Here is a 72,089-nt window from a genome sequence, read left to right as displayed (position 1 = left end):
CCATACAGTGGCCGCTGACCGTCTGCCCGCACCCTACAGTGGTTCTGGCCGTGTGCGCACACCCTACAGTGGCTGCTGACCGTCTGCCCGCACCCTACAGTGGCTGCTGACTGTGCGCGCACACCCTACAATGGCCGCTGACAGTCTGCCTGCACCCTATAGTGGCTGCTGACCGTGTGCGCGCACCCTACAGTGGCCGCTGAACGTCTGCCCACACCCTACAATGGCCGCTGACCGTCTGCCTGCACCCTACAGTGGTCGCTGACCGTCTGCCCGCACCCTAGAGTGGCCGCTGACCGTCTGCCCGCACCCTACAGTTGTTCTGGCCGTCTGCCGGCACCCTACAGTGATTGCTGATCGTGTGCGCGCACCATACATTGGCCGCTGACCGTCTGCCCGCACCCTACAGTGGCCGCTGACCGTGTGCCCGCACCCTACAGTGGCCGCTGACCGTCTGCCCGCACCCTACAGTGGCCGCTGATCGTCTGCCCGCACCCTACAGTGGCCGCTGACCGTCTGCCCGCACCCTACAGTGGCCGCTGACCGTCTGCCCGCACCATACAGTGGCCGCTGATTGTCTTCCCGCACCCTACAGTGGCCGCTGACCTTCTGCCCGCACCCTACAGTGGCCGCTGACCGTCTGCCCGCACCCTACAGTGGCCGCTGACCGTCTGCCCGCACCCTACAGTGGCCGCTGACCGTCTGCCCGCACCCTACAGTGGCCGCTGACCGTCTGCCCGCACCCTACAGTGGCTGTTGACTGTTCGCGCGCACCCTACAATGGCCGCTGACCGTCTGCCTGCACCCTACAGTGGCTGTTGACTGTGCCCGCGCACCCTACAATAGCCGCTGATCGTCTGCCCGCACCCTACAGTGGTTCTGACCGTCTGCCCGCACACTACAGTGGCCGCTGACCGTCTGCCCGCACCCTACAGTGGCCGCTGACCGTCTGCCCGCACCCTACAGTGGCCGCTGATCGTCTGCGCACAACCTACAGTGGCCGCTGACCGTCTGCCCGCACCCTACAGTGGTTCTGGCCGTGTGCGCGCACCCTACAGTGGTTCTGGACGTGTGCGCGCACCCTACAGTGGTTCTGGCCGTGTGCGTGCACCCTACAGTGGTTCTGACCGTGTGCGCGCACCCTACAATGGCCGCTGACCGTCTGCCCGCACCCTACAGTGGCCCCTGACCGTCTGCCCGCACCCTACAGTGGCCGCTGACCGTCTGCCCGCACCCTACAGTGGTTCTGGCCGTCTGCCTGCACCCTACAGTGATTGCTGACCGTGTGCGCGCACCCTACAGTGGCCGCTGACCGTCTGCCCGCACCCTACAGTGGTTCTGGCCGTCTGCCTGCACCCTACAGTGATTGCTGACCGTGTGCGCGCACCCTACAGTGGCCGCTGACCGTGTGCCCGCACCCTACAGTGGCCGCTGACCGTCTGCCCGCACCCTACAGTGGCCGCTGACCGTCTGCCCGCACCCTACAGTGGCCGCTGACCGTACCCTACAGTGGTTCTGGCCGTCTGCCTGCACCCTACAGTGATTGCTGACCGTGTGTGCGCACCATACAGTGGCCGCTGACCGTCTGCCCGCACCCTACAGTGGCCGCTGACCGTCTGCCCGCACCCTACAGTGGCTGTTGACTGTGCGCTCGCACCCTACAATGGCCGCTGACCGCCTGCCTGCACCCTACAGTGGCTGTTGACTGTGCGCGCGCACCCTACAATGGCCGCTGACCGTCTGCCCGCACCCTACAGTGGCCGCTGACCGTCTGCCCGCACCCTACAGTGGCCGCTGACCGCCTGCCCGCACCCTACAGTGGCCGCTGTTCGTCTGCCCGCACCCTACAGTGGCCGCTGACCGTCTGCCCGCACCCTACAGTGGTCGCTGACCGTCTGCCCGCACCGTACAGTGGCCGCTGACCGTCTGCCCGCACCCTACAGTGGCTGTTGACTGTGCGCGCACACCCTACAATGGCCGCTGATCGTCTGCCCGCACCCTACAGTGGTTCTGACTGTCTGCCCGCACACTACAGTGGCCGCTGACCGTCTGCCCGCACCCTACAGTGGCCGCTGACCGTCTGCCCGCACCCTACAGTGGCCGTTGATCGTCTGCGCACACCCTACAGTGGCCGCTGACCTTCTGCCCGCACCCTACATTGGTTCTGGCCGTGTGCGCGCACCCTACAGTGGTTCTGGCCGTGTGCGCGCACCCTACAGTGGTTCTGTGTGCGCGCACCCTACAGTGGTTCTGACCGTGTGCGCGCACCCTACAATGACCGCTGACCGTCTGCCCGCACCCTACAGTGGCCGCTGACCGTACCCTACAGAGGTTCTGGCCGTCTGCCTGCACCCTACAGTGATTGCTGACCGTGTTCGCGCACCATACAGTGGCCGCTGACCGTCTGCCCGCACCCTACAGTGGCCGCTGACCGTCTGCCCGCACCCTACAGTGGCCGCTGACCGTCTGCCCGCACCCTACAGTGGCCGCTGACCGTCTGCCCGCACCCTACAGTGGCCGCTGACTGTGCGCTCGCACCCTACAATGGCCCCTGACCGTCTGCCTGCACCCTACAGTGGCTGTTGACTGTGCGCGCGCACCCTACAATGGCCGCTGACCGTCTGCCCGCACCGTACAGTGGCCGCTGACCGTCTGCCCGCACCCTACAGTGGCCGCTGATCGTCTGCCCGCACCCTACAGTGGCCGCTGACCGTCTGCCCGCACCCTATAGTGGCCGCTGATCGTCCGCCCGCACCCTACAGTGGCCGGTGACCGTCTGCCCGCACCCAACAGTGGTTCTGGCCGTGTGCGCGCACCCTACAGTGGTTCTGACCGTCTTCCCGCACCCTACAATGGCCGCTGATCGTCTGCCCGCACCCTACAGTGGCCGCTGACCGTCTGTCCGCACACTACAGTGGTTCTGGCCGTGTGCGCGCACCCTACAGTGGTTCTGGACGTGTGCGCGCACCCTACAGTGGTTCTGGCCATGTACGCGCACCCTACAGTGGTTCTGGCCGTATGCTCGCACCCTACAGTGGTTCTGGCCGTGTGCGCGCACCCTACAGTGGTTCTGGCCGTGTGCGCGCACCCTACAGTGGTTCTGGCCGTGTGCGCGCACCCTACAGTGGTTCTGGCCGTGTGCGCGCACCCTACAGTGGTTCTGGCCGTGTGCGTGCACCCTACAGTGATTCAGGCCGTGTGCGCGCACCCTACAGTGGTTCTGACCGTGTGCGCGCACCCTACAGTGGTTCTGATCGTGTGCGCGCACCCTAGAGTGGTAGCTGACCGTCTGCCCGCACCCTACAGTGGCTGCTGACCGTCTGCCCGCACCCTACAGTGGCCGCTGACCGTCTGCCCGTACTCTACAGTGGCCATCTGCCTGCACCCTACAGTGATTGCTGACCGTGTGCGCGCACCATACAGTGGCCGCTGACCGTCTGCCTGCACCCTACAGTGGCCGCTGACCGTCTGCCCGCACCCTACAGTGGCCGCTGACCGTCTGCCCGCACCCTACAGTGGCCGCTGACCGTCTGCCCGCACCCTACAGTGGCTGTTGACTGTGCGCTCGCACCCTACAATGGCCGCTGACCGTCTGCCTGCACCCTACAGTGGCTGTTGACTGTGCGCGCGCACCCTACAGTGGCCGCTGACCGTCTGCCCGCACCCTACAGTGGCTGCTGACTGTGCGCGCGCACCCTACAATGGCCGCTGACCGTCTGCCTGCACCCTATAGTGGCTGCTGACCGTGCGCGCGCACCATACAGTGGCCACTGACCGTCTGCCCGCACCCTATAGTGGTTCTGGCCGTGTGCGCACACCCTACAGTGGCTGCTGACCGTCTGCCCGCACCCTACAGTGGCTGCTGACTGTGCGCGCACACCCTACAATGGCCGCTGACAGTCTGCCTGCACCCTATAGTGGCTGCTGACCGTGTGCGCGCACCCTACAGTGGCCGCTGAACGTCTGCCCGCACCCTACAATGGCCGCTGACCGTCTGCCTGCACCCTACAGTGGTCGCTGACCGTCTGCCCGCACCCTAGAGTGGCCGCTGACCGTCTGCCCGCACCCTACAGTTGTTCTGGCCGTCTGCCGGCACCCTACAGTGATTGCTGATCGTGTGCGCGCACCATACATTGGCCGCTGACCGTCTGCCCGCACCCTACAGTGGCCGCTGACCGTGTGCCCGCACCCTACAGTGGCCGCTGACCGTCTGCCCGCACCCTACAGTGGCCGCTGATCGTCTGCCCGCACCCTACAGTGGCCGCTGACCGTCTGCCCGCACCCTACAGTGGCCGCTGACCGTCTGCCCGCACCATACAGTGGCCGCTGATTGTCTTCCCGCACCCTACAGTGGCCGCTGACCTTCTGCCCGCACCCTACAGTGGCCGCTGACCGTCTGCCCGCACCCTACAGTGGCCGCTGACCGTCTGCCCGCACCCTACAGTGGCCGCTGACCGTCTGCCCGCACCCTACAGTGGCCGCTGACCGTCTGCCCGCACCCTACAGTGGCTGTTGACTGTGCGTGCGCACCCTACAATGGCCGCTGACCGTCTGCCTGCACCCTACAGTGGCTGTTGACTGTGCCCGCGCACCCTACAATGGCCGCTGATCGTCTGCCCGCACCCTACAGTGGTTCTGACCGTCTGCCCGCACCCTACAGTGGCCGCTGACCGTCTGCCCGCACCCTACAGTGGCCGCTGATCGTCTGCGCACAACCTACAGTGGCCGCTGACCGTCTGCCCGCACCCTACAGTGGTTCTGGCCGTGTGCGCGCACCCTACAGTGGTTCTGGCCGTGTGCGCGCACCCTACAGTGGTTCTGGCCGTGTGCGTGCACCCTACAGTGGTTCTGACCGTGTGCGCGCACCCTACAATGGCCGCTGACCGTCTGCCCGCACCCTACAGTGGCCCCTGACCGTCTGCCCGCACCCTACAGTGGCCGCTGACCGTCTGCCCGCACCCTACAGTGGTTCTGGCCGTCTGCCTGCACCCTACAGTGATTGCTGACCGTGTGCGCGCACCCTACAGTGGCCGCTGACCGTCTGCCCGCACCCTACAGTGGCCGCTGACCGTCTGCCCGCACCCTACAGTGGTTCTGGCCGTGTACGCGCACCCTACAGTGGTTCTGGCCGTATGCTCGCACCCTACAGTGGTTCTGGCCGTGTGCGCGCACCCTACAGTGGTTCTGGCCGTGTGCGCGCACCCTACAGTGGTTCTGGCCGTGTGCGCGCACCCTACAGTGGTTCTGACCGTGTGCGCGCACCCTACAGTGGTTCTGGCCGTGTGCGCGCACCCTACAGTGGTTCTGACCGTGTGCGCGCACCCTACAGTGGTTCTGGCCGTGTGCGCGCACCCTACAGTGGTTCTGGCCGTGTGCGCGCACCCTACAGTGGCTGCTGACCGTCTGCCCGCACCCTACAGTGGCCGCTGACCGTCTGCCCGCACCCTACAGTGGCCGCTGACCGTCTGCCGGCACCCTACAGTGGCCGCTGACCGTACCCTACAGAGGTTCTGGCCGTCTGCCTGCACCCTACAGTGATTGCTGACCGTGTGCGCGCACCCTACAGTGGCCGCTGACCGTCTGCCCGCACCCTACAGTGGTTCTGGCCGTCTGCCTGCACCCTACAGTGATTGCTGACCGTGTGCGCGCACCCTACAGTGGCCGCTGACCGTGTGCCCGCACCCTACAGTGGCCGCTGACCGTCTGCCCGCACCCTACAGTGGCCGCTGACCGTCTGCCCGCACCCTACAGTGGCCGCTGACCGTACCCTACAGTGGTTCTGGCCGTCTGCCTGCACCCTACAGTGATTGCTGACCGTGTGTGCGCACCATACAGTGGCCGCTGACCGTCTGCCCGCACCCTACAGTGGCCGCTGACCGTCTGCCCGCACCCTACAGTGGCTGTTGACTGTGCGCTCGCACCCTACAATGGCCGCTGACCGCCTGCCTGCACCCTACAGTGGCTGTTGACTGTGCGCGCGCACCCTACAATGGCCGCTGACCGTCTGCCCGCACCCTACAGTAGCCGCTGACCGTCTGCCCGCACCCTACAGTGGCCGCTGACCGCCTGCCCGCACCCTACAGTGGCCGCTGTTCGTCTGCCCGCACCCTACAGTGGCCGCTGACCGTCTGCCCGCACCCTACAGTGGCCGCTGACCGTCTGCCCGCACCGTACAGTGGCCGCTGACCGTCTGCCCGCACCCTACAGTGGCTGTTGACTGTGCGCGCACACCCTACAATGGCCGCTGATCGTCTGCCCGCACCCTACAGTGGTTCTGACTGTCTGCCCGCACACTACAGTGGCCGCTGACCGTCTGCCCGCACCCTACAGTGGCCGCTGACCGTCTGCCCGCACCCTACAGTGGCCGTTGATCGTCTGCGCACACCCTACAGTGGCCGCTGACCTTCTGCCCGCACCCTACATTGGTTCTGGCCGTGTGCGCGCACCCTACAGTGGTTCTGGCCGTGTGCGCGCACCCTACAGTGGTTCTGTGTGCGCGCACCCTACAGTGGTTCTGACCGTGTGCGCGCACCCTACAATGACCGCTGACCGTCTGCCCGCACCCTACAGTGGCCGCTGACCGTACCCTACAGAGGTTCTGGCCGTCTGCCTGCACCCTACAGTGATTGCTGACCGTGTTCGCGCACCATACAGTGGCCGCTGACCGTCTGCCCGCACCCTACAGTGGCCGCTGACCGTCTGCCCGCACCCTACAGTGGCCGCTGACCGTCTGCCCGCACCCTACAGTGGCCGCTGACCGTCTGCCCGCACCCTACAGTGGCCGCTGACTGTGCGCTCGCACCCTACAATGGCCCCTGACCGTCTGCCTGCACCCTACAGTGGCTGTTGACTGTGCGCGCGCACCCTACAATGGCCGCTGACCGTCTGCCCGCACCGTACAGTGGCCGCTGACCGTCTGCCCGCACCCTACAGTGGCCGCTGATCGTCTGCCCGCACCCTACAGTGGCCGCTGACCGTCTGCCCGCACCCTATAGTGGCCGCTGATCGTCCGCCCGCACCCTACAGTGGCCGGTGACCGTCTGCCCGCACCCAACAGTGGTTCTGGCCGTGTGCGCGCACCCTACAGTGGTTCTGACCGTCTTCCCGCACCCTACAATGGCCGCTGATCGTCTGCCCGCACCCTACAGTGGCCGCTGACCGTCTGTCCGCACACTACAGTGGTTCTGGCCGTGTGCGCGCACCCTACAGTGGTTCTGGACGTGTGCGCGCACCCTACAGTGGTTCTGGCCATGTACGCGCACCCTACAGTGGTTCTGGCCGTATGCTCGCACCCTACAGTGGTTCTGGCCGTGTGCGCGCACCCTACAGTGGTTCTGGCCGTGTGCGCGCACCCTACAGTGGTTCTGGCCGTGTGCGCGCACCCTACAGTGGTTCTGGCCGTGTGCGCGCACCCTACAGTGGTTCTGGCCGTGTGCGTGCACCCTACAGTGATTCAGGCCGTGTGCGCGCACCCTACAGTGGTTCTGACCGTGTGCGCGCACCCTACAGTGGTTCTGATCGTGTGCGCGCACCCTAGAGTGGTAGCTGACCGTCTGCCCGCACCCTACAGTGGCTGCTGACCGTCTGCCCGCACCCTACAGTGGCCGCTGACCGTCTGCCCGTACTCTACAGTGGCCATCTGCCTGCACCCTACAGTGATTGCTGACCGTGTGCGCGCACCATACAGTGGCCGCTGACCGTCTGCCTGCACCCTACAGTGGCCGCTGACCGTCTGCCCGCACCCTACAGTGGCCGCTGACCGTCTGCCCGCACCCTACAGTGGCCGCTGACCGTCTGCCCGCACCCTACAGTGGCTGTTGACTGTGCGCTCGCACCCTACAATGGCCGCTGACCGTCTGCCTGCACCCTACAGTGGCTGTTGACTGTGCGCGCGCACCCTACAGTGGCCGCTGACCGTCTGCCCGCACCCTACAGTGGCTGCTGACTGTGCGCGCGCACCCTACAATGGCCGCTGACCGTCTGCCTGCACCCTATAGTGGCTGCTGACCGTGCGCGCGCACCATACAGTGGCCACTGACCGTCTGCCCGCACCCTATAGTGGTTCTGGCCGTGTGCGCACACCCTACAGTGGCTGCTGACCGTCTGCCCGCACCCTACAGTGGCTGCTGACTGTGCGCGCACACCCTACAATGGCCGCTGACAGTCTGCCTGCACCCTATAGTGGCTGCTGACCGTGTGCGCGCACCCTACAGTGGCCGCTGAACGTCTGCCCGCACCCTACAATGGCCGCTGACCGTCTGCCTGCACCCTACAGTGGTCGCTGACCGTCTGCCCGCACCCTAGAGTGGCCGCTGACCGTCTGCCCGCACCCTACAGTTGTTCTGGCCGTCTGCCGGCACCCTACAGTGATTGCTGATCGTGTGCGCGCACCATACATTGGCCGCTGACCGTCTGCCCGCACCCTACAGTGGCCGCTGACCGTGTGCCCGCACCCTACAGTGGCCGCTGACCGTCTGCCCGCACCCTACAGTGGCCGCTGATCGTCTGCCCGCACCCTACAGTGGCCGCTGACCGTCTGCCCGCACCCTACAGTGGCCGCTGACCGTCTGCCCGCACCATACAGTGGCCGCTGATTGTCTTCCCGCACCCTACAGTGGCCGCTGACCTTCTGCCCGCACCCTACAGTGGCCGCTGACCGTCTGCCCGCACCCTACAGTGGCCGCTGACCGTCTGCCCGCACCCTACAGTGGCCGCTGACCGTCTGCCCGCACCCTACAGTGGCCGCTGACCGTCTGCCCGCACCCTACAGTGGCTGTTGACTGTGCGTGCGCACCCTACAATGGCCGCTGACCGTCTGCCTGCACCCTACAGTGGCTGTTGACTGTGCCCGCGCACCCTACAATGGCCGCTGATCGTCTGCCCGCACCCTACAGTGGTTCTGACCGTCTGCCCGCACCCTACAGTGGCCGCTGACCGTCTGCCCGCACCCTACAGTGGCCGCTGATCGTCTGCGCACAACCTACAGTGGCCGCTGACCGTCTGCCCGCACCCTACAGTGGTTCTGGCCGTGTGCGCGCACCCTACAGTGGTTCTGGCCGTGTGCGCGCACCCTACAGTGGTTCTGGCCGTGTGCGTGCACCCTACAGTGGTTCTGACCGTGTGCGCGCACCCTACAATGGCCGCTGACCGTCTGCCCGCACCCTACAGTGGCCCCTGACCGTCTGCCCGCACCCTACAGTGGCCGCTGACCGTCTGCCCGCACCCTACAGTGGTTCTGGCCGTCTGCCTGCACCCTACAGTGATTGCTGACCGTGTGCGCGCACCCTACAGTGGCCGCTGACCGTCTGCCCGCACCCTACAGTGGCCGCTGACCGTCTGCCCGCACCCTACAGTGGTTCTGGCCGTGTACGCGCACCCTACAGTGGTTCTGGCCGTATGCTCGCACCCTACAGTGGTTCTGGCCGTGTGCGCGCACCCTACAGTGGTTCTGGCCGTGTGCGCGCACCCTACAGTGGTTCTGGCCGTGTGCGCGCACCCTACAGTGGTTCTGACCGTGTGCGCGCACCCTACAGTGGTTCTGGCCGTGTGCGCGCACCCTACAGTGGTTCTGACCGTGTGCGCGCACCCTACAGTGGTTCTGGCCGTGTGCGCGCACCCTACAGTGGTTCTGGCCGTGTGCGCGCACCCTACAGTGGCTGCTGACCGTCTGCCCGCACCCTACAGTGGCCGCTGACCGTCTGCCCGCACCCTACAGTGGCCGCTGACCGTCTGCCGGCACCCTACAGTGGCCGCTGACCGTACCCTACAGAGGTTCTGGCCGTCTGCCTGCACCCTACAGTGATTGCTGACCGTGTGCGCGCACCATACAGTGGCCGCTGACCGTTTGCCTGCACCCTACAGTGGCCGCTGATCGTCTGCCCGCACCCTACAGTAGCCGCTGACCGTCTGACCGCACCCTACAGTGGCCGCTGACCGTCTGCCTGCACCCTACAGTGGCCGCTGACCGTCTGCCCGCACCCTACAGTGGCCGCTGACCGTCTGCCCGCACCCTACAGTGGCCGCTGACCGTCTGCCCGCACCCTACAGTGGCTGTTGACTGTGCGCGCGCACCCTACAATGGCCGCTGACCGTCTGCCTGCACCCTACAGTGGCTGTTGACTGTGCCCGCGCACCCTACAATGGCCGCTGATCGTCTGCCCGCACCCTACAGTGGTTCTGACCGTCTGCCCGCACCCTACAGTGGCCGCTGACCGTCTGCCCGCACCCTACAGTGGCCGCTGACCGTCTGCCCGCACCCTACAGTGGCCGCTGATCGTCTGCGCACAACCTACAGTGGCCGCTGACCGTCTGCCCGCACCCTACAGTGGTTCTGGCCGTGTGCGTGCACCCTACAGTGGTTCTGGCCGTGTGCGCGCACCCTACAGTGGTTCTGGCCGTGTGCGTGCACCCTACAGTGGTTCTGACCGTGTGCGCGCACCCTACAATGGCCGCTGACCGTCTGCCCGCACCCTACAGTGGCCCCTGACCGTCTGCCCGCACCCTACAGTGGCCGCTGACCGTCTGCCCGCACCCTACAGTGGTTCTGGCCGTCTGCCTGCACCCTACAGTGATTGCTGACCGTGTGCGCGCACCCTACAGTGGCCGCTGACCGTCTGCCCGCACCCTACAGTGGCCGCTGACCGTCTGCCCGCACCCTACAGTGGTTCTGGCCGTGTACGCGCACCCTACAGTGGTTCTGGCCGTATGCTCGCACCCTACAGTGGTTCTGGCCGTGTGCGCGCACCCTACAGTGGTTCTGGCCGTGTGCGCGCACCCTACAGTGGTTCTGGCCGTGTGCGCGCACCCTACAGTGGTTCTGACCGTGTGCGCGCACCCTACAGTGGTTCTGGCCGTGTGCGCGCACCCTACAGTGGTTCTGACCGTGTGCGCGCACCCTACAGTGGTTCTGGCCGTGTGCGCGCACCCTACAGTGGTTCTGGCCGTGTGCGCGCACCCTACAGTGGCTGCTGACCGTCTGCCCGCACCCTACAGTGGCCGCTGACCGTCTGCCCGCACCCTACAGTGGCCGCTGACCGTCTGCCGGCACCCTACAGTGGCCGCTGACCGTACCCTACAGAGGTTCTGGCCGTCTGCCTGCACCCTACAGTGATTGCTGACCGTGTGCGCGCACCATACAGTGGCCGCTGACCGTTTGCCTGCACCCTACAGTGGCCGCTGACCGTCTGCCCGCACCCTACAGTAGCCGCTGACCGTCTGACCGCACCCTACAGTGGCCGCTGACCGTCTGCCTGCACCCTACAGTGGCCGCTGACCGTCTGCCCGCACCCTACAGTGGCCGCTGACCGTCTGCCCGCACCCTACAATGGCCGCTGACCGTCTGCCCGCACCCTACAGTGGCTGTTGACTGTGCGCTCGCACCGTACAGTGGCTGTTGACTGTGCGCGCGCACCCTACAATGGCCGCTGACCGTCTGCCCGCACCTTACAGTGGTTCTGACCGTCTGCCCGCACCCTACAGTGGTTCTGACCGTCTGCCCGCACCCTACAATGGCCGCTGACCGTCTGCCCGCACCTTACAGTGGTTCTGACCGTCTGCCCGCACCCTACAGTGGTTCTGACCGTGCGCGCGCACCCTACAGTGGTTCTGGCCGTGTGCGCGCACCCTACAGTGGTTCTGGCCGTCTGCCCGCACCCTACAGTGGCCGCTGACCGTCTGCCCGCACCCTACAGTGGTTCTGGCCGTCTGCCTGCACCCTACAGTGATTGCTGACCGTGTGCGCGCACCCTACAGTGGCCGCTGACCGTCTGCCCGCACCCTACAGTGGCCGCTGACCGTCTGCCCGCACCCTACAGTGGTTCTGGCCGTGTACGCGCACCCTACAGTGGTTCTGGCCGTATGCTCGCACCCTACAGTGGTTCTGGCCGTGTGCGCGCACCCTACAGTGGTTCTGGCCGTGTGCGCGCACCCTACAGTGGTTCTGGCCGTGTGCGCGCACCCTACAGTGGTTCTGACCGTGTGCGCGCACCCTACAGTGGTTCTGGCCGTGTGCGCGCACCCTACAGTGGTTCTGACCGTGTGCGCGCACCCTACAGTGGTTCTGGCCGTGTGCGCGCACCCTACAGTGGTTCTGGCCGTGTGCGCGCACCCTACAGTGGCTGCTGACCGTCTGCCCGCACCCTACAGTGGCCGCTGACCGTCTGCCCGCACCCTACAGTGGCCGCTGACCGTCTGCCGGCACCCTACAGTGGCCGCTGACCGTACCCTACAGAGGTTCTGGCCGTCTGCCTGCACCCTACAGTGATTGCTGACCGTGTGCGCGCACCATACAGTGGCCGCTGACCGTCTGCCCGCACCCTACAGTAGCCGCTGACCGTACCCTACAGTGGCCGCTGACCGTCTGCCCGCACCCTACAGTGGCCGCTGACCGTCTGCCCGCACCCTACAATGGCCGCTGACCGTCTGCCCGCACCCTACAGTGGCTGTTGACTGTGCGCTCGCACCGTACAGTGGCTGTTGACTGTGCGCGCGCACCCTACAATGGCCGCTGACCGTCTGCCCGCACCTTACAGTGGTTCTGACCGTCTGCCCGCACCCTACAGTGGTTCTGACCGTCTGCCCGCACCCTACAATGGCCGCTGACCGTCTGCCCGCACCTTACAGTGGTTCTGACCGTCTGCCCGCACCCTACAGTGGTTCTGACCGTGCGCGCGCACCCTACAGTGGTTCTGGCCGTGTGCGCGCACCCTACAGTGGTTCTGGCCGTCTGCCCGCACCCTACAGTGGCCGCTGACCGTCTGCCCGCACCCTACAGTGGTTCTGGCCGTCTGCCTGCACCCTACAGTGATTGCTGACCGTGTGCGCGCACCCTACAGTGGCCGCTGACCGTCTGCCCGCACCCTACAGTGGCCGCTGACCGTCTGCCCGCACCCTACAGTGGTTCTGGCCGTGTACGCGCACCCTACAGTGGTTCTGGCCGTATGCTCGCACCCTACAGTGGTTCTGGCCGTGTGCGCGCACCCTACAGTGGTTCTGGCCGTGTGCGCGCACCCTACAGTGGTTCTGGCCGTGTGCGCGCACCCTACAGTGGTTCTGACCGTGTGCGCGCACCCTACAGTGGTTCTGGCCGTGTGCGCGCACCCTACAGTGGTTCTGACCGTGTGCGCGCACCCTACAGTGGTTCTGGCCGTGTGCGCGCACCCTACAGTGGTTCTGGCCGTGTGCGCGCACCCTACAGTGGCTGCTGACCGTCTGCCCGCACCCTACAGTGGCCGCTGACCGTCTGCCCGCACCCTACAGTGGCCGCTGACCGTCTGCCGGCACCCTACAGTGGCCGCTGACCGTACCCTACAGAGGTTCTGGCCGTCTGCCTGCACCCTACAGTGATTGCTGACCGTGTGCGCGCACCATACAGTGGCCGCTGACCGTCTGCCCGCACCCTACAGTAGCCGCTGACCGTACCCTACAGTGGCCGCTGACCGTCTGCCCGCACCCTACAGTGGCCGCTGACCGTCTGCCCGCACCCTACAATGGCCGCTGACCGTCTGCCCGCACCCTACAGTGGCTGTTGACTGTGCGCTCGCACCGTACAGTGGCTGTTGACTGTGCGCGCGCACCCTACAATGGCCGCTGACCGTCTGCCCGCACCTTACAGTGGTTCTGACCGTCTGCCCGCACCCTACAGTGGTTCTGACCGTCTGCCCGCACCCTACAATGGCCGCTGACCGTCTGCCCGCACCTTACAGTGGTTCTGACCGTCTGCCCGCACCCTACAGTGGTTCTGACCGTGCGCGCGCACCCTACAGTGGTTCTGGCCGTGTGCGCGCACCCTACAGTGGTTCTGGCCGTCTGCCCGCACCCTACAGTGGCTGTTGACTGTGCGCGCGCACCCTAAAGTGGCCGCTGACCGTCTGCCCGCACCCTACAGTGGTTCTGGCCGTGTGCGCCTCCTCCCTCCCGCAGCACTGCGCCTCCTCCCCGCCCTCCGTACACGGGGTTTCCCCGCCTGCCCCTCAGCGCTGACACTGCACGGGGCCTCAGGACGATGCAGCCGTTGCCGCCCGGGGACCTGTCGGGGCTGGAGCTGGTGGGCTGCGGCGGCTTCGGGGTGGTCTATAGGGGGCGCAGCACGAGGCTGGGGATGGACATCGCCCTGAAGAACACCCTGAGAGACAGCGCGTGAGTCCGGCGGCGGGGGGCGGAGCCTGGGGTCACGTGGCCGACCACTCCTGCAGTAGTCACCCGTTCAGCTCGTTCACACTACAGCAGCCCTGCGTTTTATTATCCTTTCTCCCTTGCAGCTGGACACATTATAGACTATCAGGTCTGCTGCCTCTTACACTGCTCTGGTTATGAGCAGACACAAGACTTTTTCTTTTTTACTTTAAGCTTTTTTTCTCCTGGAATTTGTACAGCTGGGACCCCCACAGCCAGGATTCCTTTTCCTTTGTCTCCTCCGTTCCCTTTTTACACCTGTCTGATGACGGTGCACGCGGCTGTCTCATGCTTTGGGGGTCTACGTGTCCCCTGAATCTACCAGGATAGTCAGTTATCATCTATCCATAGGACCCCCTGCAACACCAACAAACGGGGGCTCGGGCCCATACTGAGAGGAGCGGAGGGGCTACGAGACTGCACATAGTGGAGGAGCGCTGTACTCAGCTCTCTCTGATGGTCTCGTGGAGGTCACGCATACACTCCTCCCTCCACTCAGGACCGGGCATTAGCGGAGCCTATGTCCTGGTAGTGATGGACAGTCCGGCTCTTCTGTGTCCTGGTAGTGATGGGCACTAGTCCGGCTCTTCTGCGTCCTGGTAGTGATGGGCACTAGTCCGGCTCTTCTGCGTCCTGGTAGTGATGGACAGTCCGGCTCTTCTGCGTCCTGGTAGTGATGGGCACTAGTCCGGCTCTTCTGCGTCCTGGTAGTGATGGGCACTAGTCCGGCTCTTCTGCGTCCTGGTAGTGATGGGCACTAGTCCGGCTCTTCTGCGTCCTGGTAGTGATGGGCACTAGTCCGGCTCTTCTGCGTCCTGGTAGTGATGGGCACTAGTCCGGCTCTTCTGCGTCCTGGTAGTGATGGGCACTAGTCCGGCTCTTCTGCGTCCTGGTAGTGATGGGCACTAGTCCGGCTCTTCTGCGTCCTGGTAGTGATGGGCACTAGTCCGGCTCTTCTGCGTCCTGGTAGTGATGGGCACTAGTCCGGCTCTTCTGCGTCCTGGTAGTGATGGGCACTAGTCCGGCTCTTCTGCGTCCTGGTAGTGATGGGCACTAGTTCGGCTCTTCTGTGTCCTGGTAGTGATGGGCACTAGTCCGGCGGCTCTTCTGCGGCCTGGTAGTGATGGCCGCTAGTCCGGCGGCTCTTCTGCGTCCTGGTAGTGATGGGCACTAGTCCGGCGGCTCTTCTGCGTCCTGGTAGTGATGGGCACTAGTCCGGCGGCTCTTCTGCGTCCTGGTAGTGATGGGCACTAGTCCGGCTCTTCTGCGTCCTGGTAGTGATGGGCACTAGTTCGGCTCTTCTGTGTCCTGGTAGTGATGGGCACTAGTCCGGCGGCTCTTCTGCGGCCTGGTAGTGATGGCCGCTAGTCCGGCGGCTCTTCTGCGGCCTGGTAGTGATGGCTGCTAGTCAGAAACCACTAGGGCTCTCAACAGGAGCCAACTCTTTGCGCCCTTTAAGTATTCAAATTGGTTCCTTCTGTTTGGAAACACTTTGCAGTAAATTGGAAGCCCCCATATAACTATAGATAAAGTGATTCTATTAGCAGGTGTTAATCTAAAACTGAACAGCATTCGTAGGAATTCTACAGTTTTTTTGTCCTCCTTAGGTTATGTGCATAAAACATTTTTATGCCGGCACACCCACTGAAGATTTCATAGACAACGCTATTTCAGGGAAAAGCCGGCCGTCCCTTTTCCTGAAGCGGCTTCGCTGGGAGATGTGGTGCCATTTGCCGTCACCGTTGTCTTTTTTATTATTGAAATTATAATTAGCAAGCGACTTACTATCGGAAGATGCCTGACGAATGAACATGTTACTTCTTGTAACCACCTCACGGTTTCCGAACCAGAGGTGGGTAAAAGAAGTAAAAAAAGACTGAGCTCGTGCACTGCAGTGTAGTTAGTGCACACAGCAATGTACAATGTTCAATTTTAGCAGTGAGTTTATAGTGCCTTTTCCGGTGGGTTCTTGATGGAAACCACCTGAAAAAGATGTAATGTGCACATACCCTTACCTAAAACTGTTTCTGCTGTAATGCTTTTAGTAAAGAAAGAGCAATTGGAAATTGGACAAGTACTGATCATTAGGCAATGAAAGTCCAGCTCCACAATCACGTTGAATTCTTTATTTCCAGTGTACAGGAGTACAAAAATGTCAGTGCAGTTTAAAGGGAACCTGTCACCAGGTTTGGCCAATATAAGATACGACCACCTCCTTTCAGTCCTGATGTATAGCATTCTGTAATGCTGTATATAAGCCCCAATCTGACCTGCAAGAGAAAGAGCTTTTATTATACTCCCCTGGGGAGCGGTCCTGTCTGAGGGGTGTCGCTCATACTGGTCCGACGCCTCCCTTCTTCTTTCGATGCCTTCCTCCTTCTTGCTTTGTGTGGATGACTCGTCCTACGTAATCCACACAGTCTTCCCGGCATCGCGCTCCTGTGCAGGGGTGTCAGGGATGCGCACACACACAATCCCGATTACTCGCTACATATCTTATCGGCAAGCGACCAGTGAGCGTATGGCGTACACGCCTCTGGATTCCAACGCATCGAATATGCGCATACGCCCCCGTATGGTTACTGCCAACTTTACGATAGCCCAATTAATATGATTTGATGCCGCCACTGATCAATTTTAAAATATAATACAGGCCTGATCGGACGCCTGCTTTCTGGTAGTGTATATGGCTTCGGGTGAGGAACGATTACAGAACAAAAGAAACAGAACTATTAAATTTTATATTTAATCCAAAAGGGAGGCAGTGTTTATGAAAAATATACAAAAGGTTTTACAAAGAGAGACATTACAATACATATGCAGTTACACGAAAATAAATGGGGTCAAAGAAGAACTTACTTGACAGATTGCAGGGACGATTCAGTCTAGCTGGAGGGAAGCGCTCCTATGTCTGTTTAGCGACTATGACCCCTGCTTACACATAAATATGTAACTTCCAACATGAGTCCTGACCAGGGTTGAGCGAGTATGTTCTGTCCGAGTATGCTCGGGCCGAGCTCCGAGTATTTATAGCTGCTCGGTGATATGGTTGAATCGCTCCCGTGTGCATGATTTGCAACTGTTTGACAGTTTTATTACATGTGAGGAATGTGTAAGAAATAGACATTCCTCACATGTAATAAAACTGTCAAACAGGTGCAAATCATTCACACGGGAGCGATTCAAACGCATCACCGAGCAGCTGTAAATACTCGGAGCTCGGCCCGAGCATACTCTCCGAAAGTGTTAATAGAACATACTCGCTCAACACTAGTCCTGACCCTTCCTCGGCTGGGTCTTTTATGTCGAAGGGGGGACCTGCCCACACATCTCCTGTGATGACATCACGTGGCTGGGCTCCAGCTTTCATATTTTTGTTAAGTTATCGCAGAAGTTAGATATTTTATCGCTGGTTGATCACAGAAGCTTGCAAATGATGCCATATTCTTTGTTACAAATTTAGCTTTCCTTAGAGCCTACACATGGCATAGCTGCAGTCTGTTATTCTGGTACTTTTGTGCCACAGATCACCGGAAGGGCTCACAGCTATGGAGAACTATGCATATTGTTCCTTAGCTGACCCTGCCGCTAAAAATGTGTCCCATTATTATCGGAAGTATAGAACTTCCGATATTCCATATTTCGTGTCGGTGCCAGCGAGACTGTAGATTTCTGTTGAGCAAAAGGGGAATGCCCTAGGGGTGAGAGAGAATTCTTTTGAAGCTAGCAATAGCATCCTTCTCACCTAGGTTTATATTTGTCACAGGCCGGCGCCACTAGAAACTACACTCGTATGTTAATTGGGTTAGTAGCTCCCTTTGTACTAACATTTGCCTATTAGCCACTTCTCCTGTGTGTGCTAATTTGCATAGAGACAGCTCTGTAGATTGCCAATGTTTCTACTCTGACAGATGGTCGATAAGGGAGGGGGGGGGAGCGGTTTGGGAGAAAAGAGAGAGGGAGAGATTTTCAATATTTCTATGACAAGGGGTATTTTAGATCGGGGGCTTATATGCAGCATTATAGGTCTGAAAGGTGGTGGCTGCATCTCATATCGGCCAAACCTGGTGACTGGTTCGCTTTAAAATATCATGATAGACAAGTTAAAACCTCCATCTATGCTTTTCAGGTGAGTACACCCCTGATCATGACTAAGGGTGTACTCACCTGAAACATGATCGTGGAGCTGGACTTTCTTTGCTTTATTTGGACTTTTCTGCGTCAAGCCACAGACGCTATTACTGCTCCGAGCCACGTAAACCTTGCATGTGGGTGAGTGGGATCTCTTTCTCTACTGTTCATTAGACCCTGTAATGCCAAGCCAAACGCCAGTAACTAAAGGTAGTAGCGCTTCTCATTTTTTTTTGTGCTCTTTTACATTTTGTTTTGTACACGCAGTAGAGGGATTATGTAGCAATTTATACTATGTATGTTAAAATGGAAATTTAGCAGGTTTTAACTTCCCATTTTGCACAATGCCATGTCCTATTCTGAGTAATAAAAAAGATTCCACTGTGGCGAGAAAAGTAATTTAGTTACATTAGCTACAGGGATTTTTTGTTAATAAAGGGTTATTAAAAAATTTGTAAATGATCCCATATCCGTAAGATAACTTACTGTCCACTGGACCCCTCAGGACTGTGGCGCTCGAGCACTGGTACTAGGATCTGCAGAGCCCATACTTGAATTTAGTGCAGGTGCGAATGCTCGACATCTACTCCATTCACTATGCTTGGAGAAAGCTTGGTAAATTCTACTATTTCGAGCAGTCTCGTCGACAATGAATGAAGTGAAAGTCGAAAATGTGCACCACCATTCCATTCAAGATGGGAATTTGCAGAGTTCTGTTCTTGGGGTCACTGGTGAACCTAGTAGTCCATCCCTTAAGGATCCACGGGTCGGCAAAACACCTGTAGTAGAAACCCGGAAGGATTTGTGGACCTGTTCGCGCTGCCCATTATTGAAGACGCCAATTTGTTCTGAGTTCGATTTGTATCTAAGTTCGATTCCATTTAATAAATAAATAAATAATATATAACAATAAAGAAGAATATAATTGTATTCATTATATCATTTTATTTATACAGTGCCCTCTTCCTGATTTCTTATTCTTTTGCATGTTTGTCACACTTAAATGTTTCAGATCACAAAACAAATAGTTTTAAATGAAGGTCTTTATTATTAAGGGAAAAAGAAATCGAAACCTGCAGGGCCCTGTGTGAAAAAATGATTGCCTCCCAAACCTAATAACTGGTTGGGCCGCCCTTAGCAGCAACAAATGCAATCAAGTGTTTGTGATAACTGGCAATAAGTCTCTTGCATTGCTCTGGAGGAATTTTGGCCACTCATCTTTGCAAAATTGTTGTAATTCAGCCACATTGGAGAGTTTCCGAGCATGAACTGCCTGTTTAAGGTCATGCCACAGCATCTCAAAAGTGACTAGGCCACGCCAGAGTCTTAATTTTGGTTTTCTTAAGCCATTCAGAGGTGGACTTGCTGGTGTGTTCTGTATCATTATCCTGCTGCATAACCCAAGTGCGCTTCAGCATCAGGTCACAAACAGATGACTGGACATTCTCCTTCAGGATTTTTTGGTAGCAGAATTCATGGTTCCATTCACCGCAGCAATCTTCCAGGTCCGGAAGCAGCAAAACAGACCCAGAACATTACACTACCACCACCATATTTTACTTTTGGTATGATGTTCCTTTTCTGAAATTGAGAGTGTGTCCTTTGCACGGCTGGAGGCTGAGTATATAGAGAGCCCTCGGTCTGTGAGCTGATGAGAGCATTTGGTTGTCACTGACATCAAACGTGGTGAGATTGTTCCATTATTCATTTATAGTAATGACTCTCTAATATAACCACTATATGGCTATGTGCACACGATGCAGAAATGCTCCGGATTTTTCCTGAGTGTTTCTTCATCTCCCCTGGCAGAAAAAACACATGCAGATTGTACATGCGGATTTTACATGCAGATTGCACATTCGGATTGCTCATGCGGATTGCACATGCGGATTGCTCATGCGGATTGCACATGCTTATTGTACATGCGGATTGCTCATGCGGATTGCACATGCTTATTGTACATGCGGATTGCTCATGCGGATTGTACATGCTTTTTTCCTGCCAGGGACATGCGGATGTGAAGCGTTCTTCACTTGCATTTCTGCATGTGGGTTGTCAAGCGATTTTAGCATCACTTGGAAAGTGCTTGACAACTTGGTCACACTATATAAATCCATGCCGGTTGCATGTGACCGAAAGAATGGTAAAAAATAAATATTATACTTACCTTCTGATGGCCCCCGGTGTTCTTGTGTCTGCTTTCCGGCAGCTCGTGGTAGATTTAAGGACCTGCCGACGTCAGCGGTCGCGTGACCCGTAACATGACTAAATGACGTCAATGCAGGTCCTTTAGTCTACCGCGAGCTGCCAGCAAGCAGAGACAAGCACACCGGGGGCCATCAGAAGGTAAGTATAATATTTATTTTGTATTTTATTCTTTTTTTTACAGGTTCTATAGTACCCGGGTCCGGAGGAGAGTCTCTTCTTCTCCAGACCCCGGTACCATCTGCACATTGAAACGCATGGAATGCTCATGTGCACATGTAGTGATGCGGATTACATGCGTTCCAATGCAAGTCAATGGCGGCGAAAACGCTGCTCTTCCACAAAATAATTGGTAGTGCTGCATATTTTTCCCCAATGATAATCCGCAGCGGAAATTTCCCAGCATGTGCACAGCACATGCGGATTATCATTGGGGAACATGGCAGGACTTCTACCAAGCGATTTTAAGCATTTCTGCAGCGGAATTGCTTAAAAAACGCATAGTGGGCACACAGCCTAAGTCGTATTTCTGTTGCTGCTTCTCTCAGCTGGTCTATAGATATTGACCGTTTATCTGTCAGTCATTTTGGTGGGTTTGTTATACATAGGTAATTGCCTGTGCCACTCAATGACCCGTACATTATTCACACCCCATTATACAGGGAGGTGTAGGTTCCAACAACGGTGACAGACAATCTGTTGCACTTATGGTCCTTGCGACCTTTTAATTCTTGATATATTTTAGCCGTATTATTAAAAGTTACTTTTTAACTTTTTTTCACCACTTCTCTGCTGGGATACCTTTTCTGAAATGCTGTTACTTCTATGCCCGATGTAATGGGACATAAACCTTCTAAAAAGTCTTGGTGATCATCAAGATGTTTTCTGGCAAAACTGGGATGAGCATTTATGTTCGCTGCTCGGCAGTGGTTTTTGTCTTGGAACTCTTGCAGGTCATTTTTGCCCAGTCTCTTTCCTCTTGGATGAGTCGTCGCTGCGCTCTTGGGGTAACTTTGGTCGGACGGCCACTCCTGGGAATGTTCACATTGTTCCATGTTTTCGCCATTTGTTGATAATGGCTCTCACTATGGTTCGCTGGAGTCCCAAAGCTTTAGAAATGGCTTTATAACCTTTTCCAGACTAATAGATCGCAATTACTTTGTTTCTCATTTGTTCCTGAATTTCTTTGGATCGAAGCATGATGTCTAGCTTTTGAAGATCTTTTGGTCAACTTCACTTTGTCAGGCAGGTCCTATTTAAGTGATTTCTTGATTGAGAACAGGTGTAGCAGTAATCAGCCCTGTGTGTGGTTAGGGAAATTGAACTCAGCTTCCCAAAGATGTGATAAACCACAGTTAATTTATGTTCTAAGGGGGGGGGGGAACAATCACGTTTTCACACAGGGCCCTGCAGGTTTGGATTTCTTTTCCCCTTAGTAATAAAGACCTTCATTTAAAAACTGCATTTTGTGGTCACTTGTGTTATCTTTGTCTAATATTTTAATTTGTTTTGTGATCTGAAACATTTAAGTGTGAGAAACATGAAAAAGAATAAGAAATCAGGAAGGGGGTAAACTAATTTTTCATCCCACTGTGTATATGATCTTCTTATGTTGTTGAATTTGTGATTATGGATATACATTCATTGTTTTTTAACCAATGTCAGTTGAATTTTATCAGCAGCCGATGCAGTGATGCAGCTGTCCTTGCTGTCCATGTGTTACTGTATGGTTTTTCCTGAGAAAGAAGTGTATTATACTTCGAAATGTGTCGAATAAAACCATATGTCTAATTAATTTTCTGAAATTGGCGCCTTCGTTAATCAGAAGCGTGAACAAGTCCACAAATCCTCCCATTTTGATAGCTCATGGGCATAGTTCCCCATCATTTTAACCTTAGTATAAGGATAGGCTATCAGTTTTAAGAACCTGGAAGCTATTTTTGAACAGCTCACATACAAGGAACCATTAGACAAAAAGAAGCTCCGATATCTTTGTAAGTGCCTCAGATGTTGAATGGAGCGTCCTCACAGTCGATAGGGTCGCATGCAGGCAGCCTCTCGCGTAGACAAGGCTTAAGTAAGAATGTCCCACAAAATGCATAGATAGGCTGCTCTATTTCTGGTAATGCCTACTTTCTACTAAAATATTTTGATCCTTTCTAGAACCCAATATTTTTTCTTTTTTTTTTTTTTTAAATTTTAGTGATGACTTTAAAAGCCTCATGAAAGAGAAAGAGATGATGGCCCAAGCAAATTACCCCTATGTTCTTCGTCTGCTTGGATTATACGAGACCCAAGGGAGGACAGTCTGTAAATATGGCCTGGTCATGGAATACATGCCTTACGGTTCTATTTGCACACTTTTTGACCGCATCAAAGAAGTACCGTGGGCACTGAAGTTTCAGATTCTTCACCAAGTGGCGCTAAGCATGAATTATCTCCACCACGTTCTTCAGCCACCCATTATTCACCGTGATCTGAAGCCACACAATGTTTTATTAAACAAGGCCTTAGATGTTCAGGTTGGTGTGTGATCAAACTCTTGTACGACATGTTCCTTCTGATGTGCATGAATTAGGTCATCATCGATTAGAGTACAACTTTATATTAGTTTAGCCCACTTTGAGACCAAGCATTTTTATTTGTTTTTGCTGTTTGATTTTTTCTCCTCTTCTTCTTCCAAGTGTCATAACTTTTTTCATTTTTATCATTTTTCATTGTCTTAGCTGTTTTAGGGCTAGTTATTTTTGCAGTTTTAAATGACATAGTTGTATTGTAAATTATGAAAATGTAGCACCCCGAGGACTCGGCTGCTACAGGAGTATTGCACCTCGAACCAGAGGTGCGGTATTCCACTCCCGGGTAAGGATGGAGTGTGGAACGGGGCTCAGTTAGCTGCATACACTACACTCACCCCATTTCCGGGGGACAGATCAACGGTACTCCCACCAGATAGATGTGCAGGTACGACAGCGTCTGTCCCTGGCTGGAGTGGGGAGGGGGGAGGAATATCCCAGTGGTGTAGGAGCAGACAGGGGAGGGACTCTGGGCATAGGTAGGAGCCCATTGGGTGCTGGTCACCTGGGCTCGGGTGTCAGAAGGGAGTATATAAGGTGGGCATCATCTTAGATCAGGGGCAGTCGAGTTCAGTTCAGGCAGGAGGAGAAGAGGAGAGGAGCTCAGCCAGAGAGGGCTGACAGGGAGCTGTGGCTCAGTCCGGGCCCAGCTCCAGAGCCAGGCCTGAAGTGGAGGCCTGAAGCCGAGAGAGAGAGAAGTAAGAGGGAGAAGGAACAGAAACACCAGGAAAGGCCCAGAGACGCAAGAGAGGAGGGAACCCTAAGATCCCACGAGATAACGGGTGAAGGGTTGGCAGAACAGGGTGCCGGATCCCAAACTGGTGGAGGCCAATTATCCTTAGCCAGGAACCGGAGGTCGTGGTCAAGTCTTGGCGCGACCCCTCACCATATCCACCAGGAAGGCATACCGTATAGGGTCAGGGAAACCGGGAAAGGTTTCGCCACCAGAAGGCCCGAGGGAGCTGGACAAAGGTGGGTCCCTGGTGGGGACGGCCAGAGAAAGGAAAGAGAGGGAAGCCCTGAACCACACTCCGGAATTGCCTGGGAGTTGACCGGGTCCCTCCCCTGGTGGACGCAGCACGGCTCGGGCGGTCACTGCTGGCCGAAGTGACGGAGCAACAACTGTGAGTAAAGCTTTGGAAACTGCACTTCAAGCCTCTGTGTTTCATCGCCGCACCTGCACCATCAGTACTGGGACACCCACACCATCACTCCCATCATCATCTCCACAATAGCTGCCCTGAGGCAATACTCCCGTGGGGAGTCATCCCACTCTCAGCTGCACAAATAACATCAGCCTCAGCGGTCTGCAGCGCAGCGGCGGTCCCCACTGACCGCAATCCACGGGTGGCGTAGTCGAACTCTATAACATCTTAGCCTAAGTTCTGCCACTTGGTTTGACACCCTGGGCACGGACCGGGTCACCGCCACGAGGACTACTACCCCTATCAGATCCGGCTCCGGGTATTCCCCGCATGCGCAACGCTGCCCAACATGGCCCAGGGGGCGCGTCAAAAACATTTTAAAATTTGGTAAAATGGTGAAAAAACATTGGGGCTTGTTTTATTCATGGCGAGCTGACATTTTTTTTTGATACCAGTCTGGATTTCATGCAGCATTTTGATCGCTTTGTATTACTTATTTTTAGGGAGGAGCACTGTCAGAAAATCTGCAATTTTTTCATTTACATTTTTTTTTCTTTATGATGCTTACCATACAAGTGAATTATTTTTTTTCAATTATTTTTTATTCCCTTTAAGGGACTTGGGACCTGTTATCACTTATACCATACACCAATACCACAGTATTTCAGGATATAGTCAAAATAATGTTCTCCTATGGAGTTCAGGCACAGGTCAAAGGCACTGCTTTATAGAAGTAAATGATAGATGGGGTCCTTCGTTGGGCCTCCAGCTGTCATGGCAAACCATCGGCACCTCGTGATCGCATTTTAATGGTTAAACAGCCATGCTGCTGTTACAGGAAGATGCCAGCTGTGTAACACAGCCACTCCATGCAATGTTACTCTGATATATGTCATACTATTATGTCAAACATCTGGAAGGGATTAAGGCTGACCTGAACAAATCTCACTTTTTCAATCTACCTGGAAATGTAATGCATTGCATCATTTTAGGGTTCTTTTATGATGGTGTGTATATATATATATATATATATATATATATATATATATATATATACACATGTGGTCAAAATTGTTGGTACCCTTCGTTTAATGAAAGACAAGCCCAGAATGGTCACAGAAATAACTTGAATCTGACAAAAGTAATAATAAATTAAAAATCTATGAAAATGAACAAATGAAAGTCAGACATTGCTTATCAACCCTGCATCCACAGAATTAAAAAAAAATGAAACTCATGAAATAGGCCTGGACAGATATGATGGTAGCCCTGAAAATAATGTGACAAAAAAGAAATGTTAAATCAAGTTGTGTCCACTAATTAGCATCACAGGTGTCTACAATCTTGTAATCAGTCAGTGGGCCTGTATATAGGGCTACAGATACTCACCGTGTTGTTTGGTGACATGGTGTGTACCACACTCAACATGGACCAGAGGACGTAAAGGAAAGAGTTGTCTCAGGAGATTAGAAAGAAAATTATAGACAAGCATGTTAAAGGTAAAGGTTATAAGACCATCTCCAAGCAGCTCGATGTTCCTGTGACTACAGTTGCACTTATTATTCAGAAATTTAAGATCCATGTGACTGTAGCCAACCTCCCTGGACGTGGCCGCAGGAGGAAAACTGATGACAAATCAAAGAGACAGATAATACGAATGGTAACAAAAGAGCCCAGGATAACTTCTAAAGAGATTGAAGGTGAACTTCAAGCTCAAGGAACATCAGTGTCAGATCGCACCATCTGTCGTTGTTTGATCCAAAGTGGACTTCATAGGAGACAACCAAGTAGAACACCATTGTTGAAAACAAATCATAAAAAAGCCAGACTGGAATTTGCCAAACTACATGTTGACAAACCACAAAACTTCTGGGAGAATGTCCTATGGACAGATGAGACAAAAATGGAAGTTTTAGGAAAGGCACATCCGCTCTATGATCACAGGCGGAAAAATGAAGCATATCAAGAAAAGAACACTGTCCCTACTGTGAAACATGGAGGAGGCTCTGTTATGTTCTGGGGCTGCTTTGCTGCATCTGGCACAGGGTACAATGAAATCTCAAGACTATCAAGGGAGAGAAATGTGCTGCTCAGTGTCAGAAAGCTTGGTCTCAGTCGCAGGTCATGGGTCTTGCAACCGGATAATGACCCAAAACACACAGCTAAAAACACCCAAGAATGGCTAAGAGGAAAACATTGGACTATTCTGAAGTGGCTTCTATGAGCCCTGACCTAAATCCTATTGAGCATCTTTAGAAAGAGCTGGAACATGCCGTCTGGAAAAGGCAACCTTCAACCACGAGACAACTGGAGCAGTTTGCTCATGAGGAGTGGGCCAAAATAACTGTCGAGAGGTGCAGAAGTCTCATTGACAGCTACAGGAATCTTTTGATTACAGTAATTGCCTCAAAAATGTTAAGTTAAGAAGTACCATCATTTCTGTCCAGGCCTATTTCATGAGTTTAATTTTTTTTTAATTCTGTGGAAGCAGAAAAGCAATGTCTGACTTTCATTTGCTCATTTTCATAGATTTTTAATTTATTATTACTTTTGTCAGATTCAAGTTATTTCTGTCACCATTGTGAGTTTTTCTTTCATTAAATGAGGGGTACCAACAATTTTGACCACGTGTGTATATGACAAGATAAAAAAACCTGTTTTATTAAATATGTAAATAAGGAGGCTTCGGTGATCCCTTAGCGTGACCAAGGGCTCTGCCCATTTAATTACATTCCTCCACGCCTCCCCTTGTTTTGATTGACAGCACTTGCTTTGAAGCGCTACCTGATCTGAATCCCCAGACCTGCACACACTGACTGTGCAGAGACTGAGAGCTCACTGTGTCGGTGTGACTCGCCCCCTGGGCCGTGGGGTACCCGGAACCGGGCCTTCTGGTGTACGGTGCTGATGGGGGTAGTAGTGGCAACCCGATCCCGTGGCTCAGGGTGGTCAGACCAAATTGTGGCAGTCTATTTATCAGTGTTTTGAATGTCCGACTACGCCACCCGTGGATTGCGGTCAGGGAGAACCACTGCTGCAAGGCAGACCGCTGAGGCTGGTGTTGGTGTGCAGCACAGGGATAGGATAACTCCCCACGGGAAGAGTGTAGCCTCAGGGCAGTGTAGCTGGATGCTGGGGGTGATGGTGCAGGCGCAGCAGAAATCACACAAAGTCCAATGGTGCAGTCCAGGGTCCTCACTCACAGCTGTTATCCAAGTCACTTCTGTCAGCAATGACTGCCCAAGCCGCGCTGCGTCCACCAGGTGAGGGGCTCGGTCAACCCCCAGGCAATTCAGGAGTATGGCACAGGACCCCCTTCTGTCCCTTCTCTGGCCTCTCGTGCCCCACCAGTGACCAAACATCTGTCCAGCTACCCCGGACCGTGTCGGGCAAGCGTTGGCCTCCGCTTCCCGCTATCCTATATGGCACCTTACTAGCAGGTTTGGCGGGGGGTCGCACCAATAAATGGTCACGACCTCTGGTTCTTGGCTGAGGGATGATTTACCTCCACCAACTTTTGAATCCGATACCCTTTCACAGCCTGACCCTTCACCCGATATAACGCGGGTTTGCAACGGTTGCTGTCCGTTCTGCTCTCTTAGGGGCCCTTCTGCCTTCTTGTTTCTGGAGCCTTTCTACTCCTTTGTCTCTTTTCCTTCCTTCTCCTTCTCCTCTCTGGCCCCGGCCTTCTCTCTAGGCCTGCATCGTGGAGCTGAGCTCAGGCTGAGCCGCAGCTCCCTGTCAGCTCTCACTGACTGTACTTCTCCACTACTCTACTCACTGACTTAAGATGGCTCCCACCTTTTATGTGCTTCTCTGTGTCTGAGCTCAGGTGACCTGCACCCAATGGGCTCCTTCCTATGCTCCAGAAACCGTCCCCTTCTGCTCCTACATCACTGGGTTCTCTCCCCCCTCCCCACTCCAGCCAGGGACATGGTCAGTTGTGCCTGCATATATGGGAGCACCGTTGAGCTGTCCCCCGGAAATGGGATGAGTGTGTGTATGCAGCTAACTGAGCCCTGGTCCACACTCCATCCTTACCTGGGAGAGGAATATCACACCTCTGGTTGAGGTGCAATACCCCTGTAGCAACCGAACCCTCGGGGCGCTACAGTTGTGCACAGGCGTGTTCTCATTCCTCTCCTGTGTGTAGAGGCTACTCACTGCACACAGCCGATGCTAACAGGAGAAGGAGGTGAGAATGCGCACACACTGATCTCCCTCTCTGATAGGTATCGGCCACCCATTACTGTGTGATCCTGTGTGCAGCGAGCGGTCACTACACACATAAGCGGGATGGGAACGCACCTCCATGTAGTGACACTGTGTACTCTCGGTCCCTGCAGTGTCAGTGTATGCAGGACTGGAGATTTAAATTAGGTAGCACTACAGAGCAAATGCTATCAATCATCACAAGTAGAGGTGCGGAGGATTGTAATTAGAGGGCGGAATGGTGCCCCGAACCAATGGCCATGCCAAGGGGGCACAGAAAGCCCCTCAGTACATATCTAATGAAACTGCTAAAACATAATAAGTAAAATCTGAAGGTACAAATGTGATTTTTAAAAATTTTTTTTTTTTAAAGTGGATTAGTGTCTTCCTATGAATGTATAATTGGTGCAATTTGTGTTTTAGGGGTGACAGACTCACTTGAGGACTATGAATAGTCACCTTAGCTATATTCTGAATGTTACATCTTTCAAGGGAGGAGATATATCAGGCAACAACTGACCAGGCAGCTTTTGAAATTGACAACTTGGAAGCAGGAACAATGAGCAACCGGAAGGATTTAATGACTTTGTCAAAGCGCAAATTGTTCTGGTTAGATGTCTGGATCAGCTGAGATGGTGGAATTTTTGTTGGCCAACCACAAGATGATCTGATGTTGCAATCCTCTTTTTATTCCAGTTAACAGATTTTGGTCTGGCTAAAAATGAAACATCTATCACATTGAGTCAGTCTATGGTGGGCTCTCTGCCTTACATGCCACCTGAAGCCCTACAGTCCTACACTTGCAAGCCTACCAAAGAGTTTGACGTTTATAGGTGAGGTTTTTCTATTTTAGAGATACAGTGGCGACCAGGAGTTTAGAATTTTTTTAAAAAGTGTGATTACTTCTGTCTGGTTGTTGTGATGTAATTTTAGTAAACCGGAAGCAAATTCTTGTCAGCTATAAGGACAAAAATTGTGTGTGACATTGTTTTATCCCTTTATGTGTTAGTTTTGAACATTTACTGGGCCATATGTTTTGCATACTTTGTCATGGGTAGTCAAATTTTGCCTAAAATTGTATTTTTTTTTGTGTCTGTGTTTTTAGGTTAAAACATGGCAAAGACCAAGCCAAATTTATCACCAGATGTGAGGAAGCTTATTATTCTGAGAGTAAAGTCAGGCAAAAGCCAAAAAGTAGCTATGGAATTCACCTGTACTCAGATTCAAGAGTCAGGTATATTAAAGAAAGGAAAAGAAGGTTATGGGACAGCTGACAAACCTAGAAGTGGACGACCATGGAAAACTTCCTACAGAAGTGGTCACAATATTAAGAAAAAGTCAGTATCTGATATCCATAAAAGTGCTGCACAGATTCCACACGAAATTAACGAAGAATATGGGGTCAAAGTGAGTCACCAAACTGTGGTACGACGGCTAAGAGCAGTAGGGCTGAAGGCACGAGGTCCAGTCAAGAAGCCTTTCATCTCTGCAAAGAACCGGAAGGTCCGACTTGAGTTTGCCAAAGAACACGGCCAATGGCAAGAGACAGATTGGTGTAAGGTGTTGTGGTCAAATGAATCCAAGTTCAATCTGTTTTGTAGTGATGGCAGCACTATATATACCACCCAATTGGAATACGTAATGATGTAAGGTACCAAACACCTACAGTGAAACATGGTGGAGGCAATGTCATGGTTTGGAGCTGCTTTTCTGCATCTGCCATTGGCCCTCTGCATAGAATTGATGGAAATATGAATGCTACCATGTACAAGGATATACTGGAGAATGCAATGCTGCCACATGGTAAAACCAAAGTAGGGGATGGAAATTCCAGCATGACAATGATCCTAAGCACACATACAATTTAGTCAAAAATTGGTTAGCAAAGAACAATGTTCGCTTGTTGCAATGGCCGAGCCAATCGCCTGATTTACACCCTATAGAGCACCTCTTGGATGAGTTAGGGCGACGAGTTGGGGCCCGTACCAAGAGCAATAAAGATGAATTGTTTGCAGATTTGCAAATGGAGCAAGATCCCTCAAGATGTCTTGAATACCCGAGTGGCTTCAATGCCCCGTCAGTGTGGTGCAGTAATTAACGCAAGAGGTTATTCTACAAAATACTAAGTTATGGCATTGTAAACAATGAATTGCTCTCTATGTTGTGAGCAATAAATAGTAGATGAAAACATTTTGTCCGTCAGTTTTCTTTAATTAAATGACCAGACCTATATTCAAAAGCTCTTTGGTTAAAATTAAGGTCTTGCATGATGACAACTTCATGCACTTTCAATTTCATCACCAGGAAAATGTCATCTCAACAACCAGACAAAAGTACTCACACGTTTAAAAAAAAATGTAAAACTTTTGGTCGCCACTGTATGTGGGTCCACTAAGCCTTATAGGGGTTGTGCCATCTAGAATAATTCTGGCATATTTTTTGCCATAAGTGGCTATTAGAAGCTTGCCTTATCGATTTTGACATAAAATTGCAATACCAAAAAGGAAAAGATGTGGAATTATGGAAATCAAAGAGTTCATAGACATGTTAAGGATGTGCAATTGATGAAAAAATGGAAACATCATTCTCAAAACACCTTGATTTATTTATTATAGAGTATGAGCACCACGCATAAGTTATTAATGGTTGTCTAAGGAATATTTTGCAACACTAAATGCACTTGGACAAGTCATCAAAATCTGCTGCTGGCCACTCTCTTTGCAATTGCCGACTAATTATGTCACAGATGTGCTCGATGGGAGACTAGTGCGGGGATGCTGCAGGACAGGAAAGCACGTAGGCTGCTCACAGTGGCATCAGAAAAATGTGGCCTGGTCTTGTGTTGAAAATTAGGATACTGTCACTTTCCTGCGTGAAGAACCCTTCATGGTGGTCTTTGTGGTCTCCAGACTAATCTCCGTCTGTCATTGCATCCAAAGCAAAATCAAAGCATATCGCTGAAGATGATAGATCTCCATTGCCGTCTTGCTCTGCACCATGATAGCCTTTGCAAGCAGTGGCGTGAGGTAAACGGAACACCTGTAGCTGGACGTCTTGAGCGTAGTCCAATGTCATACAAACACCTGCTGACACTGTTTAAATTTTGAGACTTGGTATGTCATGTCTAATTTTACTTGCAGTACAAAATGGTTCAATGCAAGCCACTCTGGAAATTTGATGGGACCATGTTAGCCACGCCATAAAGAGGCCTTAACGAGGGAACTTCACTCTTGTCCTAATCTTGGGATTATTGTGTGGGGTGGCATGATATGGTAGCCGGACTTCTCTAGTCTTCATTCCAGGTGCACTAACAGCTCATTGTTACGTTACTTTGGTGCTGGTACCAGTGGTATAGCCATTTCTTCTAAGTGTCCCAGGAGCCGTTTTTCAACAAAACACCCCCAAGTCGCATGTTGCTTGTACCACTCCTAGCACCCTGCTTCGCTTCAACGTGCGGCGTCTCCAGACTTGTCTTCCACCGAGCACTGGTAGGACGTCACTGGTGGGCAATTGCACAGGGAGCTTGATGATGTGTGTGACTAAGTGCATTCAGCGTGACAGAATATTCCTCAGACAGCCATTGGTAACCTCATTGATAACGGCTAAGGCTGTAAGCATGTGTGATTCTGTTCATGACGCTCATGCTGAAAAATGAATAAATCAAGATATTTTGAAAATGTTGTTTACATTTTTTGATCATTTGCATATCACTAACATGTCTATTGATCCTATGATTTTTATCATGCTATTACTTTATCCTCATGGTGTTGCAATTTCAATTTTCAAGATTGTAAATAGTTATATGTCAAAATAAAAGTAGTTAACTACTTTAAAAGGGTAATCCAATGGCAAAAATGTCAGCTGTGGTATTACAAAATTATTATTTAGCAGCCTTTGGCTCGATCTCAAGCCATGGCGACTTGATGGATGAACGCTCTGTAGGAAGATCGATCTTGCCTAGATAGGTCCACCAAGGTCTTCTCCGCTGTTATCTTGATAGTATCAAGCCATCGGGTTGCTGGTCTTCCTGTTTGCTTTATTCCTTCTGTTAAATAAAGCGACTTAAAAATTTCACACATCATAGTCACTAAGTGCGGAAATTTTCAGGTAAAGGAGTTTTCTAGGCAAAAATGATTTGGCTCTCCCAATAATGAGTCCTCAAACTCCTTGATACCTTTGCTTTCCTTTCTTCACTCCCATTAATTTCCCCTGCATCCATCCTTGCTGATTGTTATTGTTTACATCCTGCTCTCCCTCTGTGCCTCTAAACTACATTTTCCAAAATGCTGATTTATATCTGTCCAACACACTTTCCACCCTTAGTGCCTGTCCACTTCACCTACAAAGCACCTTCCTGAGACTTCTAGACAGGGCTGTGGAGTCGGTAAGCCAAACCTTCCACTCCAACTCCTCAATTTCCATGACACCGACTCCACGACTCCGACTCCCTCATACATTGCTCATGTTTAAGTGATAAATTTACTGTAGCACAGATTCATCATAATGACTTTTTGTCACCCTCAGCATTTTCATGGTTGATCTCATAAGACAAGAAAAGCTCCCAGCTACTATCACTTGACTGGATAGTGCAATGGTAATGCATCAACCTCTGAAACTACAGTGTCAGAGTTCAAATCCCGATAGGAATAAGATTTTTTTTTTTCTAATTATGCCTATTTAGCACACAAACTTACCATTCTTTCGGTCACACTATATAAATCCATGCCGTTTTTTGGATTTATATAGTGTGACCAAGTTGTCAAGCACTTTCCAAGTGATGCTAAAATCACTTGGAAAGCGCTTGTCAACCCACATGCAGAAATGCATGTGAAGAACGCTTCACATCCGCATGTCCCTGGCAGGAAAAACGCATGTACAATCCGCATGCTTTTTTTCTGCCAGGGAGATGCAGAAAAATCCAGAGCATTTCTGCATTGTGGGCACATAACCTAATGGGGAAATGAATCATATAATGTTGTCATTTATTCTAATGTAATCCAGCACTGTGAACCTCCCAACATCATCGCTTCAGGACATAGTCACAAGTACATACGCTAACTTGTTTTTTTGGAGCCTGCAATCTGCTCTCCTTCTCTCCCTGTGAACATCCCCAGTCACTGTAAACTTACTGAGGATAACAGGCCTTACCCTCATGACATCATCATGCAGAGCTCACTACAGAGCTACTGGGTGACCAAAGCAGAGACAGGAACTCTTTGTAGCAGGAAGTAATGAGCTGGAGCTTACATCATCACGGGACAGTTCAAGAACAGAGCAGAATTTTAACACCAAGTAAATTATGAAGTTTCTTCATTTCTGATAGGCCTTTCAGTGCTTTATTATCTGTGAGCCCAGAAAAGCGCATTTAAATGGGATGCATCAAAACCTTGAGCATTAAATGACGGAGGGAGGAAGCTACTTAAGGTTGTGAAGGCTTGTTACAACTTACTTAAAAGCCTCCGAACTTTCGGGACCATGTCAGCGCAGTTGGAATGAAGTTGTCTGTGCTCTTTTAAAAAGTGAAAGTTAATTAGTATGCTCTTTTAATGAATACCATTGCTTTTTGCCACAAGATTACTTCTTTAATCTAGTACATATGATCTTCACAACCAGAAAATGGCCATACACATTAAAGTTGACTGAAGATGAGATCAGCTAACTATTCAATGAGGAAGCCTACAGCCCACTGATGGTAGACCACATCCAGTTTTGGGGACACCAAAGTTTAAATTTGCTGTCTCTTCCCATATTATTAATTCCCTCTCATTATATTGCAGTTTTGCAATCGTGTCCTGGTCCGTCTTGTCTGGTCAGGATCCTTATAAAGGTAAGTCCCAGACATTGTTATTTCTTTACTTTTTTCTCTACCAGGCTCCATCATTCCTGGAAACTTCTCTGCACTCATTTCTTTTCTTCTTTTGTCTGGGTTGCATCAGTTTTGACAATCACTCTGCGTCATCTCGGATTTTCCACTTCTGCAGTGCAAATTTAGAGAATAGGACTGCTTGAAAGTAATGGTGTTACTTATCTTTTCAATGGTCACCTTTTACAATTTTGTTTTTCCAGCATAGACCTTTCCGGTTTGGGAGACTAGCCATTTTTTTTATCAGGATTGGTCCTCGCGGTGATATTAAAGGGAATCTGTCAGTAGGATCAACCCTTCTACACTGTCTATGTGGGCATGCCGGTCATAGACAGTTGAATAAAATGATACATTGATATCTGTGATCCAATATTTTATTCTAGAGAAATCCACCTTTTTCTTAACATGTAAATGAGCTGTTAAGATCTTTGGGTTGGACGTAGATCTCCCTGAGAATCTGCCTTCAGAGTTTATTTTAACTGAATGGGGGCGTTACCAGTGTGAGACGTGTAGAACGGAATAGCGGACTGTCAGTCATTGCATGTCTCACACTGGTAACGCCCCTTTTCATTTAACATAATCTTTGGAGGCAAATTCTCAGGGAGATCTTTGTCCAGCCCATAGAACTTAACAACTCCTTTACATATTAAGAAAAGGTTTATTTATCAGGAATAAAACATGAGATTGAAGATATCAAGGTATCATTTTATTACATTTTTATGACCTGTATGCCCATAGAGATTACTTAACAGGGTTGATCCTACTGATAGGTTCCTTTTAAATGAGTTTTTCAGCTAATCAGTTTTCTTAATAATCAGGTGACCATATGACCATATTTTAAGGAGATGGGTATACTGTCCACATTCCCTTTTGAAGAACAAGTGTAATGTTGTATTGTGTAATGTGAATTGTGACATGCATTAAAAATGTTAGTATTGTGTGTTGCCCTTTGGTAGGGAGAGTTAGAGTTAAAGTTTGGGACTAACCCAGAGTGGGAGGGACTAAGGTGAAGGGACAAAGATGGTTTCATGTCAGATAAGGCCCAGTGTGCTAGAAAGCAGACCTAAGGTATGATCATTGAGCAGTGCTGCATAATGTGGGTGTCCCTAACGTGAGAGGAACCCATGACGGGATAGTGAGTTCCTAGTGGAAGGAAGAGAGAAGCGACCGAAAGACAGAGTGATTAATCAGAAATGGCTCCTGAGAGAGGATGCCTAAATGATCGATTGGAGACAGGTCCTGGGAGAGGACGCTTAGCAGTACGGCCCATAGTTTATAACTCAGAGAGATAACCAGGCCAAGACGGGACAGAGTACATGAGACGAAGAGAGTGCCCCGGGCCAGAGTTCCAAGACATCCGTGATAGAGAAGATAAGTACCGTTCATACTGGCAGCATAATTCCCTAGAGTTGAAAGAAGATGCAGAAGCGCAGGTTGAGAAGAGGACTTCTGCTGACTGGACTGTAGTACTGAGCTGGGCTGCGGTGAAGTAGAATGAATCAGTGAAAGTAGAGAACAAGCTAGAAAAGAGAAATTGTAACTGTGTGTGAAAAATGCTCCTTCTGTATTGTGAAGGAAAAGTTCATAAAGTTGTGTATCTGCTATCCACTGTACATAATTCACACCAAGTTACTGTTCAGTAAAAAGTTTATTTCTGACTGGTGGTCTCCCTCATTGAACTGTTCAATATCTGCTCCTGGCCAACCAAAGTCATCGGTAGCATGCCCCCTGCAAGAGCGTAGAGCCCGTATAACACTAGTCCACGTACCCATGGTTACCGCATCCGCTCCACTTTACAAAATAATCATGGACCACCGGTGCTGAAGCAATGTTTGGGAGGGCAAGAAAAGATAAGTAAGTTGCTCAGCCATGCATCCTATTGAGGAATTGAACCTATGGAACTTTGGAATGTTGCTGAGAACTTTCACTTTGGCGGCCTGCACATGTCTGATAATGTCTTGGATAATATTGCTTCAGTTTGTCAATGGTAAACCTTTTTTTTAAGAATATTTATTTTCATGTTTTAGATGCAAACAGTAAATTGATTAAAGTTCTGGTTCCCCGGAACCATCGACCAGATATGAACCTTCTCAGACAGACAACATCTCAGAAGGAGGTTCCTGAAGCTGTACAGTTGATGCAGGAGTGTTGGGATGCTGATCCTTGCAAAAGACCCAGCTTCTCCAGTAAGGATTCACAACTAGAGATGGATGAATTTATATCAGTGGAACTTTTTTTTACTCTAATTTAACCAAAATCCACATTTTACAGATATAGATTATTTTTGTACTTTGCTCTGCTCAAATATAGCAAAATAGCATCTAGTTGGCTTATATTTTTCTAAGCTATTAAGAGCCAGTAAAATGTTAAAAAACAAAAGAAATAAAAGAAATACTAATGCTGACCTGACCACTCGCCTCTCGAGCCGATGTTCACTGAACCTTGTCGTCTGTTTTTAAGACTGTTTTTAAGACTGCCTTCCACTAAAACACTGAGCCTCTTCACGCTTGGTCAGGACTTCCTGGACATCATTAAGTCGCATCCAGGTCAGGATTGTCCTTCTGCATTCACGTTGTTGTAAGGTCGCAGCTCATCACATGCTCATTTGAAGGGACGTCCCTTGCCTGATTACATCTGGAAGTCCCGGCCTAGCGTGTAGAGGCCTTGGCTTTCAGCGCCTGACGGTAGTAAGAAGAAGCATCGAGGACTGGATGGCAGCCATTGATCAGCAGCGGCGGCCAGAGAGATGAGTGGTGAGGTGAGTATTAATTACTTTTTCTTACATCTTATGTTTATTATGTACTGATGTCATCAGAAACCCCAGAGCGTAATAATGGACATTCACTTTGCGTAGAATAAATGCGCTGTGAATTTCCTGGTAAAATCTGCATGGTTTGATGAATTCATCACCCCAACATCAGTCTCTCTCTGGTGTGCGATGAAATTATTATTATTATTGAAGGGCAACTAACAGTAAGTAGACTCCTACTGCCCTAACCGTAGGCCACTTATTACCTGTCCACAGGATGTGCCCTAGCAGCAGTTACCCCACGTTCATCTCTACAACAGTGCCCAGTCTCGCAGCCTTAGAATTTCTAGAATTTGCATGGCATGTGTAGCTCTCTCCTTTATGAAAAATGGGGACCAGGTGGTGAGACCTTCATCTATCAAGACAAATGTCTGAGATGGGACTATCACCACTTGAAATATTGACTGGTGCCCACTTTACAAAGAGCTATGATTTACTCCATAGCTGCAGTGTTTCTGAGAAACACAAGGTTCCTTCTGGCCAACGTGTCTTTGGTGGTCACGAATGAGACTGGCTTTGGTAGGGCTTTGTGACTTATGGCAAATGTCTGTGTTTTGTAGCCATTATTGAACGGACCAGAGACATGAACATGGCCTACACTGATGAGATCCAGGATGAAATTGATAATGTTTTGGTTCAACTCCGAAAACCTACCAGTAACGCTTCACATTCCCAGGTACAGGATACATTACTGAAACATCATATACAGTACAGACCAAAAGTTTGGACACACCTTCTCATTTAAAGATTTTTCTGCCGCAGGAAAGGAAGACGAAGAGTCACCTCTGCTTCTGAGGATAAGTTTATCCGAGTCACCAGCCTCAGAAATTGCAGGTTAACAGCAGCTCAGATTAGAGACCAGGTCAATGCCACACAGAGTTCTAGCAGCAGACACATCTCAACAACAACTGTTAAGAGGAGACTTTGTGCAGCAGGCCTTCATGGTAAAATAGCTGCTAGGAAACCACTGCTAAGGACAGGCAACAAGCAGAAGAGACTTGTTTAGGCTAAAGAACACAAGGAATGGACATTAGACCAGTGGAAATCTGTGCTTTGGTCTGATGAGTCCAAATTTGAGATCTTTGGTTCCAACCACCGTGTCTTTATGCGACGCAGAAAAGGTGAACGGATGTTCTCTACATGCCTGGTTCCCACCATGAAGCATGGAGGAGGAGGTGTGATGGTGTGGGGGTGCTTTGCTGGTGACATTGTTAAGGATTTATTCTAAATTGAAGGCATACTGAACCAGCATGGCTACCACAGCATCTTGCAGCGGCATGCTATTCCATCCGGTTTGCATTTAGTTGGACCATCATTTATTTTTCAACAGGACAATGTCCCCAAACACACCTCCAGGCTGTGTAAGGGCTATTTGACCAAGGAGGAGAGTGATGGGGTGCTACGCCAGATGACCTGGCCTCCACAGTCACCAGACCTGAACCCAATCGAGATGGTTTGGGGTGAGCTGGACCGCAGAATGAAGGCAAAAGGGCCAACAAGTGCTAAGCATCTCTGGGAACTCCTTCAAGATTGTTGGAAGACCATTTCCGGTGACTACCTCTTGAAGCTCATCAAGAGAATGCCAAGAGTGTGCAAAGCAGTCATCAAAGCAAAAGGTGGCTACTTTGAAGAACCTAGAATATAAGACATATTTTCAGTTGTTTCACACTTTTTTGTTAAGTATATAATTCCACATGTGATAATTCATAGTTTTGATGCCTTCAGTGTGACTGTACAATACTCATAGTCAAGATAATACAGAAAAATCTTTAAATGAGAAGGTGTGTCCAAACTTTTGGTCTGTACTGTATGTCACAAACTATGTCATATTCTTTTTTTTTTATCACAACTGTACGATTAGTCTTGATAGAAAATATTTTACCATTTTGTATCTACAACTTCTATACAGACCTAAGCATCTCCATGGTAACAGACTACGAACCAGTCCTGTGTACTCAGCTCCCCCAATCCAAACCGCACTTCCTCCCATCCAACCTGCTTATAGTTGGTTAGAAACAAGTAGGGTGCAGATGGAACAAAGTTTGCTTGTAGATTGTTTCCACCAGCTGTAGACATTTATTTTTCTACAATTTTCTTCTTCGGATTGTTTTTACAGAATACGGACCGCCCTGATTGTGGTACGGAGATGAATGCTTGGATCCCAGGTGAGACTGTGGTGTATCACTGATTCTCATAATTTACTAGTATCATATTATGTGTTAAAGATAGAGATAAGTGAATCTGCCAAGATTAGAATTCGGCAAAACGCTCAAATTTTGCACAAAGAGTTAAGTTATTCGATAAAAATTAAAAATTCCTTCTAATAGTATTATCTATACTCAATCCAGAGCTGAAAGCATAATAAAGGTGGGGTGTAAAAGAAAAAAAACATGCTCCCCTGTCTCGTTGCCATCCCGCTTTCTCTTTCCACCTTCTCCCATTGCACGACATCCTATTCGTCGTTCTTCACTTTGCGTTGAGTAGGCCTCAGATGCAAAGTTGCTTGAAGCCTACTCAGCGCCTCAAGTGACTTCCTTCATAATGCGGGATGTTGTGGCATGCGCTCTGACAGGGCAAGGAGGAAAGAAGAGTTGGGATGGAGTGGACGACCCAGTGGCCGTGTTTAGTGGCAGTGGGCGGACAGGTGGGTTTTGTGGTATTATTATTTTTTTAAACTCCTTTCCAGGTTGCCATTTCCCTTGATTTTAAAGGGGGGGGTCCATCTTTGGCAAAAGAAAAATTCTTACTTAAACTTATGAAATTGAGGCTAAAAGAAGAATAAGTTAACGGGGTCGGCCACATTTTCTTTATCTTAACAGAAGTTTTGGAAGCCTGATTTTGTGGCACTTACTGTTATATAGGTGTGACAGGTCCTCCTCCTGCTCGTGTCAGTGCAGCTTTCCTCACAGGTTGCACAGCTCTACAACCCATACAATGGCTGCTAGTGGACCAGACCTGTCCATCAGATTCCTCCAATAGAAAAGCAGTTTTCTCATGGGAGGTTTTCGATTAGAAAAGGTTGCTGGACAGGTCAGTAATACAGCGGCTGTAGGAGGCAAACGGTGCAAAATTTGTAATGAAACCCAATTGCAAAAATGATTTTTAGCCCCAATTGTTAGAACCCTCCTGTTTGTTTTTTCCATCTTGTGTTTTGCGGGCACGTGACCATCTGTCTTTATATTCCAGCTCCGCCCTTTTGGCTGTGCTGGACTTCAGTGTTTGACTGTTTCTCTTGCCTGGTGCTTCGGTGCCTTTCTCTGTCTGTTCACTTGGTCCTTCTGGGACCTCTAGTACCTTTTTGTCAGTTTGTCTTTTTGTGTTCTGCAACTACTTCTCTGTTTAGGAGGTGTCCCATTTTTGTCCCAGCCCTTAGTACTTTTAAGGACCTCTCCCCTTATGCTATAGGTCTTCGTTCAGACTAGCCGAGGACTAAGGCGGGTCTGTTCGCTAGGAACAGTCAGCCCGCTACATCGTAGGGATTCAGCTTAGTCTTACTGTAGGGAAAGCTTTCCCCTATCTTTCCTTAGTACTTGTTGAAGATCATAACAGTAAGTCCAGCCTAAAAAAAACTAAAAGGAAAGAAATTCGGGATCAGTATGGTTTCCGTCCAGGATTTGGCTCAACTCTTGCAGGGATTGTCTCTGGAGGTGGCCGAGCTACAGCAACACGTGAGTAGCTGTTCTGGAGCACATTTGTGGAACCCAAGGTATGACTGGCTGATGTTTTTTATGGTAAACAGCAAGATTTTTTTTCCTTTAAAATTACTTGTTTGTTATATTTTCATTTGAGACAAAGGTCCTCGGGGAATGAATCACAGCACATTGGTTTTATTATGTCACTTTTGCGCAATGAACCACAGGGGTGGGCCTTTTCTCTCTAACCTAATGATTCATGCTTAAGGTCGGTAGAAGAATTTTTTTCTGCTATGGGGCTATTATATGACGATCCTGATAGAATCTCATCTGCTGAGGCAGAACTCAGACTTTTGAATCAGGGGGTCAGGTGATGTTGAAAATTATTGCACACACTTCAGAAGATGGGCTTCAGAAGTCAAATGGAATGATCCTGCTATGAAATGTCTATTTCTTGCTGGTCTGAGTGAAAGGTTTAAGTATCTGCTAATTGTTTTCCCTGCACCTGAGACTCTGCAGGATGCCATGCAATTAACTGTTCGTGTGGACAGGAGGCTGAGATTTAGACAGAATGAGGTAAAGACTCCTGTAATGCCAGGTCCTAGTCCCCAGAAAATCTGCTCTGACGGTGGGGAACCGATGGAGGTTGGGGCGATGTCACTCCGCTCTCAGGAAAGAGACCGGAGGTTCGCTGAGGGATTGTGTCTTTATTGTGGTAAAGCTGACCATTTGATTAAGTATTGTGAGCTTCGTTTAAGTAAAGAAAAAAAAAAAGGTCAGGTATGCCCGTATAGCTTGTTTACGCTCTGCAGGAGTATTTCTTTCTGGGAGTACTACTTTGCAGGAAGATTTGATTGAATTTCAGGTATTTGTGGATTGTGGTTCAACACTTAATGTGATTCATAAAGGGTTTTTGGAAAAACTTAACTTGAAATCCAAACCTTTGTCATCACCTATTTCTGTGATTGCAATTGATAACACTCCCTTGAAATGTATTACTCACAAGGTTGCTGCATTTCCCCTCACTATCAATGGAGTTCACCAAGAAATTTTGGACTTGGTTGTATTGGATAATTTACCCTCTCCGGTCTTTCTAGGTTTGCCTTGGTTAAAACTGCACAATCCTTTACTGGACTGGTCTAATAATGTAATTAAGTCTTGGAGTCCGAAGTGCTATGATAAGTGTTGTAATGGTTGCATTGCGGCTGTGGAAAAAGGGGAATTACCGGTACCTATTCAAGATTTTTGGGTTTTTTTTTCGGAGGAGGAGTCGCAAGTTTTACCTCCTCATAGGGATTATGATTGCGCCATTGAGTTTGGTCCGGGTGCTACTCTTCCCAAGAGCCGCTTGTTTAATCTGACTATCCCTGTAAGAAAGACCTTGGAGGAGTACATAGAGACTAGCCTGGCTGCTGGTCACATTAGACCTTCTAAGTCGCCTGTGGCAGTTGGATTTTTCTTTGTTAAAAAAAAGGACGGGGGTTTATGTCCATGTCTGGATTTTCGTGAAATTAATAAGATTACCCTACGCGATTCCTACCCATTGCCGTTAATTCCTGACTTGTTTAACCAGTTAGTGGGGGCCAAGTGGTTCTCTAAAATTGATCTCTGAGGGGCATACAATTTGTTACGAGTGAAGGAGGGTGATGAATGGAAAACTGCTTTTAACACTCAGGTAGGTAATTTTGAGAATCTGGTGATACCTTTTGGTCTTACCAATGCACCTGCATTTTTTCAGAACCTTATTAATGACATCCTGAGACCTTTGATTGGTAAGAATGTGGTTGTGTATTTGGATGACACTTTGATTTATTCACTAGATCTAGAGTCCCATTGGCAGAGTGTACGTGAAGTTTTGCAGTTATTGAGTGATAATTCACTCTTTGCTAAGCTGGAGAAATGTGAGTTCGCTGTGCAGAGAATTAGTTTTTTGGGCTACATTGTCTCCAGCGAGGGCTTTGAGATGGACCCTGTGAAGGTTCAGGCTGTGCAGGAATGGCCTAGGCCTTTTGGTTTGAAATCTATACAGAGATTTTGGGGTTTTGCCAATTATTACAGGAAATTCATTAAGAATTTTTCTGTAATTGTTAAGCCTCTAACCGATCTCACCAGGAAAGGTGCGAAGATGGCCCAGTGGACTACTGAGGCCATAGAAGCTTTTGAGTATCTCAAGGAGAGGTTCAGTTCTGCCCCTATCCTTATGCAGCCTGATGACACCAAGCCTTTTTTGGTCGAGGTCGATGCTTCATCGGTAGGGGTCAGAGCAGATTTGTCTTAGGAGAACAGGGATGGAGTACATCCTTCTACCTTCTTTTTGAAAAAATTTTCAGAAACCGAACTGAATTATGATGTTGGAAATCGAGAGTTGCTGGCTATTAAACTCGCGTTTGAACATTGGCGTCATTTTTTGGAAGGCGCTAGATTTCCTATTCAGGTTTTCACAGATCATAAGAATTTGATCTATCTAGATGCTGCCAAGCGCTTGAATGCCCGTCAAGCTAGGTGGGCACTTTTTTTTCTCGGTTTCATTTTTCTGTTACCTATATCCCTGGTACTAAGAATGTTAAAGCCGATGCTTTATCTCACAGCTTCTCTCCTACGGTCGGTGCCGAGGAGGAGGAGAGCATTTTACAGAAAGGAGTTGTGGTGGCGGCATTGGACTCCGTTTTGGAGGATGGGATTCTGAAAGCTCAAGATGATGCCCCATCTAACACTCCCCATGGGAGGTTGTTCGTGCCTAGGACCTTTAGGAGAGATTTGTTTGTGGAGTATCATGAGTCCCGGTTGACAGGTCATCCAGGAGTTTCGGAGACTAAGAGACTTATCAGTCGCAGTTTTTGGTGGCCTGGATAGCAGAAAGAAGTCATCACGTGGGTGCGTCAATGTACTGTGTGTGCTAGGTCAAAGGCTTCACATACTCCTGCTGCGGGGTTGCTTTGCCCTCTGGAGGTTCCTAGTGCACCTTGGACGCATCTCACAATGGATTTTATTTCTGATCTTCCTGTGTCCGAGGGTTTTACTGTCATCTGGGTGGTCGTGGACCGTTTTAGTAAGATGTGTCATTTGGTTCCATTCATTAAGTTGCCCTGTGCCAAGACACTCACTAAGGCGTTTGTTAAGGAGATTGTCAAGCTCCATGGCGTTCCCACGGATATTGTTTCTGATAGAGGACCTCAGTTTGTGGCTCGCTTTTGGTGTGCTTTTTGTGACAGGTTGGGAGTCCATTTGTCATTTCCGTCTGGTTATCATCCTGAGTCTAATGGACAGACTGAAAGAAAAAAACAGGATGTAGAAAAGTTTTTGCGTTGTTTTGTGGCGGACAATCAAGAGGTGTGGTCTGAGTTTCTGCTTCTCATGGAATTTGCTCTTCACAATCATACATCCTCCTCTGCTGGGTGTTCTCCTTTTTTTGTTGTACTGGGAGACATCTGTCTTTTGGTTCGTTCTCCAAATTGCGGTCGGCGGTGCTGGAGGAGGAGAATTTTTCCAGTGATTTGGAAAGAGAGTTTGGACTAATGTACGTTGCAACCTTCAAGAGGCTAACAAGAAGTCCAAGAAGTATTTTGGCAGGAAACGTAAGAAGTTTTTATTTATTGTGGGTGACATGGTTTGGTTGTCCTCAAAGAACCTGCGGTTGAGGATTCCCTCTAAAATAGTGGGTCCTAAGTTTGTGGGTCCATTTAAAGTGCTTCAGGTGGTTAACCCGTCTGCTGTTAGGTTGGATGTCCCTACTTCCTGGAAGATTAATCCTGTGTTTCATGTTTCCTTGTTGAAAAAGGCTGATGTATCAGATAGGGACACCACTGTCACAGCTCCTCCTGTGGTGGAAGACGGCAAAAATGAAATTTCTCGTATCTTGAATTCTAGATGGCATAGAGGGAGATTACAGTATCTTGTCTCCTGGAAGGGTTTTGGTCCCGAAGACAACTCCTGGGTAAGGACGGATGATGTCTCTGCTCCTAGGCTTGTTAGAGCTTTCCACAGGAGGTTTCCGGATAGACCTGGGCCTGGAGGATCCGGAGGATCCTCATAAAAGAGGGGGTACTGTTAAAACCCTCCTGTTTGTTTTTTCCATCTTGTGTTTTGCGGTCACGTAACCATCTGCCTTTATATTCCAGCTCCGGCCTTTTGGCTGTGCTGGACTTCAGTGGTTGACTGTTTCTCTAGCCTGGTGCTTCTGTGCCTTCCTCTGTCAGTTTGCTTGGTCCTTCTGGGACCTCTAGTACCTTTTTGTCAGTTTATCTTTTTGTGTTCTGCAACAACTTCTCTGTTTAGGAGGTGTCCCATTTTTGTCCCAGTCTTTAGTACTTTTAGAGACCCCTCCCGTTATGCTATAGGTCTTCGTTCAGACTAGCTGAAGACTAAGGCGGGTCTGTTCGCTAGGAACAGGCAGCCCGCTACATCGTAGGGATTCAGCTTAGTCCTACTGTAGGGATAGCTTTCCCCTATCTTTCCTTAGTACTTGTTGCAGATCATAACACCAATTGCATGCATTTAAGTAAGAAAAAAAAATGTCCACAGACCCCTTTTAAATTCAAGGCGAATATATTTCCTCATTTCTAGTCAAAGGTAACAATATCTAATGCTGCTTGCATTTTTGTCCAGATAGCAGTTCCATCAACATAAGTATCTTCAGAGAAATTCTAATACAAGCCGAAAATCAAGACACACAGGTGAGTGTGATGTATCCTATGTGTGATTGTGTATGATGCTACATCATCATGTATGTAAACCAGTAGACAAAGTTGTGAAGTTGACACTTCCGTGTCGCCAGCTCACGATAGAGTAGCATGCCTTGTCTTGTGCGGCAGCTGTCAAGTTGGCAAATTAGTTGTACTTACAATTAAGTAAAATGGTTAAATGGTCATCAATGATGACTTCTTTGCCTGAGTGGATTTGGTGGGTTGTTACTGATATCTGGTGAGAATTTCATGTCAATAGCATCTTTAGAAATAGATTTACTTAGAGAATTGCTGACGTGTTCAATACTTATTTCACCCGCTGTATACGTATGTGTGTGTGAGATATATATATATATATATATATATATATACAGTTATATGAAAAAGTTTGGGCACCCCTATTAATCTTAAGCTTAATGTTTTATAAAAATTGGTGTTTTTGCAACAGCTATTTCAGTTTGATATATGTAATAACTGTTGGACACAGTAATGTCTCTGCCTTGAAATGAGGTTTATTGTACTAACAGAAAATGTGCAATCTGCATTCAAACAAAATTTGACAGGTGCATAAGTATGGGCACCTCACCAGAAAAGTGACATTAATATTTAGTAGATCCTCCTTTTGCAAAAATAACAGCCTCTAGTCGCTTCCTGTAGCTTTTAATGATTTCCTGGATCCTGGATGAAGGTATTTTTGACCATTCCTCTTTACAAAACAATTCCAGTTCAGTTAAGTTTGATGGTCGCCGAGCATGGACAGCCCTCTTCAAATGATCCCACAGATGTTCAATGATATTCAGTTCTGGGGACTGGGATGGCCATTCCGGAACATTGTAATTGTTCCTCTGCATGAATGCCTGAGTAGATTTGGAGCGGTGTTTTGGATCATTGTCTTGCTGAAAGATCCATCCCCTGCGAAACTTCAACTTTGTCACTGATTCTTGAACATTATTGTCAAGAATCTGCTGATACTGAGTGGAATCCATGCATCCCTCAACTTTAACAAGATTCCCGGTGCCGGCATTGGCCACACAGCCCCAAAGCATGATGGAACCTCCACCAAATTTTACTGTGGGTAGCAAGTGTTTTTCTTGGAATGCTGTGTTTTTTGCCGCCATGCATAACGCCTTTTTGTATGACCAAACAACTCAATCTTGGTTTCATCAGTCCACAGGACCTTCTTCCAAAAAGAAATTGGCTTCTCCAAATGTGCTTTTGCATACCTCAGCCGACTCTGTTTGTGGCGTGCTTGCAGAAACGGCTTCTTTCGCATTACTCTCCCATACAGCTTCTCCTTGTGCAAAGTGCGTTGTATAGTTGACCGATGCACAGTGACATCATCTGCAGCAAGTTGATGCTGCAGCTCTCTGGAGGTGGTCTGAGGATTGTCCTTGACTGATCTCACCATTCTTCTTCTCTGCCTTTCTGATGTTTTTCTTGGCCTACCACTTCTGGCCTTAACAAGAACTGTCCCTGTGTTCTTCCATTTCCTTACTATATTCCTCACAGTGGAAACTGACAGGTTAAATCTCTGAGACAGCTTTTTGTATCCTTCCCCTGAACAAATATGTTGAATAATCTTTGTTTTCAGATCATTTGACAGTTGTTTTGAGGAGCCCTTGATGCCACTCTTCAGAGGAGATTCAAACAGGAGAACAACTTGCAAGTGGCCACTTTAAGTAGCTTTTCTCATGATTGCATACACCTGGCTATGAAGTTCAAAGCTCAATGAGGTTACAAAACCAAAAAAAGTGCTTTAGTAAGTCAGTAAAAAGTAGGTAGGAGTATTTAAAACAAGAAAATTATAAGGGTGCCCATACTTATGCACCTGTCAAATTTTGTTTGAATGCAGATTGCACATTTTCTGTTAGTACAATAAACCTCATTTCAAGGCAGAAACATTACTGTGTCCAACAGTTATTACATATATCAAACTGAAATAGCTGTTGCAAAAACACCAATTTGTATAAAACATTAAGCTTAAGATTAATAGGGGTGCCCAAACTTTTTCATATAACTGTATATATATATATATATATATATATATATATATATACAGTAGAGACCAAAAGTTTGGACACACCTTCTCATTTAAAGATTTTTCTGTATTTTCATGACTATAAAAATTGTGCAACTGCACTTGAGGACACTTTCAAAGTTTTCCCAATTTTTCGCACTGACTGACCTTCATTTCTTAAAGTAATGATGGCCACTCGTTTTTCTTTATTTAGCTGCTTTTTTCTTGCCATAATACGAATTCTAACAGTCTATTCAGTAGGACTATCATCTGTGTATCCACCTGACTTCTGCACAACACAACTGATGGTCCCAACCCCATTTATAAGGCAAGAAATTCCACTTATTAAACCTGACAGGGCACACCTGTGAAGTGAAGACCATTTCCAGTGACTACCTCTTGAAGCTCATCAAGAGAATGCCAAGAGTGTGCAAAGCAGTCATCAAAGCAAAAGGTGGCTACTTTGAAGAACCTAGAATATAAGACATATTTTCAGTTGTTTCACACTTTTTTGTTAAGTATATAATTCCACATGTGTTAATTCATAGTTTTGATGCCTTCAGTGTGAATGTACAATTTTCATAGCCAGAAAAATCTTTAAATGAGAAGGTGTGTCCAAACATATATTATATATATATATATATATATATATATATATATATATATATATATATATATATATAAAATATATTGGAACAGCACCATTTCACATATACTCACAATGGGTGCCAGACTAAGGCCACACTCTAAATAGATTCAATACTTAGAAAAAATTGACTATATTGAGCCCAAATGGCGACGTTAAGGTTCTGTGAACCAAAACGTCGCCATTTGGGCTCAATAAAGTAAATTTTTTCTAAAAATGTAATCTATTTGGAGTGCTGCCTTAATATACTTTTTATATATATTTTATTTAATCCCATAGTATACTAGAACCTGTGATGGCTATTGCTATCATCTTGTAACTCGTCCGGACAGGAGTGATGAGCCCCAGAATAGAGCACTTGTCAGGACCACACTCTTTCAATGCCATTGACAGTAACGGACAGTGGTATTTAAATGGTTAAACTGCCGAGATTGGTGTTATCTCCGGTGTCTGCTCTGAGGCAGGTGCAGGCTGTATAACACAGCCAGCATCTGCCCTGTGTGGAGTGGTTACTGGTACAGCAAGCTTCTGAAAGGGTTTTAGTAGAGCCGTCTTCTGTGTTCGAGTTGTTTACCAAGAGCCTGTAGATCAATGAATTCAATGATTGTGATTATTTTCAGATCCGTCCCAGATCTGTTGCCCCTGAGCCCCCCGCTCAGGACATTGTGGATGCACAAGGTAAGCATTTAATGTTCTTCCAGGTTTTCTTGTGTGGCTTTCCATAGTTTCTGTTGATAGAGTTGTATGAGGACTTTTTTTTGCAGTATGAGCTGTAGGCCTAGTCATTAGTCCTCACGTGACATCATGAAATGCGTTGCGCTGCCACTTCTGTGCCATTGGTGCCACTTTGGAGTCCATACTATTTTTTGATCTCTTTTCATTCCATTTTTTGGGGGAAGTGTCATGACTAAAATATAGAAAAACTGCCATTTGATTTTTTTCCTGTTCAACACTGGATAAATCTTTTTATATTTTATTAGTTTGGATACTTGCAGACGCTGCAATAGCACATACAGGTGCATGTCGCTAAATTAGAATATCATCAAAAAGTTAATTTATTTCAGTTCTTCATTACAAAAAGTGAAACTCCTATATTATATAGAGTCATTACACACAGAGGGATCTATTATATAGAGTCATTACACACAGAGGGATCTATTATATAGAGTCATTACACACAGAGGGATCTATTATATAGAGTCATTACACACAGAGGGATCTATTATATAGAGTCATTACACACAGTGGGATCTATTATATAGAGTCATTACACACAGAGGGATCTATTATATAGAGTCATTACACACAGAGGGATCTATTATATAGAGTCATTACACACAGAGGGATCTATTATATAGAGTCATTACACACAGAGGGATCTATTATATAGAGTCATTACACACAGAGGGATCTATTATATAGAGTCATTACACACAGAGGGATCTATTATATAGAGTCATTACACACAGAGGGATCTATTATATAGAGTCATTACACACAGTGGGATCTATTATATAGAGTCATTACACACAGAGGGATCTATTATATAGAGTCATTACACACAGAGGGATCTATTATATAGAGTCATTACACACAGAGGGATCTATTATATAGAGTCATTACACACAGAGGGATCTATTATATGGAGTCATTACACACAGAGGGATCTATTATATAGAGTCATTACACACAGAGGGATCTATTATATAGAGTCATTACACACACAGGGATCTATTATATAGAGTCATTACACACAGAGGGATCTATTATATAGAGTCATTACACACAGAGGGGTCTATTATATAGAGTCATTACACACAGAGGGATCTATTATATAGAGTCATTACACACAGGGATCTATTATATAGAGTCATTACACACAGAGGGATCTATTATATAGAGTCATTACACACAGAGGGATCTATTATATAGAGTCATTACACACAGAGGGATCTATTATATAGAGTCATTACACACAGAGGGATCTATTATATAGAGTCATTACACACAGTGGGATCTATTATATAGAGTCATTACACACAGAGGGATCTATTATATAGAGTCATTACACACAGAGGGATCTATTATATAGAGTCATTACACACAGAGGGATCTATTATATAGAGTCATTACACACAGAGGGATCTATTATATAGAGTCATTACACACAGAGGGATCTATTATATAGAGTCATTACACACAGAGGGATCTATTATATAGAGTCATTACACACAGAGGGATCTATTATATAGAGTCATTACACACAGTGGGATCTATTATATAGAGTCATTACACACAGAGGGATCTATTATATAGAGTCATTACACACAGAGGGATCTATTATATAGAGTCATTACACACAGAGGGATCTATTATATAGAGTCATTACACACAGAGGGATCTATTATATGGAGTCATTACACACAGAGGGATCTATTATATAGAGTCATTACACACAGAGGGATCTATTATATAGAGTCATTACACACACAGGGATCTATTATATAGAGTCATTACACACAGAGGGATCTATTATATAGAGTCATTACACACAGAGGGGTCTATTATATAGAGTCATTACACACAGAGGGATCTATTATATAGAGTCATTACACACAGGGATCTATTATATAGAGTCATTACACACAGAGGGATCTATTATATAGAGTCATTACACACAGAGGGATCTATTATATAGAGTCATTACACACAGAGGGATCTATTATATAGAGTCATTACACACAGAGAGATCTATTATATAGAGTCATTACACACAGAGGGATCTATTATATAGAGTCATTACACACAGAGGGATCTATTATATAGAGTCATTACACACAGAGTGATCTATTATATAGAGTCATTACACGCAGAGGGATCTATTATATAGAGTCATTACACACAGAGGGATCTATTATATAGAGTCATTACACGCAGAGTGATCTATTATATAGAGTCATTACAGACAGGGATCTATTATATAGAGTCATTACACGCAGAGGGATCTATTATATAGAGTCATTACACACAGAGGGATCTATTATATAGAGTCATTACACACAGAGGGATCTATTATATAGAGTCATTACACACAGAGGGATCTATTATATAGAGTCATTACACACAGTGGGATCTATTATATAGAGTCATTACACACAGAGGGATCTATTATATAGAGTCATTACACACAGAGGGATCTATTATATAGAGTCATTACACACAGAGGGATCTATTATATAGAGTCATTACACACAGAGGGATCTATTATATAGAGTCATTACACACAGAGGGATCTATTATATAGAGTCATTACACACAGAGGGATCTATTATATAGAGTCATTACACACAGAGGGATCTATTATATAGAGTCATTACACACACAGGGATCTATTATATAGAGTCATTACACACAGAGGGATCTATTATATAGAGTCATTACACACAGAGGGGTCTATTATATAGAGTCATTACACACAGAGGGATCTATTATATAGAGTCATTACACACAGTGGGATCTATTATATAGAGTCATTACACACAGAGGGATCTATTATATAGAGTCATTACACACAGAGGGATCTATTATATAGAGTCATTACACACAGAGGGATCTATTATATAGAGTCATTACACACAGAGGGATCTATTATATAGAGTCATTACACACAGAGGGATCTATTATATAGAGTCATTACACACAGAGGGATCTATTATATAGAGTCATTACACACAGAGTGATCTATTATATAGAGTCATTACACACACAGGGATCTATTATATAGAGTCATTACACACAGAGGGATCTATTATATAGAGTCATTACACACAGAGGGGTCTATTATATAGAGTCATTACACACAGAGGGATCTATTATATAGAGTCATTACACACAGGGATCTATTATATAGAGTCATTACACACAGAGGGATCTATTATATAGAGTCATTACACACAGAGGGATCTATTATATAGAGTCATTACACACAGAGGGATCTATTATATAGAGTCATTACACACAGAGAGATCTATTATATAGAGTCATTACACACAGAGGGATCTATTATATAGAGTCATTACACACAGAGGGATCTATTATATAGAGTCATTACACGCAGAGTGATCTATTATATAGAGTCATTACAGACAGGGATCTATTATATAGAGTCATTACACGCAGAGGGATCTATTATATAGAGTCATTACACACAGAGGGATCTATTATATAGAGTCATTACACACAGAGGGATCTATTATATAGAGTCATTACACACAGTGGGATCTATTATATAGAGTCATTACACACAGAGGGATCTATTATATAGAGTCATTACACACAGAGGGATCTATTATATAGAGTCATTACACACAGAGGGATCTATTATATAGAGTCATTACACACAGAGGGATCTATTATATAGAGTCATTACACACAGAGGGATCTATTATATAAAGTCATTACACACAGAGGGATCTATTATATAGAGTCATTACACACACAGGGATCTATTATATAGAGTCATTACACACAGAGGGATCTATTATATAGAGTCATTACACACAGAGGGGTCTATTATATAGAGTCATTACACACAGAGGGATCTATTATATAGAGTCATTACACACAGGGATCTATTATATAGAGTCATTACACACAGAGGGATCTATTATATAGAGTCATTACACACAGAGGGATCTATTATATAGAGTCATTACACACAGAGGGATCTATTATATAGAGTCATTACACACAGAGAGATCTATTATATAGAGTCATTACACACAGAGGGATCTATTATATAGAGTCATTACACACAGAGTGATCTATTATATAGAGTCATTACACGCAGAGGGATCTATTATATAGAGTCATTACACACAGAGGGATCTATTATATAGAGTCATTACACGCAGAGTGATCTATTATATAGAGTCATTACAGACAGGGATCTATTATATAGAGTCATTACACGCAGAGGGATCTATTATATAGAGTCATTACACACAGAGGGATCTATTATATAGAGTCATTACACAGAGGGATCTATTATATAGAGTCATTACACACAGAGGGATCTATTATATAGAGTCATTACACACAGAGGGGTCTATTATATAGAGTCATTACACACAGGGATCTATTATATAGAGTCATTACACACAGGGATCTATTATATAGAGTCATTACACACAGAGGGATCTATTATATAGAGTCATTACACAGAGGGATCTATTATATAGAGTCATTACACACACAGGGATCTATTATATAGAGTCATTACACACAGAGGGATCTATTATATAGAGTCATTACACACAGAGGGATCTATTATATAGAGTCATTACACACAGAGGGATCTATTATATAGAGTCATTACACTCAGAGGGATCTATTATATAGAGTCATTACACACAGAGGGATCTATTATATAGAGTCATTACACACAGAGGGATCTATTATATAGAGTCATTACACACAGAGGGATCTATTATATAGAGTCATTACACACAGAGGGATCTATTATATAGAGTCATTACACACAGAGGGATCTATTATATAGAGTCATTACACACAGAGGGATCTATTATATAGAGTCATTACACACAGAGGGATCTATTATATAGTCATTACACTCAGAGGGATCTATTATATAGAGTCATTACACAGAGGGATCTATTATATAGAGTCATTACACACAGAGTGATCTATTATATAGAGTCATTACACACAGAGTGATCTATTATATAGAGTCATTACACACAGAGGGATCTATTATATAGAGTCATTACACACAGAGTGATCTATTATATAGAGCCATTACACACAGAGGGATCTATTATATAGAGTCATTACACACAGAGGGATCTATTATATAGAGTCATTACACACAGAGGGATCTATTATATAGAGTCATTACACACAGAGTGATCTATTTCACGTGTTTATTTCTGTTAATGTTGATGATTATGGCTTACAGCCAATGAAAACACAAAATTCATTATCTCAGTAAATTAGAATACTTTATAACACCAGCTTGAAAATTCTTTTTAAAATCTGAAATGTCCTACTGAAATGTCTGTTCAGTAAATGCCTCAATACTTGGTCGGGCTTCTTTTGCATCAATTACTGCATCAATGCGGCAATGTGGCATGGAGGCGATCAGCCTGTGGCCCTGCTGAGGTGTCATGGAAGCCCAGGTGGCTTTGATAGCAGCCTTCAGCTCATCTGTATTGTGGGGTCTGGGGTCTCTCATCTTCCTCTTGACAATACCCCATAGATTCTCTATAATAGATTTTCTATGGGGTTAAGGTCAGGTGAGTTTGCTGCCAATCAAGCACAGTGATACTGTTGTGTGTAAACCAGGTGTTGGTACTTTTGGCAGTGTGGACAGGGGCCGAGTCCTGCTGGAGAATGACATTTCCATCTCCATAAAGCTTGTCGGCAGAGGGAAGCATGAAGAGCTCTAAAATGTCCTGGTAGACGGCTGAGCTGACTTTGGTCTTGATAAAACACAGTGGACCTACACCAGCAGATGACATGGCTCCCCAAACCATCACTGATTGTGGAAATTTCACACTAGACCTCCAGCAGCTTGGATTGTGGCCTGTCCACTCTTCCTCCAGACTCTGGGACCTTGATTTCCAAATGAAATGCAAAATTTACTTTCATCTGAGAACAACACCTTGGACCCCTGAGAACAGTCCAGGTGTTTTCCTCCTTGGCCCAGGTAAGACGCTTCTGGCGTTGTCTATTGGTCATGGGTGGCTTGACACAAGGAATGCGACACCTGTAGCCCATGTCCTGGATACGTCTGTGTGTGGCGGCTCTTGAAATGACTCCAGCAGCTGTCCACTTCTTGTGAATCTCCCCCAAATTTTTGAATGGCCTTTTCTTAACAATCCTTTCAAGGCTGCGGTTATCCCGGTTGCTTGTGCTCCTTTTTCTACCACACTTTTTCCTTCCACTCAACTTTCCACTAATATGCTTGGATACAGCACTCTGTGAACAGCCAGCTTCTTTATCAATGACCTTTTCTGGCTTACCCTCCCTGTGGAGTGAGTCAATGACTGCCTTCTGGACATCTGTCAAGTCAGCAGTCTTCCCCATCATTGTGGAGCCTACTGAAACAGACTAAGGGACCTTTTTAAACGCTTAGGAAGCCTTTGCAAGTGTTTTTTGTTAATTATTCTAATTTACTGAGATAATGACTTTTGTGTTTTCATTGGCTGTAAGCCATAACCATCAACATTAACAGAAATAAACACTTGCAATAGATCACTCTGTGTGTAATGACTCTATATAATAGATCCCTCTGTGTGTAATGACTCTATATAATAGATCCCCCTGTGTGTAATAACTCTATATAATAGATCCCTCTGTGTGTAATGACTCTATATAATAGATCGCTCTGTGTGTAATGACTCTATATAATAGATCCCCCTGTGTGTAATGACTCTATATAATAGATCCCTCTGTGTGTAACGACTCTATATAATAGATCCCTCTGTGTGTAATGACTCTATATAATAGATCCCTCTGTGTGTAATGACTCTATATAATAGATCCCTCTGTGTGTAATGACTCTATATAATAGATCCCTCTGTGTGTAATGATTATATAATAGATCACTCTGCGTGTAATGACTCTATATAATAGATCACTCTGTGTGTAATGACTCTATATAATAGATCACTCTGTGTGTAATGACTCTATATAATAGATCACTCTGCGTGTAATGACTCTATATAATAGATCACTCTGCGTGTAATGACTCTATATAATAGATCCCTCTGTGTGTAATGACTCTATATAATAGATCCCTCTGCGTGTAATGACTCTATATAATAGATCACTCTGTGTGTAATGACTCTATATAATAGATCACTCTGCGTGTAATGACTCTATATAATAGATCACTCTGTGTGTAATGACTCTATATAATAGATCCCTCTGCGTGTAATGACTCTATATAATAGATCCCTCTGTGTGTAATGACTCTATAATAGATCCCTCTGCGTGTAATGACTCTATATAATAGATCCCCTGTGTGTAATGACTCTATATAATAGATGTCTCTGTGTGTAATGACTCTATATAATAGATCCCTCTGTGTGTAATGACTCTATATAATAGATCCCTCTGTGTGTAATGACTCTATATAATAGATCACTCTGCGTGTAATGACTCTATATAATAGATCACTCTGTGTGTAATGACTCTATATAATAGATCCCTCTGTGTGTAACGACTCTATATAATAGATCCCTCTGTGTGTAATGACTCTATATAATAGATCCCTCTGTGTGTATTGACTCTATATAATAGATCCCTCTGCGTGTAATGACTCTATATACTAGATCCCTCTGCGTGTAATGACTATATAAAAGATCCCTCTGCGTGTAATGACTCTATATAATAGATCCCTCTGCGTGTAATGACTCTATATAATAGATCCCTCTGCGTGTAATGACTCTATATAATAGATCCCTCTGTGTGTAATGACTATATAATAGATCCCTCTGTGTGTAATGACTCTATATAATAGATCCCTCTGTGTGTAATGACTCTATATAATAGATCCCTCTGTGTGTAATGACTCTATATAATAGATCCCTCTGTGTGTAATGACTCTATATAATAGATCCCTCTGTGTGTAATGACTCTATATAATAGATCCCTCTGTGTGTAATGACTCTATATAATAGATCACTCTGTGTGTAATGACTCTATATAATAGACCCCTCTGTGTGTAATGACTCTATATAATAGATCACTCTGTGTGTAATGACTCTATATAATAGATCCCTCTGCGTGTAATGACTCTATATAATAGATCACTCTGCGTGTAATGACTCTATATAATAGATCACTCTGTGTGTAATGACTCTATATAATAGATCCCTCTGCGTGTAATGACTCTATATAATCCCTCTGTGTGTAATGACTCTATAATAGATCCCTCTGCGTGTAATGACTCTATATAATAGATCCCCCTGTGTGTAATGACTCTATATAATAGATCTCTCTGTGTGTAATGACTCTATATAATAGATCCCTCTGTGTGTAACGACTCTATATAATGGATCCCTCTGTGTGTAATGACTCTATATAATAGATCACTCTGCGTGTAATGACTCTATATAATAGATCACTCTGTGTGTAATGACTCTATATAATAGATCCCTCTGTGTGTAACGACTCTATATAATAGATCCCTCTGTGTGTAACGACTCTATATAATAGATCCCTCTGTGTGTAATGACTCTATATAATAGATCCCTCTGTGTGTAATGACTCTATATACTAGATCCCTCTGCGTGTAATGACTATATAATAGATCCCTCTGCGTGTAATGACTCTATATAATAGATCCCTCTGCGTGTAATGACTCTATATAATAGATCCCTCTGCGTGTAATGACTCTATATAATAGATCCCTCTGCGTGTAATGACTCTATATAATAGATCCCTCTGCGTGTAATGACTCTATATAATAGATCCCTCTGTGTGTAATGACTCTATATAATAGATCCCTCTGTGTGTAATGACTCTATATAATAGATCCCTCTGTGTGTAATGACTCTATATAATAGATCCCTCTGTGTGTAATGACTCTATATAATAGATCCCTCTGTGTGTAATGACTCTATATAATAGATCACTCTGTGTGTAATGACTCTATATAATAGACCCCTCTGTGTGTAATGACTCTATATAATAGATCACTCTGTGTGTAATGACTCTATATAATAGATCCCTCTGTGTGTAATGACTCTATATAATAGATCCCTCTGTGTGTAATGACTCTATATAATATATCTCTCTGTGTGTAATGACTCTATATAATAGATCCCTCTGTGTGTAATGACTCTATATAATAGATCCCTCTGTGTGTAATGACTCTATATAATAGATCCCTCTGTGTGTAATGACTCTATATAATAGATCCCTCTGTGTGTAATGACTATATAATAGATCCCTCTGTGTGTAATGACTCTATATAATAGATCTCTCTGTGTGTAATGACTATATAATAGATCCCTCTGTGTGTAATGACTCTATATAATAGATCCCTCTGTGTGTAATGACTCTATATAATAGATCCCTCTGTGTGTAATGACTCTATATAATATATCTCTCTGTGTGTAATGACTCTATATAATAGATCCCTCTGTGTGTAATGACTCTATATAATAGACCCCTCTGTGTGTAATGACTCTATATAATAGATCCCTCTGTGTGTAATGACTCTATATAATAGATCCCTCTGTGTGTAATGACTCTATATAATATATCTCTCTGTGTGTAATGACTCTATATAATAGATCCCTCTGTGTGTAATGACTCTATATAATAGATCCCTCTGTGTGTAATGACTCTATATAATAGATCCCTCTGTGTGTAATGACTCTATATAATAGATCCCTCTGTGTGTAATGACTATATAATAGATCCCTCTGTGTGTAATGACTCTATATAATAGATCTCTCTGTGTGTAATGACTATATAATAGATCCCTCTGTGTGTAATGACTCTATATAATAGATCCCTCTGTGTGTAATGACTCTATATAATAGATCCCTCTGTGTGTAATGACTCTATATAATATATCTCTCTGTGTGTAATGACTCTATATAATAGATCCCTCTGTGTGTAATGACTCTATATAATAGACCCCTCTGTGTGTAATGACTCTATATAATAGATCCCTCTGTGTGTAATGACTCTATATAATAGATCCCTCTGTGTGTAATGACTCTATATAATATATCTCTCTGTGTGTAATGACTCTATATAATAGATCCCTCTGTGTGTAATGACTCTATATAATAGATCCCTCTGTGTGTAATGACTCTATATAATAGATCCCTCTGTGTGTAATGACTCTATATAATAGATCCCTCTGTGTGTAATGACTATATAATAGATCCCTCTGTGTGTAATGACTCTATATAATAGATCCCTCTGTGTGTAATGACTCTATATAATAGATCCCTCTGTGTGTAATGACTCTATATAATAGATCCCTCTGTGTGTAATGACTCTATATAATATAGGAGTTTCACTTTTTGTATTGAAGATCTTAAATAAATGAACTTTTTGATGATATTCTAATTTACTGAGATGCATCTGTATATATGTATCCAAGACTGTGCTTAACCCCCCTTAACGACCTTGGGTCTTTCTGTTTTTGTGTTTTCATTTTTTCTCCCCTTCTTCCCAGAACCAGAACTTTTTAATTTTTCAGTCAATATGGCCATGTGAGGGCTTATTTTTTGCGGGACGAGTTGTACTTTTAAACGCCATCACTGGTTTTACCATATCGTGTGCTGGAAAACGGGAAAAAAATTCCAAGTGCGGTGAAATTGCAAAAAAAAAAGCAGTTCTACAGTTGTTTTTTGGGTCCTTTTTTAACCACGTTCACTGAATGCTAAAACTGACCTGCCATCATTATTCTCCAGGTCATTACGAGTTCGCAGACACCAAACATGTACAGGTTCTTTTTTTATTTAAGTGGTGAAAAAAAAATCCAAAGTTTGCTAAAAAAAAAAAAGACGCCATTTTCGAAGATCATTTTTCGTGATCTGGGGCCGGGTGAGGGCTTATTCTTTGCGCGCCGGGCTGTCGTTTTTACTGATACCATTTGGGGTAGATCCGATGTTTTGTTCGCCCGTTATTGCATTTTATTGCAATGTTGCAGCGACCAAAAAAACGTAATTCTGGCGTTTAGAATTTTGTTCTCGTTATTCTGTTTACAGATCGGATTAAAGGGGTATTCCCATCTCCAAGATCCTGGCCCAATATGTAGTAGGTGTAATAATAATAATATTAGCAAATATCTCCAATTAGAAATGTAGTATATTTTTTTCTGATTAGCTATCTCTCTTTTCTCATGTACAGGCATCGCAGGACCTTAGGTATCCATGGTTATGACCACTGATAAAGTCAGTTAGTTAGCTAGTTGCTAGTGGTCGTAACCATAGAAACCTAAGGTCCTGTGATGCCAACACATGAGTAAAGAGATACTGAATCAAAAATACTATACTACATTTGTAATTGGAGGTATTTGATAATATTATTATTATTACACCTACTACTACTACGTAAGAATCAGCTGACATGTGCTCGGTTCAGTGCGGGCTCACCGCCGGACCCCCCTCTGAACCAGCCTTTCCGACCTGGTGTGTACTATTACTGACCAGGTCGGAAAGGGATTAAAGGGGGCTTTCCTCTTTGGACAATCTCTTTTTATTATAAGAGATGATATTCTAATTTAGTGAGAAGCACTTGTAAATTCATTTTGTTTTATTCCTGTTTTTTTTTTTTATATTTGTTGTGTTTCTGGGACCTTAATAGGTGTTGGAAGAGTCCAATCTCCCGTTCTTAACCTCTTAAATGCCTTTGTCATTATTAACCGGAGGATAAACAGTTGTGATTGGAGCTAGTCAACGCCCGGACCCTATGGGGTGTGATGAAGTCTTCATTATGCTCCTCACAGTAAGAGCAGACCTCATCCATAAACGTACATTGGACGTCGCCCCTGTAACGTCATGACATCACGTAAGCCCTAGTCCTCACGTGACATCATGAAATGCGTTGCGCCTCCACATCTGTGTTTGTTACATCTTTATTGAGCGAGACACTGGAGACCATAACACATTTTTTTTCTTTTGTCAGATTACCTACTATCACGTTTTTCTCAGATCGTTCAAGCCAAACCCGACCTGAGTGAAGTATTAGATGTCCTCTTCTCTAAGCGTATGATCACGCAAGAGGAACTGGACTCCATAACAGTGGGCTCCGTCCATGGACAGATCAGAAACACTTTACGCATGATCATGAACAAAGGACAGGAAAGCTGTATGGAGTTTCTTCAGCTCATGAACCGTCTCCATGCGGAATTGATGAGATCACTGGAAGAAGACATCATCTGAAGGACAGTCTGACATAATTAGACTTGGTGCTTGGGAAGGATCCTAGTCCAGACAACAATAATACAAAGGCATCTGGCACTCTCATGGTGCTGTGAAAGTTTTATTGGAAACAATCCTAAAGAATATATAACTTTTCGGTCTTACATTAGACCTTCATCACATAATCGTATTTTTCATAATGTTATAGTATCTACCGCTGCTACCTCGTAATCCAGCATATTTTATAGTTATACTACACTAACTGTAAAGAATCATTTCTTATGTAGAGGTCGAAATCACTTTCCCTGCTTACTTCAAGAATATACCCTGGTGCAAACATTTCAGGTCATTCCAAACATCTTGGAGAACTAAGCACAGATCTTCTGTGGATGTAGACTTGTGCAGGGCTCTATGGGGTCGGATCGTCACAGCCTGGCTCCTCGTTCTTCTTTATGTTAATGGCATTGGCTGTATCTTTGGGGCCGTCGTCTAGCTGAAGAATAAATTTGGAGCCAATCAGACGCCTCACTGATGGTATTGCATCATTGATAATGACACCTTTGACATGGAAAAAAATGATTTTTACACGTTAATGGTTACTACTTTTTTAATAAAATTGCAGTTTCAGCCTATAATCTTCATTCATTTCTTCATCTACAGAACCCTGAGATGCAGTTCGCAGCCTGATCAAAGTTTTAGATTTTTTTTTTCTTGTAATAGTTTCCCTCCCAGTAATATAGGCTGGATGCTGCTGTATTCATTCAGTCATATATTTGCACAGCTTCTATCCTGCACTTATTTCATTTTCTTTCTTTCCTAGCTATTGACTCTCTTCCCCAGTCTCCATTAAAGTTCAGATACCTTCTCCTTTCTTCACAGCACACAATGGAGAGGGTGAGAAATGGAAAGCAGTCAGAACTGAGCCGGAGTTCCCTCACATTTGTGACATTTTTGCAGAGCGTTCAACTAAATAAAGGACTTACGGACCCTCTGAAGCAGAAAATCGGAAGGAAATTTCTAATGAAGACAATTAGAATGTTGCTTAACTTCGCATTAATTTAGGAAGCAAATGAGCAATAAAAAAGAAATATTTGCGAAGGTGTACACCGTCTTTAAATGTCTTCTTTAAAATGATTGTGCAATGTCATTATTCCATCAGGCTAATACACCAGAAAGCCTATTGTTGTCCATACATGTGCATTGTACATGGGTACTGTACTTTTAGGTTGTACTTCCAGAATTGGCCATAAGAGAGCAGTGTAGCAGTATTTTTCTAAATCAAGCACAATTGATGTTTCCACGGGGTAAATGATGTGTCTGCGTCGTATCTGCTTATCCCTATGGCCGTAACTTCTGTGATTGTGAAAGTGCTGAATACATAGAATCCTTATAGAGCATGACTTATAGGATAGCCGTCTCTCCATCATTTATTACATGTCGCACTATGCGTATGTGAAGATAGATCACGATGATTTTGATGCATAATACATCTAGATAATGGTCAAAAATAGCATCTGTGTAGAAGGATAGGTTTACAGCAAGGAAATTATTTATAAAAACATAATTTATTCTTTTGCTCTTAAAAAATGTAAAGACAAAAGTAAAAAACCCTCTGTGTACATGTTTCGAGCGCTATGACTAAGAGCCTTAGTGCGCGAATCGCGTAGGCGAGTGTTTCTCTTTTTATTTTTCTCCATATATTTATTAAGATAAAATTATTAAATGATCTTTTCATAGATAATTTGCCTACGGTTGCTGGAAACAAACATCCTAGAAATTGCTGTCACGCTCCACAGATAAAAACTTGGGTAACCCACCGTTCGGATCCCCATCAAAGTGGGTCTCTGCTCCTTATCCATAATATACCCATAGAATTACCAACATATCTGCGTCCTATAACAATCAAACTATACAGGATATGTAGGGAAACCCCACCTATATGAGTGCCTATAACTGTCATGCAAATACACAACAAGGTGTTACTTATTTCCCCAACAAAGAGACCCACCGTGGTTTTAATTCAGAAAAAAAAAATATTAGTATTGCTAGTGTTATAGAGTGTTACTCACCTGTCCTGGCTCCAGCACTGGGCCTTGCTCCCTTCTCTTAAGGCCAGCTCCCTATGAACTAGTCACCAACAAAGAATGTTTGATATCATCGCACAAAGCCTTTTAAGGTCGGCTCAGGCTGCCTGAGTATTCAGGAAAGTATAACACCTTGCAACCCTGTGCTTTTGCAGGAGTTAGCCTCATCTTCCTCTAGACTTTGCTCCAGCCAAGTGACTAATTACCCTCCTGCAACTTGTATTACGGCCTCTGACAACCACTCGCTAGCTCACGCTAGTGAATCTTGCTGCTATTGGTCTCAGCTCTGCTGTGTCAAATTACAAACTTTTCATTGTTATCAAGGTACATGTTTTATTGCATATTACTGCTTTCTTGGTGCTATCACAATCTACAATTTTGCTGCTCCTGTGGTTAATCGTATCCCTGCTGCAAGATACCTAATTGCATATATGTGTCTGCTGGTCCTGTGGTTAACTGTCTCCTTGCTGCCAAAACCTGATTGCATATAGCATACATCTCTGCTATTCCTGTGGTTAACTGTAGCTCTTGAATGATATTTAAATACAATTCTTTGTTCGTGGCAGTGTTACTAGGCAAAATTATGAGTGAGGCCACTCTCTTGGATGAAAAGCAGTCCTGCACATGAATAGTCTCAGGATGCTTTACTGATGGTATTACACAGGACTCATGGTAGCGCTCAATTTTTCTTCCTTGAGCAATCATTCTTTCAGATGTCTCAAACAGTGTGAAGGGGGCTTCATCAGAGAAAATTGCTTTACCCAAGTCCTCTGAAGCCCAATCCCTGAACTTCCCACAAACTAACATTTTAAGGCCCTATTCACACGTTCGTGTTTCCCAGTAAGTGTGGTGACAGTTTTCACACGTACTGGAGACACTTACACATACACACATTATAATCTATGGGGGTGCGCACATGTTGAACCGAAACGTTGCTGAGCTCCTATGGACTGTTAAACCACAATTTCTATTTTTCTAAATGGTGTGCTGCCCTTATTTTTTTACTGATAGATGATATATAATAGATAAATAATAGATAGCTAGAATAGCTGTGACATCAGTAACAATAATGCTCATCAGAGTCACCAAATCATGCTGCCCTCTGTGAGGCTAGGCAACTCTGATTCTAAAGTGACGTCAGAACCGGCAACTGTGAATAGAGTAACATTATCTATCTATCTGTCTATCTATCAATTATCTATGTTATCTATCTATGTTATTTATCTATTACAGTTGTGCTTAAAAGTTTACATACCCCGGCAGAATTTTTCCTTTCTTGGACTTGTTTCAGAGAATATCAATGATAACAAAAAACTTTTTCTCAACTCATGGTTATTGGTTGGGTGAAGCCATTTACAGTTAGGTCCGTATATATTTGGACAGAGACAACGTTTTTCTAATTTTGGTTCTAGACATTACCACAATGAATTTTAAACAAAACAATTCAGATGCAGTTGAAGTTCAGACTTTCAGCTTTCATTTGTGGGTATCCACATTAAAATTGAATGAAGGGTTTAGGAGTTTCAGCTCCTTAACTTGTGCCACCCTGTTTTTAAAGGGACCAAAAGTAATTGGACAATTGACTCCGAGGCTATTTCATGGACAGGTGTGGGCAATCCTTCGTTATGTCATTCTCAATTAAGCAGATAAAAGGCCTGGAGTTGATTTGAGGTGTGGTGCTTGCATTTGGAAGGCTTTGCTGTGAAGTAAACATGCGGTCAAAGGAGCTCTCCATGCAGGTGAAACAAGCCATCCTTAAGCTGCAAAAAACAGAAAAAAACCCATCCGAGAAATTGCTACAATATTAGGAGTGGCAAAATCTACAGTTTGGTACATGCTGAGAAAGAAAGAAAGCACTGGTGAACTCATCAATGCAAAAAGACCTGGGCGGCCACGGAAGACAACAGTGGTGGATGATCGCAGAATAATCTCCATGGTGAAGAGAAACCCCTTCACAACAGCCAACCAAGTGAACAACACTCTCCAGGAGGTAGGCGTATCAATATCCAAATCTACCATAAAGAGAAGACTGCATGAAAGTAACTACAGAGGGTTCACTGCACGGTGCAAGCCACTCATAAGCATCAAGAAGAAAAAGGCTAGACTGGACTTAACTAAAAAACATCTAAAAAAGCCAGCACAGTCCTGGAAGAACATTCTTTGGACAGATGAAACCAAGCTCAACCTCTACCAGAATGATGGAAAGAGAAAAGTATGGCGAAGGCGTGGTACAGCTCATGATCCAAAGCATACCACATCATCTGTAAAACACGGCAGAGGCAGTGTGATGGCTTGGGCATGCATGGCTGCCAGTGGCACTGGGTCACTAGTGTTTATTGATGATGTGACACAGGACAGAAGCAGCCGAATGAATTCTGATGTATTCAGAGCCATACTGTGTGCTCAGATCCAGCCAAATGCAGCCAAACTGATTGGTCGTCGTTTCATACTACAGATTGACAATGACCCAAAACATAAAGCCAAAGCAACCCAGGAGTTTATTAAAGCAAAGAAGTGGAATATTCTTGAATGGCCAAGTCAGTCACCTGATCTCAACCCAATTGAGCATGCATTTCACTTGCTAAAGACTAAACTTCAGACAGAAAGGCCCACAAACAAACAGCAACTGAAAACCACCGCAGTGAAGGCCTGGCAGAGCATGAAAAAGGAGGAAACACAGCGTCTGGTGATGTCCATGAGTTCAAGACTTCAGGCAGTCATTGCCAATAAAGGATTTTCAACCAAGTACTAGAAATTAACATTTTATTTACAATTATTTAATCTGTCCAATTACTTTTGGTCCCTTTAAAAACAGGGTGGCACATGTTAAGTGTAGCGCCGGCGTCCCTGCCCTCTGCTAGGCAGGGACGCTGTTCCCCTCACCTCTCTGCTCCGTGCCCGGCGTCCTCCTCCCGCTCTGCTGGCAGCGCGCGCTCCTTCCCGGCCACTGTGCTTAGGGCGCGCGCGCGCGCTCTCCCTCCCTCTTAAAGGGGCCGCGCGCGCCGTCCTAAGGAGTCCCCGGCCAATGGCCGGAGGACTTCACCATATATAAGGCACCTCCTCCAAAATGGAGGTGCCCGAGCAATGTTGTTGCACTGTTCACTACTCTGCTTCAGCCCTCGGGTCCGTTGCCAGTTACCTGCCAGATACCTGCCAGATTCCTGCCAGCTTGCTGTCTTATTCCTGCCTGATTATCTGCTACCTCCCTGCTAGTCTGAGGTCCGACGGTCTGCCTTACTACTCCTGTCAGTCTGTCTAAGGACCAGCCTGTCCGCTCACCTGGGAGCGCACTTCAGCCACCTGCCTGCTTGCCTGAGGTCCGACGGTCTGCCTTCCAACTCCTGTCAGTCTGTCTATGGACCAGCCTGCCTGCTCACCTGGGAGCACACATCTGCTACCTGCCTGCTAGCCTACCTGGAGGCTCCGCCGTCACGTGCTGTGACCACCTGCCTGTCCAGTGACTCCTGCCCGCTCACCTGGGAGCGCTCATCTGCTGCCTGTCTGCTAGCCTACCTGGAGGCTCTGCCGTCACGTGCTGTGACCACCCGCCTGTCCAGAGACTTCTGCCCGCTCACCTGGGAGCGCTCATCTGCCGCCTGTCTGTTGGTCTTCCTGGAGGCTCCGCCGTCACATGCTGTGACCACCCGTTCATCCAGAGACTCTCGCCTGCTCACCTGGGAGCTCACGTCTATCATCAGCCGCCACAGGTCGTACCAACCCTTTACCCAGAGACTGCCCCGGTCACTTGCCGTGACCATCTGCCCGTTCATCCAGAGACTGCCCCGGTCACTTGCCGTGACCATCTGCCCGTTCATCCAGAGACTGCCCCGGTCACTTGCCGTGACCATCTGCCCGTTCATCCAGAGACTGCCCCGGTCACTTGCCGTGACCATCTGCCCGTTCATCCAGAGACTGCCCCGGTCACTTGCCGTGACCTCCAGCCCGTTCACTCAGAGACTGTCCCGGTCACCTGCTGTGACTTCCTGCCCGTCTTCCCTGGTCGCCACCCGCTCCCTTACAAGGACCGCCCCCTTGTATAGTAGCTCAGAGGTTCCGCCTCCCAGACCCGTTACATTAAGGAGCTGAAACTCCTAAACCCTTCATCCAATTTTAATGTGAATACCCTCAAATGAAAGCTGAAAGTCTGAACTTCAACTGCATCTGAATTGTTTTGTTTAAAATTCATTGTGGTAATGTCTAGAACCAAAATTGGAAAAATGTCTGTCCAAATATATATGGACCTAACTGTATTGTCAAACTACTGTGTTTTTTCTTTTTAAGTCTTAATGGCAACCAAAATCATCCAAATGACCCTGATCAAAAGCTCACATACCCCAGTTCTTAATACTGTGTATTGCCCCCTCTAACATCAATGACAGCTTGAAGTCTTTTGTGGTAGTTGTGGATGAGGTTCTTTAATTTCTCAGATGGTAAAGCTGCCCATTCTTCTTGGCAAAAAGCCTCCAGTTCCTGTAAATTCTTGGGCTGTCTAGCATGAACTGCGCGCTTGAGATCGCCCCAGAGTGGCTCAATGATATTGAGGTTTGGAGACTGAGATGGCCACTCCAGAACCTTCACTTTGTTCTGCTGTAGCCAATGACAGGTTGACTTGGCCTTGTGTTTTGGATCGTTGTCATGTTGGAACGTCCAAGTACGTCCCATGCGCAGCTTGCGGGCTGATGACGAGTGCAAATTTGTCTCCAGTATTTGCTGATAACGTGCTGCATTCATCTTTTCTTCAATTTTTACTAAGTTTCCTGTGCCTTTGTAGCTCATACATCCCCAAAGAATCAGTGATCCACCTCCGTGCTTTACTGTAGGAATGGTGTTCCTTTCATCATAGGCCTTGTTAACCTCTCTCCAAATGTAACGTTTATGGTTGTGGCCAAAAAGTTCAATTTTGGTCTCATCACTCCAAATTACCTTGTTCCAGAAGTTTTGAGGCTTGTCTCTGTGCTGTTTGGCGTATTATAGGCGAGATACTTTGTGGCATTTGCGCAGTAATGGCTTTCTTCTGGCGACTCGACCATGCAGCCCATTTTTCTTCAAGTGTCTCCTTATTGTGCATCTTGAAACAGCCACACTGCTAGTTTTCAGAAAGTCCTGAATTTCAGCTAATGTTATTTGTGGGTTTTTCTTTGCATCCTGAACAATTTTTCTGGCAGTTGTGGCCGAAATTTTTGTTGGTCTACCTGACCGTGGTTTGGTTTTTACAGATCCCCTGATTTTCCATTTGTTAATCACAGTTTGAACGCTGCTGACTGGCATTATCAATTCCTTGGATATTTTTTTGGATCCCTTTCCTGTGTTAAACAGTTCAACTACCTTTTCCCGTAGATCCGTTGACAATTCTTTTGCTTTCCCATGACTCACAATCCAGAAACGTCAGTGGCTGGATAAAAGATGCAAGAGTCTGTCTGAATCCCATAAACTCACTCAGCTTTTATGCACACACACTGATTACAAGCAAACAGGTCACAAGTGAGGATGTTACCTTTAGTAGCCATTCAAATCCATTTGTGTCAAATTCTGTGCATGTTCTCAGGCCAAAATCACCAGGGTATGTGAACTTTGGATCAGGGTTATTTGGATGTTTTTGGTTGTCATTAAGATTTAAAAAGAGAAAACACAGTAGTTTGACAATAAATGGCTTCACCCAACCAATAGCCATGAGTGGAGGAAAAGTTTTTTTTGTTATCATTCATATTCTCTGAAACAAGGCCAAGAAAGGAAAAATTCTGCCGGGGTATGTAAACTTTTGAGCACAACTGTATCTATCATCTAATATCTATTATCTATATATATATTATCTATATATATATATATCTATATACTATAGCTATTATCATCTATCTATCCATATATCTATTTATTATCTATATTATCTATATTATGCTTGTCCAGGCTAGTGATGAGCGAGCACTACAATGTTCGGGTGCTCGATGCTCGGGTCGAGCACATTGGAATACTCGGGTGCTCGACTCGAGCAACGAACCCAATGTAAGTCTATGGGAAACTCGAGCATTTTTCAGGCGGCTCCCCCCAGCGGTCTGCAGAGGGCCTAAAAATTGCCCAAATCGATGGGAACAGTGCTCAAATGACATGGGAACAACATTGGGAAGACCCATGGAAGCATTTCTGACTCCCAGGTCACTTCTGTCAACAACGTTGTCAGAGTATTACTCCACTTTTATGGACTCGCATTAAAACATACAAAAACAAGACCAAAATGAATTTTCCTGGGAAATATGTTAAGGAACATCCTTGCCAGGATAATGACTTGTATATAAGACAAAATAAATAACCAAAATCAAAAATGCTCCTCCACACCTTGGGCTATGTTCACACGTAGTGTTTTTGATGCGTTTTTTCACTTTTGCATGGCTTTTAACCTTGACAAATGCATTCACTGGGAAATGTCATTTTAACATTTTACAACCTTATCTGGCCATGTGGTGTGTGAGATATCATCAGACTCATCGTGTTTCATTTATGAAGGAGGGACTCTGAGAGTCACAAAGCCTATTCTTAAAGGGCCAGCAGTTGGCCCTCACTATTCTTAGAGAGCCATCAGCCGACTATGTTTTATTGTTCCCATTACTAAAGAATGGGTCTCCTATACTGTTATTGCGTATGCAGTGAATGCCAGGGCTGCCCGAAATTTGGACGCACCTCAATACCCCTTTGAAGAGACTTAGAGGAGGGCCTCCTGAAAACAATATTCCCATTATTAGGAAGTAGATCTCCCATCGTGTTTGCCTATGCAGTCAATGCAAGGGTTGCCAAAAATTTGGAGGCACTCTAATGCCCCTTGTAAGAGACGTGGAGGTCAGAGGACCTCCTGAAAACAATGTTCCCATTATTAGGAAGTGGGTCTCCCATTGTGTTTGCCTATGCAGTGAATGCAAGGGTTGCCAAAAATTTGGAGGCACTCCAATGCCCCTTGGAAGAGACGTGGAGGTCAGAGGGCCTCCTGAAAACAATGTTCCCATTATTAGGAAGTAGGTCTCCTATTGTGTTTCCCTATGCAGTGAATGCAAGGGCTGCCAAAAATTGGGAGGTACTCCAATGCCCCTTGGAAGAGACGTGGAGGAGGGCCTCATAAAAAAATGTTCCCATTAGAAAGGTGCGGGCCTCCTATACTTGTAATGCTCATGCACTAAGTGTATGGGCTGACAAACATTTACCCCTGGGGGTATACATGAACATACTGTATATATATTTTTTTATGGGCATCATAAACACCCTTTAAAATATTATGTGGGTGTTGCATCAAGGACCTGGTGATATGGTGGTGGAGGGTGAGGAGAAGCAGGAGGACGAGCAAATAGCCCAAATCAGGAAGTGTATACCCATGTGTAGGTGTGAAAAGGTGCATGGGAATATGTGGCGCCCCTGAGAGTTCGGTCGTCACAGAGGTACTGCATCTCAGCCAGAGGTGTGGTATCTCACTCTCAGGTAAGGAAGAAGTACAGCTCAGGACCCTAACACCTGCATCCAACACACACCACTCCAAGCCAGCAGGAGGGGCAAGATGCCTCCCACGTACTTGCTGAGCCCCTTTCCTGGCTGGAGTGGGGGGAACCTAGAGAGGGGGAACCATGTAGTGGGTGTGGGTGGAGGAAGTAACTCAGGGGAGCACATGAGAGGGAGGTATAAATTGGGGAGTCATCTTAGAAAGACAGTTCAGTCAGAGGAGGAGAAGTGAAAGGAGCAGAGGCTCTGCAGGAGCTCTGCTCCAGAGGCGGGCCTAGCCAGTGAGGCCCAAGTCTGAAGAAAGGACCCTAGGGGTACGGGCCGTGCAGAAGGCCACCCGTACGCCCGCATCTGCCCGGTGGTGGAGGGGTCAGGCCATCTAAGGGGAACCGGTCCCTCAACTAGTAGAAGATTGCAAGTCTCAGCTAGAAACCGGAGGCTGCAGGACTTTATGTCCTGTAGCCACAAGTCCACGCCAGTCTCACCGAGAAGGTAGCCATATAGGACCCAGGGGACGGAACAGACGTCGCCTGCCAAGGCCCGCGGGTACCGGATTGGAGACACTAGGTGTGAGGTGCAGGAAGAAGGCCAGAGAGCGAGGACACACAGAAGGGGGTCCTGCTAAGTACTCCAGAGTTACCTGGGGGTGGACTGAACCCCTCCCTGAGTAAACACAGGAAGACAAGGGCAGTTACATGGATCCCTGTAATCTGGACTGCAACAACTGTGAGTAAAGACCCTGGGACTGCACTATCTTGTCTCTGTGTTTCTTGCTGCGCCATCAACCCCTGCACTACAACGCCCAGCACAACCTGCAACATCATCTACACTGCCCTGGAGCTAGCTCTTCCTGTGGAGAGCCACACCATCCCTGCTGCAGTAACATCAGCTTTGGAGGACTGCTCCGCAGCGGCGGCTCCCTTTGGCCATATTCCACAGGTGGCGTCACGAACTCTTTGTAAACTATAATCCCCTGTAAATATAACCCCCTTTTTATTGACCGCCCTGGGTCACGGACTGAGTCACCGCCACTGTGACATTCCCTAGCATCCACTGGCCCGGCACCAGGTACCCCACGGCCCAGGGGGCGCGTCAAATACACCTCCCAAGAAAAGACACTGGATTTGAGTTTGTTACGCTGCTATCATTCGGTTGTGTTGAGAAGTCTGGCCCAGTCCAGCCCTTGTTCATTTTTATAAGAGTCAACCTGTCAACATTTTCAGTTGACAGGCGGATGCGCTTATCAGTTATAATTCCACCAGCGGCACTAAAAACCCTCTCTGATAAAATGCTAGCGGCAGGGCAGGCCAGGACCTCCAAGGCATAGAGAGCCAGTTCATTCCACATATCCAGCTTGGATACCGAATAATTATAAGGCAAGAGGAATCACGGAGGACATTGGTACAGTCGGCAAGGTACTCCCTCAGCATCTTCCCAAACTTTGCACTCCTTGTGATAGTACCCCGCGCCTCAGGGCCTGTGCGATGGGAGGGGCTGAGAAAACTCTCCCAGAACTTTGACAGTG

At 46.9% G+C, this 72,089-nt stretch overlaps 1 protein-coding gene across 1 annotated transcript; it reads left to right on the top strand.

The window, feature by feature from the left end:
- The first annotated feature begins 13,896 nt into the window (after positions 1-13,896).
- Positions 13,897-62,033, top strand: LOC141154088 (receptor-interacting serine/threonine-protein kinase 4-like). The gene is made up of 10 exons (XM_073639532.1): positions 13,897-14,136; positions 22,712-23,030; positions 29,138-29,274; positions 34,219-34,268; positions 36,332-36,490; positions 37,674-37,789; positions 39,230-39,278; positions 45,351-45,418; positions 48,711-48,768; positions 60,769-62,033. Exons 1-10 carry the CDS (start codon positions 14,003-14,005, stop codon positions 61,023-61,025), a joined length of 1,347 nt encoding a protein of 448 aa, XP_073495633.1. The 5' UTR covers positions 13,897-14,002; the 3' UTR covers positions 61,026-62,033.
- The last annotated feature ends 10,056 nt before the right edge of the window (positions 62,034-72,089 follow it).

Source organism: Phyllobates terribilis, unplaced genomic scaffold, assembly GCF_046119375.1.
Source record: "Phyllobates terribilis strain yellow unplaced genomic scaffold, ASM4611937v1 Scaffold_7__3_contigs__length_470593459, whole genome shotgun sequence".
In the NCBI taxonomy this organism is placed as follows: Eukaryota; Metazoa; Chordata; class Amphibia; order Anura; family Dendrobatidae; genus Phyllobates; species Phyllobates terribilis.
This window is presented reverse-complemented; position numbering and strand designations above follow the sequence as displayed.

Coding starts and splice junctions, on each gene's coding strand:
- LOC141154088 (XM_073639532.1), top strand. CDS start 14,003: ATGCAGCCGTTGCCGCCCGGGGACCTGTCGGGGCTGGAGCTGGTGGGC. Junction 36,491..37,673: donor CAAAAGACCCAGCTTCTCCA/GTAAGGATTCAC, acceptor TGTGTTTTGTAG/CCATTATTGAACGGACCAGA. Junction 45,419..48,710: donor CCGAAAATCAAGACACACAG/GTGAGTGTGATG, acceptor GATTATTTTCAG/ATCCGTCCCAGATCTGTTGC.